Here is a 72,089-nt window from a genome sequence, read left to right on the forward strand (position 1 = left end):
AGATAATAAATATATTCAAATTGAGGTAATTAAATATATATACATTAAATTTACAATTTTTTTGTTAATGTATATGAATGATGATTTTATTGCTGTTATATATAGAAGCACTTTGTGAAGATTAAAATCGGACACAATCATATTTGTAAGAGAATATAGAAATATGTTAAAGTTTTGTTAATATTATGTTTTCTGAATTAAACGTGTAAGGTTGACGTATTTTCAATGAGCCCATGTACACAAGATTTAAACAAGTTTAGGATATTTCCTTGAGAAAATGTATATAAATAAATGAAAAATATTTCTTGAGAACTAAATTTTAATAACTTTTTCTTATAATATTAGATAGTATCTTTTAAATGGTTATTTATTTTTTTATTTACTCATTATTACTTAAAATATGTATATTAAATCATAAGAGAAAGTTGTCAAAATTTAGTTGTCAAAATATATTGTTCATAGATGAATAACAGATAAATATACAAATGAAAACAAAAAAAATTAAGCATGTCATTCACTAGTCAAAGAATGTTACATGAAAAGAAAAAAATGTATCCTTCTATCAGAAAAAGAATTTATAAATTCTTTTTGGCAGTGAGAAAAAAGGAGAAGACGAAATGATGAGAACGAAGACAAAATCTACATTAAATTGTAATTTCCTTGCTGGGAGACGTAGTTGTGGTTGTAGTTTGGTACTGGCAAAGGATCTCCAAAGGGATTATGAGAACCTGGACTCTGCATGTGTTGAGAGTACTGGTTGTTCTGTGGTTGCTGCTGGTGCTGGTGAGGAACCATCATCATCATGTCGTGTTGTTGAGGTTGCTGTTGTTGTTGTTGTTGGTACATCATCTGTGGCTGTTGGAACATCATGTGTTGTTGTTGTTGTTGAGCTAGTAGTGCCAATTGCACATTGGTTGGAGGTGCTATGTTGTTGGACATTACAAAAGGATCTTGTTGTTGTTGGTTATAATGATCAAAAGGGTTGTTCTGTGCATCAATGGCGGTTGCGCCATGTCCATAACCTGCATTTTGGAGTTGAAGTTGTCTTCTCGCATTTTCATCTTCATACAGACTGTCCAATAACAGGTTATCAAAACCACCGGCCTGGCTTAATAATAAAGGAGGCAAAAAGAACTGTGTTAATATTTTTCTGCATCATCACTTCTCAGGTTGTAACCTATAAAGCCAAGGGTAATGTTTTTTTTTCCTAGGTTTAATTAGTCATTTGATCTTTATTTTCTTCTTAAAACATTAAAGTTGATCCTTTAGTTTTCTTTTAATCTCAATTTGATCAAGAATTGTGTAAAAATTAGTGTAATTAGGTCCTGATTTGTGAAGATTGATGTATATGGTTAAATTTCTTGAAACTGATCAATAATTTTGTAGAACAATAATATTTTGACTACTAAATTTTGACAATTTTTTCTTACAACATGAGGTGTCATCTTTTAAATGGTTTTGGAATATTGAGAATGAGAAAATGAAAAAATGAAAAACCACTTAGACACCTCATGTTGTAAAAAAAATTTATGAAAATTTAGTAGTCAAAAAATCATTTTCCAATTTTGTATAACAGTTGAAATTGTTTATAATGATGGTTTGTTTTGTAGATATAATTAACATAATTTTAGTATCAATGTTGTATCAAGAAATTTAACAAAAACAACAAACTTGTATCAAATTTTCATAAATTAGGATCAAATTGTATAAATTTTTACAAATTAAGACCAATTTAAAATTAAAAAAATCTGAAGGAAGAACTTAACACATTTTTAGACGAAGATAGAAACTAGATAAATAATTAAACCTGTTTTTCATCATCAAAACCAAAATCTCTCAACTTTTACCCTATTCTACATCTTTTTACTATTATGGCAAAAGGGAAGATCATCTGGGAGTTGTGTAAAAAGATTCTTGTTTTCTAAACATGTAAATAGTTCCATTCACCATCACCTTGATGCAACCTACACCAAGACCAATTAATGTGAAAGTGTACGTATATATCTATATAGGAATGAAAATTGTGCAGTCATAACACACATCTCAGTAGTTTTAGTATGAGAAAAAAAATGAAGAGGTAAAGGTGAATAAGTAATTGATGTTACTATGGTAGAGAAACAAACCATTTTGCGATCTGTGACTTGAGCAGTGTGTTTACTTGGTGCTGCAACTAATGAAAGTTCCCAACCAGTAGTTCCATCAATGCTACTCAAAGCAAGATTGTTTGGGTTACTTCCTACACAAACTTCAAACTTTTAGAATACAACAAAAGCATTGCATCCATGATTGTTAAAATGTAAATCTCTGAAACTCTAAGGTATGCATGAATGAAGCAAAAAAAGTGCAATCTCTGCAATGAAATACTTGATTTTTTCAATCATTTACTTTAAAGTCCTTACCACCAGGTGGTACAATTGCAAGAGCCATAGCATTGTTTTCCTCCAGTTCCATAGCTTTTAGATTTATTTCATTAAGTCCCTGCAAAGATTGAGAAGTGTTTATTTATTCATTCCATTAAGCGAACATCAATGGCGTCATCCATGGAAACCATGATTTTATTATAATCAACACATACCAACAAATCATTTGTACCATCATCGGTTGATATCAATGGAGGAGGCTCAACCTCCACCTCCTCCTCCTTTAATTGTGCTTCATCCCCTGCTACCGAATCTTCCTCGTTCATTTCCTCGTAGTGTTCTTCATTTTCTTGAGGATCTTCAGTTTCATCGGATTCTGAATCTTCTTTAGATGATTCATCATCATTTTCTTGATACTCCTGATGTTGATTGAGTTTTTTACATGAGTGAACAGATTTGCTTACAAACTACGTAAATGAACAAGTCAAAAAGTATAGAAAGTATATGAGTAATATTTTATAGTGAAAGAATTGGACTAAGTTTTTTTTTATGAAAAATGATCAGTTTTTTCCATTATACCAGTTTCTCTACGATGAAACCTGAGTAAGGTAGTGTTATGTGAGAGTTGCAGAAACCACAAATAATGACACTGATACAAATTTTGTTAACTGTAAGTCTAAGAATAAATTGTGAAATCTAAGGAATTTTTAGATAATCTTTTCGTACCAATCTCCTGTTAACATATCCTGTTTGAGGTGCTTCTCTAATGTATTCTTCCATAGTTGCAAGGAAAGACGGAGGTGGCTGTTCATCATGTATAGTAAAAAAAATTGTTACATTCTTCCTTACATAATATCATATGACTTAAACAAACAAAAAGAACCTGTCTCAGTGTTGGAAACTGGAAATTTCTGGCAAGTTCCAAGCCCTTGCAGTATTCATAGAAGTCAGCAAGATTCTCAGCCTGCATAATGTTCATAAAAGAACATCATCAACACCTTAAAAACATAAAACTTTATGTCTATTAGACATCAATTATAATGTGTTTGAAAAAATGTCATTGTAAACCTGTTGACCAGCTCTTTTATAAATGTTTAGAGCCTTCACTGCATCATGCCTTGTCATATCGAAGAACTATGATTTTCACTAGTTAGTGGGATTTGAATATCAAATAAAATGATCAAGTGGTAAATTAAATCATGATATATAGACACTACCATATCCACGAGATTGATGATTCCATCATTGAGTGCACAATATATTTTGAAACTTTCTTTCAAAACCTAAATGACATTGCCAAAACAACCAGAAGTAAATGACAAGATGAAACGCAAGTAAAAGATGCACAGAGCCCTTTGGTGACAGATAGTAGTTCAGCTATGAAGGCTATGATCACAAATAAAGTTATCCATAACTAATCACGTTATTGCTGTTGATCATTTTCTGAGATGAAACTCAAATTGCTAATATAAAACAATAAAATGCATACCAGAGCCAATGCATACTGCACTAGGTAGTTGCTATAAGAGCATCCTTCAGGCTGCATCATAATTGAAGAAAATTCAATGATAAGGAATATGTTACAACAAATCTAAGTCATCAGTGATAAAATTTTGCATTAGTTCATACCTGACAAGCAATAAGGCGATATAGGAGTTGCTGCAGTGCAGGTAACTGTCCCAATAGGTCTTCACTATTCAGTGATCGAGTTCTACTATGTGCCTGTGAAAGTGGAAAAAACTCAATAGCATTCTATGATGCTTGAAAAATAAACATGAGTGTGAACAATACAAGGAAAAACACACACTTTAGTTGCAGTTGGTGATGATTTTGTCAAACGTTCTGATTCTATATCATATTTAAGCACCCTAAAGCATTCAAGTCTTTCTTCCAAAAATAGTGCATACGTTCGAACCCATGCAGAACAATCCCAAGCTACAAGGATAATTAAGTTAATAATTATGAATAAGAAAAAAGGTTAAAGATGTTCAAAATAGTTAATTCTAAGAAATTTATCTGCATAACTGATGAATTTACCTTGAGGGCTTGAATCATCTTTGAAATTGGATATTTGGAGAACATGTCCCCTGCGTGAGTAATTAAGCATTTCTTCTCTAAAGGTAGGATCACCCTCTCTCAAAGTCCTATGAATCACTATTAATGTCTTTATAGCAACCTGTCATTTTCATTCAATTACATGTGAATTTTATACAATCATGAAAACTTCATAATGATTTGGTTCACAACGATTTCAGAAGAAGATGTATATGAATATGAACAAAAGGATTTACTATCCAGCTTCGTGTTTTGGAAAGTCTCTTAGAAAGTTTATGAATGCAGTATGATACATCTGCTCGTGGCTGGTGTGCTGATGTTGCATAGAATATTTCTGCAAACAATTTAAGGAATATTACATACAAGAGAAGAATGAGAACAGAATCAAAATAATTTTTGCAAGGACAATAAACAAACATAAATTGATGAATAGAAGCTTTGGAAATTAGCAAGTTCTGTGAGATGTTATAAGATATCATAGAAAATGTAAAAGTATCATCTGCATTATTCAACAGAAACTGTAAATTATATTTTAACATGGATATACTTCGAACATGACGCTCCTTGGGAGGGTATTCCACGTGATTGGTAGCTTTTACAATTGCGATATCCAAGTCCTTTGTAAAAAAAATGGAACAGAATCAATCTATGCATTGAAATTTCAAAAGAATGAGAAAATACGTTTGCATGCATGCATTTTTACGTATATATATAATATATAATGAAGAAATCATATATATATATCACCTTGTATTCGCTATTGACTTTGGCAAGGCCAACCTTGGTAGAATCCTTGAGAGCTCCATAGGCTTTTCTGAAGCTCTGAAACGTTCCCATTATTCATTAAAAATGGTTAACTTTTATGGCTTTGACGAAGGAAAGAGAAAAAACAAAGAGAGAAGAATATGAACGATGTTCTTGTTTTCTTCTTCGTTCTGATTTATCTCTGAGAAGGGTGTTTTGGTACTTTGGAAAATGTGTTTGGATTAACTATTTTATGAATCTTGACGAGACAGTTGGGTTACTTCTGACGAAAATTTCTGCAGAATCTGTTGGTTGAATTTTCAAGAATAGAAAAAGTGGAGTTTTCGTTTCGTTTTCTTTAAAGTTATAGAAGTGTCCTTGGGAAGGTTCACTTTGATTTGTGTGGTGTTGAGGTTAATAAGAATATTGCCATGTTGCTTGAAAAAAAAATAAATGAATTCTAAATGTTTTAAAAAAATTATACGCCATTTTTCATTGAATTAATCTTTTTAACAAATTGATTAAGTCATTTATTTTTATTGGACATTATTGATTCAACCCACTCTTCCTTGTCTAAGTTTTAAACCACTATTGCTTTTAAATATTTTTATTTAATTTTTTATTACAAAATTTTGTTCTAATGTCCAAAATTAATTTAATTGAGTTATTTTTATTTTATGGTCATATATGTGATGTGGTTTATTAGCATTGTCATTATTTACGTGTATGAAAAAAAAATCTAATTTAGTTTTAAGCCTTTCATAAATTTAATTATTTTCAATTATTTTTTTTATTGAAAATAACTTATTTTAATAAATTTATAAAATCTTTAAAATTTTCGATTGAGTTTTTCTGTTTGATTTTGGCGTTCAAGTAAAGCAACAGTGCTTGATTTTGTAATCTAAAACACAACACTATATATATGACAACAATAAAAACAAATCTCTTAAATCATAATTATCTTCTTTATAAAAAAATAGCATTATTTCATTCTCTAATTTAATCACTAAAATAAAAAGTTTCATTTTTTATTGATGAAATTTGTAATATTATGCTTGAAATAATCACATTATTAATAATAAAATTTAATTAAAAAACTCTAAGCTATAGAAGTAGCCTTTGCAAAGTTCATTTTGAGTGGTCTGTTGAACTTAATAAAAACATTGCCATGTTGCTCGAAATCATAAGAATTAATATGAATTCTAAATGTTTTAAAAAATCATAATTATCTTCTCTATAAAAAATAACATTGTTTCATTCTCTAAGTCAATCACCAGAATAAAATTTTCCAACTTTTTATCTTTGAAATTTGTAATATTATACTTGAAACAATCACATTACCAATAATAGAATTTAATTAAAAAATATAAAGATATTAAACACTTAAATTTTTTTTTAATAAATATTCAACTAAAATATAAAAAACGTAAAAATTAATTATATTATGTTTTATTTTTATCTAAAAGTATGCAAACAATAAATATTCAAGTAATAATCATATTCATTCAATTAAATTTTAAAAGAAACTTGATTAAAAATAACCAACCACTTAAACCGTAAATAAATTAGTATTTCTAAATACCAACAACATTCGAGCATGGTTGTAGCGGCCCAAGTTGAACAGGGCGAAACCCATAGCTACATATTCGGTCGGGTCGGGTCGGGTCACTTGGACTTCTGAGACGTTGGGTTGAGAATTCCCCAAAAACCATCCACACAGAAACAAAATCACATTCCATTCGCCATAGTTGCAATTGTAAAATCAAAATTAAAATCAAAATCTAGGGTTTTGTTGCGGAGAGAGCGAAGAAGCAATGGCGCTGAGAAGATTCTACAATGAGATAAAGGGGAAGAAGGTGAGCGAGGTTCCGGAGCACGTGAAGCCGATGCTGTCGTTGAATTACATAAAGAGAGCGATTCAGCGAGGCATGGATAACTACCACGCCAAGTACATCGAGGCCGATTCTCCCGATCCCATTTTCCATGTCTGCTTCGGCGGCATGATCTTCTCCTACCTCGTCGCTCTCCCCCACGAGCGCCGCCACCTCGAGCACATTCAGCAGCACGCCCAGCAGCACCACTGATTCCTTCAGGTACATTTCCAATACGGCGCCGTTTTTTCCAGAAATTGGTTACATGCTGTGTTTTGTTTTTTGTTTTTGGCTTTGTTTGTTTTTAATCCTGAATTATATGTACCGATTGGGTATAGGTTTAGCGAATGGGGCTAATCCTTCTTCTCCGAATGTCAGTTGGGAAAAAAAAATGTCTCTTTTTATTTTCTTTCGATGTTTTTGTGATTTGAAAACTTACAGCATTGTAGATGAAAACGCGAAACAAACGGAAAAACAATGTATGTCATATTTTTTACTTTTATTTCAGAGTTTTTGTGATGGAATAGGGAACTGGAAAACTAATGACGTTGGAATTGGAAACGTCAAACAAACCAAACACATCCTAGCATTTTCGCGGTGATTTTTTGTTGGGGGTCGTTCCTCAACAGTTCATGTTGGTAGGGATGCTATGTTCAAGTGCCTGGAATAGGATTGTATCCAAAGAAGGAAGATGTATGTGGGAAGGCAAGAAAAAATGTCACTTTTTTCTTCAATTTCAGAGTTTTGAGATGGAGTAGCATACCTGGAATAACATTACTAAAATAAGATAACATGGAATTATTGATGACGTTGAAAATGAAAATAGGAAACAAACACACATTACTTGTGTTTGTTCTTTGTGAGTGCTGTTTTGTTTTATATTCGGTAGTTGATATCTAAGTAATTTATTCTTGTTTTTGTTGTGTTGGATATGGTTGACCACTTTTTTTTCTTCTAACGTCAAAAATCAAAGCATGAAGTTACTTTCAGCTTTGATATATTTAATAGGTTAGATGATAAAATCAGTTATCTTTGATACAATAATTAATTTTCTTGCTCTTAAATGATAATGAAATGTGTGAAAGTGAACGGATTTTAATTTGGTTGTAGTGCTTTAGTTCTCTGGAAGTAGTGATTTATTTCCGATTGTTTACTTGTTGGATGAGTAAATCTGAATTGTTAGTTTTCAAAGGCTTCCTACTCCATATCCATATGCCAGTGTTTACTCTTTAGATTTGAATGTTCCACATCATTTGTGTTGTTCATGTTGGTGCTGAATTTAATAGTTTGTAGGTTTGCACTAATAAAATATGTGAAAATTTATTCTTGCAAACGCTTGGTCATTTATATAACCTATAAGTTTTAGAATTTTAGTAATAGTGCAGAACAAAATATTTAAAGGTTCGATGCTACAAAAGTTATATATGTTTTGGTAAAGTTGCTTTCAATTTTTTTTTGGAATCTTCTGTGACCTCTCTACTCAAAAATAAAAATTGTTTCACAAATCTCTATTCTCAAATGTGCTGATAAAACATTGGGACATAAATATCATTCTTTAGAAATACTTAGTGGTGAACATGTTTGTTTGTGAATTGTTATGTGAGGTATGATAATAGTAATAGATGGCCACAACCCACAAATTAGTAGGGCCTCTTTATTAGTTCGTGTTAATTACAGCTTGTTAGCTAGGAGTGTACAAGATTACACCTGAAATTGTTGGGTGGAAGGACGGAGTATTACGTTGGAAAGTAGTAGGTAGTGGGGACAGGATTCTCCACTTCCAGGAATTGACAGGAGACAGCTTCTTCTGTAGTTTTTATAAGCATCCAATCTCTATGATCTGCAATCTTCTTGATTCAGATTTGGGAATAGGGGACTCACTCACTCTCTCGCTAAAGTGCCAAATTTCTTAGTTATTTTTTTGGTTCTAATCCACATTAAGGGGATATTTTTTCATTTTCGGTTAATGTGTTTCCATTTACAATTCTATAACGATATCTCGTTTTCTTTTTAATTCATATTTCAAAATATGTGTTGTGAAGGTGATGGTGAAAACAAAGAATATTCATCATCACCATTTCCTTGAGTTAAGAGCAAGAAGCAGGATATGAAAACAAGATGACATTTTGCAGTTATTGCTGAAGTATACTATGAAAAACACAAAACAAACCAGACACCCCCCAAAACTTCCAAAGTAATTTTTCGGTGCACCATGACCCTGAAATGCAGCCCTCCTCATTTTTTGAGGGGCAATTTTACATTTCAAAGTAACTACTTAACATAGTTTTTCTTGGCATTCCAAATATCTAAATATTTATACTTATTTTCAAAATACGTTCTACTTCATGCAAATTCCAAGTCAGTAGTGTACCTCAATTCAATTGTTAATATACAATACTTATTCTTTAACTAAGTACAAGTACCTATTCCTTGTGGCTAATATTATATGATTGATTTGTTTTGGTTAGCAGGATTCTGGTTGTTGAATCGGAGGTGGCTGATCTGAAAAACGAATGCAGAAAGACACTGTCAGCTTCGATGTATTTTATCATTCGGATGACAATAAAAAGGTCTATTTGATACAATTCTGATTTTTCTCGCACTTAATTGTTAATCGAACTTGTGAAAAGAAAACATACTTTCTTAGTCCACTTGACGTGGAGATTTTCTTTTTCAACTGCTCACCTTGTAGGATGAGTTTCACATCTGAAACAAATCATAGTTTGTCAAAGTTGAATTTTTCATCAGGTAAAGCTGAATGGGTTTAGTCTTTTAATGGCTGCACTCGAATCTTGTACATTATATGAACTGTTCTCGTTTATAATAAAGCCATTGGTTAAATTTAGAGTTGTGTTATTAGTAGGTGATCTTTGAACTAAATTATAAACTGTGTGAAACTTGTTCTCGTTTATATTTCTTTTGTTTTATAATTTTTTAAAATATTTTTCAACTTTATCAAGATTGCTTCAGTAATGTTTGAAAAACTGACATATATTTTTGTTATCATAAAATTTTATTTACGTGTAATTTATTTTATTCTTATCCAATTGTTTTATTATATTTTGATTTGAAATTTATATCATTATAATTTATTTCTAAATACTTGATATTAAAAAATTAATAATATTTTTTTATATTGAATATTTAATAATATTACTTTTTACTATAATTTTTATTTTTTTATAAAAAATTAATTAATTGATATTGAATTAGTAAAAAAGATTTAACATAAAAAAATTTAACATGTATATTGGTTATCTTATATCAATGAAAGTGAGAAAAAAAAATGTAATTTTTTATGACACTGTTCTGTTCATGTTACCATCCTTACTTGTAATTTAAATTAAATCAACTACAATTAAATTGCATCTAATTAATAAATCATGTTTAACTTTTGGTGGAGACATTTTAAGATTTTGCTTAGTTTTCTTCCATTTTTTTCCTTCATTCAATTTTACCTTGTAATTTCAACTGGTATTGGCAAGCGTTTTAATATGTTCATATTTATTATAGAACTTTTGTCATAATTCAAAGCTATTTGTCTTCATATTAAATAACACTTTTGAAAAGCGATTTGAATAAAAAAAAAAACTTATCTTAAATTGAATTTTTAAAAGAACAGTTTTAAGTGTTAGTTTTACAAAAATACTTTAAGAATTTAAATTAATTTTTAAAACTTATTCTGAAATAAATTTAAGGCAAATAAAAAGACATTTAATAAGATTTACAAATTGGCATATATTGTTATTTAATTTTTATAAAGCATGTAACTTAGTCATTTCTATTAATTTATATTTGTATATCTTACTTTTCATAATTCTATATTATACTAATTTATTATTATTTTGATTTTAAGTATTTATTGTTACTGAAAATTATTATATTAAAAAAAATTATAAATGAATAGTAGGTGGATTTTACTAAGATTTTTCAGATCAATTTTTTTAATGTAACCTATGCAATTAAAATTTATTTTAGTTTTCAGTGTTATAAATGAATGATGTTATATATGTAATTTAATAATATTTTATATAATATTTATTTTATTATTATTATTATTATTAAATTTCACTGTGTAAAAATGAAAATTTAAACCATTGATATGATCAGGTTCCTAGTCCAGTTTTAAAATAATTGTTAAATGTTGATATTTTACTTTAAATCTCTTACATGACATATTAAAACCATACAAACTTATATGTTTATACCAATTAAAACAATATTATTCTGTATTTTAACAAGTTATTACACACCACTTTACTTTCTAAAACATTATGATAGATATCGTCAAATTCATTACATAATGCAAAGACTAAAGTCATAATAACACAAATTTATTCTTGCATTTTAGCCATGGCTTATTTTTAAAAAATGCTTTTATTCCTTCAAATTTAGAATAATGTATTTTTTACCTCTTAAGTTTAAAATTGATTGTTTTCATCTCTATCAAGTGAAAAAGAGAAAACAAAAATAGACCTTATTCTACGACTTGTTTTTAATTTTATATATTTTCTTTAAATACTCTACACGTTTTGTTAAATTATCACTCTATTAGGTAAAAGTTGTAATAATACTTGTGTTAAACATAATTTATGTCATGATATATCCAAAATTTGAACAATAAACCACTTGGTTAGAAACACACTATTAGAATTTTATCATAGAAAAAAAAAATAATAACTATAAAAGTTAAAATATCAATGTAAAATTTGAGCAAAAAAAAATAAAACAAATTTATTAAACTAAAACCAAATTTAATTATTTTTTCTCTCCCTTTCTCAAATATAAGTTTGTGTCCTCTCACAACCCTACAACAAAGTAACCATTTTCTTTGACTTCCAAAACCACCTAATCTTAGATGAGTTTTATGTTCATAACGTGGAAAGAAGATTACATTTGGCAGAGATATTTGTAGATACTTCATTGAATTCATTCACACTGAAAACATTTAACACATTAAGGATTCGAGTTCTCCAAAGAACAAGTTTGTTTTTTGTTTGACTTGGGTAAAAGACACAGTTTGTATATAAATAAATATAAATAGAGGTTTTTAAATTTTAAATCAATAAAAAAATCTGTAATGTAATGTTTAAAAGAGTTATTGTAAATTTTCATAGATTTACCGTACATAACAATTAACAATGGAATGATAATATGAAAACAAAATAAAAATGTATCAGTTAATATAATATTTAATAGATACATAAATAAGTAAAGCTTTTAGAGGGACAAACAAAAACAAAAAAAGGAACACTTCTTTGTTACTGGAATAGTGATTGTAAGGTGTAACATACACACCAAAACAAAGGTTAGAGTTTAAAAGTGAAGAGAAAGAAAAGAAGCTTGCCGTTGCCGGTGATGCTTCCGGAACAGCCACACCATCTCCGGTGACTGTTCTGTACATTGGGAATCAAAGACCCAGTTTCATATTCAAACCATTCACTCAATAAAAGGTAAGTTTCACTTCTTTATTCAAAGTTCTAAGCTTAAATTCCTTTTTTTCTCGTGTGATACAGCTTCAGGGCAATTCAAAGTTCAGATCTTTACCCTTATTTTTTCTTCCATTGCAGGTTGGTTTTCTCTTATTGACCTTAAGCTCATGTGGGTTCCTTTTGTTTTGGCTTGGAACTTTGTGGGGCTCAGCTAAGTCTATGCCTTCGCGTTACTTTGTAGACCAATTGACCACACTAATCACTTAGCTTCTCTAAGCATAAAGTTCTTGTTTTTCTTTTATTGAATTGTGGTTGTGAGAGAGATTGGGGGAAAATTATGATTAGTAAATTTTGCGATTCTTTTAGCCTTTGAAGTGATCAGGTTCCTGTAGTCTTCATGCCTAAAAAGTTTTTTTCGTCATTGAATTTGTCGAGTGATTCTTGAATTAGTGTTCTTCTGTGTCTATTTCATGTGTTGTTGACCATGCAGTGCTTGAAATGGTTTCTGGCTCCTCTTGAGCTGAATGTGCTTGGCAGTGTTGCATCGGGGTTTTCTTGAACTATTTTGTGTAGGTTACCAATTACTATGTTGTTGATGATTGTGGCTTGATTTCTTGGTGTATTTTGAAGTGGGACGTCATCACTCATCATTACCCTTTGTTAATTTCTTACCCCCTTTTGAAATAGTCTTTCTCACTTTTTATATGTATTTGGATTGATTTGCTGCGAGTAAACACTATATTGGTTTGTCAGTTTTGGGAAAGGATAGTATATTCTCTCGGTTCTGTGTGAATTTGGTTACAATGATATCTTTCATCGCATGATTTGCTAATATGATGGATTCATAAAGGGTTGTAGTTGTGTATCAAATTGTTAATGATTTAATCAATTGCACTGCTCATGGTATTTCCTATTAAGCATTGTTATTTTATCTGTAGTATAAAATGACTTTGTATGGTGTATCTTAACAATGAAAAAGAAGTAATGCTACTGATTTTCATTTGAAAGTGCAAGGAATCATATCTCTGTGTGTTCTTATTTGTACAAAATACATGTTGGCACAGAAATATGTTGAGTTATTGGTTACTTGTACTTTTGAAGTCACTATTTATCAATTTTACATCTGTGCATCAGGCCTGATACATAATCAATTAATATGCGGGATGCGGAGAATTTAAATAAGAAAGGATCTGGAAAATCCAGTTACTCAAAGGAACAGATTAAGTCCAAGCTATTTTCATCAAAATTAAAAGCAAGTAGCACAAAACACCGAAGGAAGGAACACAAAGAGAAGTCAAGATCTCATAAACTCAGAGTTGGTACAAACACATCAAAGAAAAGAGTTGCTGATTCTTCTATCAAGGCACCACTTGAGGACTCTTCAAATAAAAAAGTGATTATTAGAAAAACTCTTCATAAAACTGATGGGAACTCTTCACGGATGGTGTCTTCAACAAAGCTACAAGGAAGAAAAAATCCTCATAGTTCTAGAAAAGAGGGGAATGGTGTTGATGAAGAGGCAAAAAATAAAAAACGTAAGAGGAACAAAAAGAAGAGCAGACAAAGGGACAGCATGGATCATGATGATGCTTCACGCCTTCGAAGGAGAACGAGATACCTCTTAATAAAAATGAAGCTGGAGCAAAACCTTATTGATGCTTACTCTGGAGAAGGTTGGAAAGGTCAAAGGTATGGAGCAATTTTTCTTTAGCATATATCTTTTTCTAAGTGTTTGATAAATGAAATGCCAATATTACTTTTTAAATGATTGAATGAGATCTAGGCCTCCCTTCTACAGTTCAGAAGAATGTGTGAAGGAATTTTTTTGGAGTAGGAAAATTGTATTCACTATATCACATTAAGAAAATTTAGATATGGCCCTTTTTACACTTGTAGAATAATCATGGAAGTGTTGTGTATAATACATAGTTTCTCCATCAATAGAAAATATATAATATAAGGAAATTATACAACTTGAGAAGAAAAGATACGAATTTCTAGACTCCAGCCATTGTCTAGGACAACTAAAAATTTGTTTACCCTAATTATTTTACATGTAAGCTGACAATTTGAGGGGAACAAACTTCGTCAAAAATGAAATAGGAAAGACAAACAATTCATAATCAACATTACCTTGGGATCTTTGGTAGAACCTGTTTATGTTTTGTGTTTACATGTGTCATGTCTTCTCAAGGATATTTAGAATGCTTTTTAGACAATTTAATTTGTCCTGGAGCTACTAACCTTCGTTGTGTTTTCAACCTATTTCTGTGTCTCGAAACAGTGAAAAATTACCAACGGAACAGAAAACAAAGAGAGATCTATAAATTTATACTTTTTTGAAAGAAATTTTATTTGAAGTTTTTGAAATGACAGTACATTTTAATATTATTACAAGAAGTAGGCTTTTATCTTATCATGGTTGCTTTTATCTTATAATGGTTCGGTAAAGTTAGATAGAAGATCATGTATAATTCTACAAGCAATAACTTTTAGAAAAGCTTATTTATGGCATGGTATCAGAGCTTTTATTGCCAAGAAGTCATGAGTTTGAACCCTGCCACCCATTATTTTAAGTAAATGTGAATTTCAGCCAAATGGTGGGCTTGTGCATTGTGGAAACACTTCAAGCTCACTCATGAGCCTTGAACTAATTAACTTAAGCTTTTGAGCAATGCAGTGTGATCTTTATTGAAAAGCAACAATATTTTTTTAGAATTCAACACTTTCCCTTGAGAAATAGTTTAGTGACTAATTATTGTTCCTGTCACAGTCGGGAGAAGATTAGGCCAGAAAAGGAGCTACTAAGAGCGAAAAAGCAGATTTTAAAATGTAAACTTAGTATTCGTGATGTTATACGCCAGCTGGATTCTCTTAGTTCTGTGGGTAGCATTGAAGATTCTGTCATTGCTCCAGATGGATCTGTATATCATGAACATGTGAGAAAGTATCAAAACTACATATACTTGTTGACTTTTACTGTTCTTATGTTGAATGAACTTATACAGAGAAGAGATGGTTCACCATTTCAAGAGCTGATTATATACATTTCTGTTTTCTTCATCTAGATATTTTGTGCCAATTGCAAACTACATGAAGCTTTCCCAGATAATGATATTATACTATGTGATGGCACATGCAATCGTGCTTTTCACCAAAGATGTCTGAATCCACCTTTGGATACTGAAAATAGTGAGTTCCTGTTTACAATAGTAGACTTGTTCTGTAATCTTTATTTAGAAAATAAATTGCTCAATTATACATTGCAGTTCCTCCTGGAGACCAAGGCTGGTTTTGCCAGTTTTGTGAATGTAAGATAGAAATTATAGAGTCAACAAATGCCCATCTTGGGACTCAATTTTCCTTGGAGAGTAGTTGGCAGGTTTTTTACCTTAATAATCTCTTATCCACCGATTTTTCTGATTTCAACTTCGCTTTTGATATAGCTATTCTTACTGGTCCAAGTAATAATATCTTTCTTCCATGGATTAAGGATGTATTCAAGGAAGAGGCTGATATGCCTGATGGTCATATGGCACTTCTAAATCCAGAAGAAGAATGGCCATCAGATGATCCTGAAGATGATGATTACAATCCAGAGAGGAAAGAAGACAGCCACAGCATAAATACAGAAGGTGCTGATGAAAATGCATCCAATGATTCAACCAGTTCTTCGAGTTTGTGGTCTTTGAATGAAGAATGTCCTCCAGCAGATGACGACCTTAGTCGTCAATATTATTCTGTCAATAGCTTCATTGATTCTGATGAATCCGGTGAAATAGCATGCGGCCGTAGGCAGCGTAAAGCTGTTGACTACAAGAAACTGTATGATGTGAGTATCTAAGTTCTCACTCAACATAAGCATTTGTTCTCAAAGTAAAGTTCACAACCTCAGCCTCAAGTTGATAATTCAAAATTTAAGGCTTTTGTTAAGTCACCGCCTGCCATATAATAACTGGTACAAACTACAAAGTGTTTACCTTTCTTATGTTTAGGGTTGGAAAAATTTGTTTACAACACTGGTTTAAAAGTAATTCCAATTGGATGTACTTTTTGCCCTTTGTGCATATGGAAATTTTGTATTGTTTGTGCATGGAAATACTACTAAAAGATAAAGCTCCCTATTTTCTTCTCTGGTCATAAGTTTCATTTGATTTGACATGTTTTCAGGAAATGTTTGGGAAGGATGCTCCACCTTGTGAACAAGTGAGTGAAGATGAAGACTGGGGTCCTGGCAAAAGAAAGCGAAGAGAAAAGGAGTCTGATGCTGTTAATACTCTAATGACCCTGCATGAAAGTGAAAATAAACATCCCAATAATGAGAGCAATGATAGAATAAGAAAGGGCTCTTCAGGCATACAAATGAGAAGATCTTGTTTCAGAATTCCACTTGATGCAGTTGAGGTATTACTTGTGGCAATTCCTGTAGCCATCTTTCTTTATTGCCATTAACCCCCTCCTTTGAAATTCCAATTGACAACACATTTAGAAATAGATATATATGCTCAAATTGTGTCTGTTAATTGTTTTGTAATGAAATGTTCCAGAAACTTCGGCAAGTTTTTGCAGAGAATGAGCTTCCTCCAAGATCCGTGAAGGAGGGTCTTTCAAAAGAATTGGGACTAGATCCTGAAAAGGTTATCCCTTGGATTCTCTGGTTGCATCTTGTTTCTATTATAATCTGAATTCATCTGATAGAAGCAATAGGTTTGCTAAACATTAAGTATTAAACTGCAAATATTATACTATTTCTATCTGCAAGTTACTGGCATTGCTTTTGGTCTTTTCTTCTTGTTTTGATCTGTTCAAACTCTATTACTAATGTGTTTAGAAATGCAGGTTAGCAAATGGTTCAAAAACGCCCGTTACTCGGCACTTAAAACCAGAAGGGTAAGCTTTACCATTAACCTTTTGCTCTGTCCTTTTTCAGTTTATGAGTAACATTGTTTCTCTTTTATTTTATTTTTCTTTCTTTTGTTCATAGTTTCTAAGAAATTCTGTGATATGTCTCCTTTGAATGATCATCATCCCTTGTAGACATCTTTTAGTGTTGATAAATTTGTAATCAGTTGGTGAATAAGATACTGAATGGTGGGAGGTTATATGATGAAGATAGGGATCCATTTGGCAATAGACATGATTTGGTACAAAACCTTGCATAACTTTATCATTAATGTTAAGAAGGTTTATGTATTTTTGTTCATATTAATTTGTTGATAACATAGCATCTTTTATTCAGGAATTAAGAAATTGTTTTGTTCTTCGAATTTAAAAAGAAGTCTGACATAAGTGAGTTTTGTTCAGTATCAATCAGAAGGAGAACAGCTTCAGAGTTTCACATCTCAGATATCAAAGCATTCTACATCTCCAAACATGGAGAAAGATGAGTTTCTGAGATCAGAAGTCCCCAAAATTACTCTGATTCATTCCCAGAAGGATGATCAAAGCATCACAGGACAAGAGAAAAATAAATTATGCAACAGTCTTTTGAAGAGAAGGAAGAAAAAACCATCTCCACCTCTGTCAAGAGAAAACAGCAACAAGGTACATTTCTTGCAAGAACACTTGAGAAATGGTGGCCTATGTTATTGGAAGTTCTATTAATAATTTGTTGTTTTCTGATGTTTTATGTTCAGGAATCCATGGAGATGAGTGATGATGTTAATTTGAAGAAACTTTTGAAAGAAAAGAAAAAAAGGGTAAATTTTGTATATGAAGGAGACTCTGAGATAGCAGAGTTGGAGTTTGAAAGACTGAGCAAAGTGAAGAGTAAAGTAGATAGCATGAAGCAAAAACTAAATGAAGTTCAAAATTGCAGAGCAAAGGGATCAACAAATGAACCCTCTATTATATATGTTCCCACAGCCCAATTAAGGGAAAAGGTTGAGTAATAATTATATTTTTTATTATATTTTTTTTCACATCATCTCATGATGTAAGTTTGTTGTAAATGAACATGTAACAATCTCTTATAAGTTAATAATATTAGGAAATTCCATTTAGTAATTAAAAATATTAATGAATACGTATTAAGTCTCCTAAACTTTTAATAAAACACTTAATGAATAGAGAATCTAACTAATTTGTTGTCAAAAAGGAATATCTAACTAACTTTGGTATTTAATTGAAAATTATGACTTAATAAATATTTAAATAAATGGTATTTAATATATTAATTAATCGAATACCAAAAGTTTAATAAAATATGCAATTTAGCTATTTTAAAATTAAAATCGGGACCTACCATATTTAAATTGAGTGTTAGTGAATACAATATCAATTTCAATTTGGACCTCATAAATATTTAAAATAGAAAGTTTTATTTTGACGAGAAAAATTGGGAAGTTTTTTATTAAAATATGAAATAGTTATAGTTAGATCATTTTTTAAAGCATAGATAATAATGACATTTTTTTAACAAATGGTTTTACGGTAGCTGAAGTTAATAGATATGCACATAATTGTATTGGTTACAGCCATAATTATTTATTTCAGATTGAATTTGATCGAAAACATGTAATTCGGAAGCATATTTCAAATTAGGTTTAAAATAGGATTATGAAATTTGAGATATAATTTTAAATTGCGTAATGTAAGTATAATTATTAAAACTTATAAAATCTTCACATGACAATTAACGTAAGTTGTAATAAGTGAAAAAAAAAAAGGTGTGTTTTATCAAAGAGAAAATTAAATATAATAGTTAGGGATTATAAGTGACGGTAAAAATATTTGCTGAATCTAATTGATTATAGTGAATATAATTGATTATAACAAAACGTCGAGTTAAAACGTCGATTTAAATATGTTTTTGATTTTAATTTTTTTTTCAAAATTACAATTAGTTTATTTTTAAGATTTTGAATTAATTTAGTCATTGGTATTTAAAAATGTATAATTTAGTTCTTTCAAGTAAATTTTGTCAAGTTTATTTTACGTTTATTTTGTTACAATTTTTTATTTATTATTGAAGTGGAAATGTGTCAAATGGTATAAACAACTCAAATACTATTATAAAACGTCAAGTAAACTTAACAATATTTTGTTAAAAGAATTGTATTCACGTATTTCTAAAATTAGGTCAAAGTTTTGAAGAATGACTAATTCTAATTTTCACTAAAAGTTAAAGAAACTAAAACATATTTAATCCTAAAAACTTTTATGATCTCTTTGTTTTAAGAGATTGATCTACAATGATGTGTGACCACGATTAGCAGACGAAAAGAAAAAAATTAATAAAATACAACCCAAATATAATTTATCATATTAATATATATATATATATATATATATATATATATATAATTTTTAACTTAAAAATTTGTTTTTGTTTATAATAATAATTTATATAGTAATAATATAATGTAATAATAATAACATCAATAAATTATATTTTTGTAACTTTAAGTAATAATTTTATTTTTATTTAACATAATTTCTACTAATAACATTTAAATTTAAATCACATTTTTTCTCGAGGATAAAATGATAATTATCTAATTTTATTTGTTAAAATATTTTCTTTTAATTTATCATACATAAACTTTCATCTCAAATTATACCATATTTTTTTTAATCCAAACAATCTCATTTTTACCTCATTCTCTTAAATTCACTCAAATCTATTTTCCAAATCCATCTTCAAATTCAAATCCAAATCCAAATAATTTAAATTTATTTAAAAAAATTGAAATTTTGTGTTTGAAATAATTAATATAAAAATAAATCTTGATTGTTTCTATTATATGTATATATTGCATTGTTATATTATTACACAGTTTACCAAAAGCATTTTAAAAATGATTTTTCAACCAATAGAACCAGGCTGGCTACTTATATTGGTCTTTCAAAATTAATTGCAAAAACATTTGAGAACATCATTCAATTCAATCAACCCCTTTCCAGAACTCATATGTTCTTTCAGGAAAATTATTGAATATTTTTAACTTTTCAAATTGAAAATCGTCATAAATCTTATTTCTCAAATGTGAGCAAGTAAGTTGACTTCTTCATTATACTATTATATAAGAAAAATCCCTTCTTTTAGTATTCATTTTGTTTCCAATTTTATTTTTTAAGTAATTTTTTAAATCAAAATAATTATTTTATCATGTTTAAATTTTAAATAATTTATTTTTTAAATCTAACCATTTTTTCTTCGATTTCTTCGATTTAATTATTTTTTAAACTAAAATAATTATTTAAAATAAAAAAAGTATCTTAAAAAAATATACAAAAAATTAATTATATAATTATATCAATAATAATAATAATAATAATAATTTTATTACTTTTTATTATCATATAGAAAAACACAGCCATGCGTTTTTAGTGCAGTATAAAAAAAAATAAAGATGTCAATTTATTTTTCGACTTTAGCAATTAAAAAAATTGTTTTTAAACTAATATTATTTTTAAATTTGGGGTTAAAAGAAAATTTTACGTAAATTCTAAGGATTAAAAAAATATTTAAGTAAACAAATTTATAAATTCATTTTCATTCGTTACATGTGTTATTACTTGCATAAATGCTTTTAGTTATATTAACAACAAACATAACACCCTTATTACTAAACTACTAATATATATATATATATATATATATATATATATATATATATATATATATATATATATATATATATATATTCAGTTATTTAAAAAATTGAAGGACTATGAAAACTTAAATCTGAAGAAATAAAAAACAAATTCAATATTTATTTAACAACGAAGTGACACAAAATCTTATCTTTATTATTTTTTTTTATTCTTGTGCTTTGATTTTATTTATTTATATGTGGATTTTAAAATTGAATTTAATTATTGTTTTTTAACTATTTTTCATTAAAATTTGAATTAATTTACACATTTATACTAAAATGAATTTATTGATATGTTTCAATTATTGGAAAAAAATACATCTCACAACCATTATTTTAATATTTATTAATTTTCAAGAGTTAGTAAAAATGCTTTTAACATAAACATAAATATAACAAGTAACTATATTCCTAAGGAAAGTTAAGAATAACCTTTATCCATAACATTTATCTTTATTTATAACTAATGGTGTATGTGTATCTTCTTCTTTTTTTTTATTGGGGATTATTAATTTAATTTAAAAAATAAGTAAATTTAAACAAATGATAAAATAATTATTTTAATTGAAAAAATAATTAAATTTAAATTAATAATTATTTAAAAGATAAAAATAAAATTTTAATTATTTTAATTTAAAATAATAGTTACTTAAGAAATGTAATTGACTAAAACATATATGTACAGGGAATAATTCTATTTATATATAGATATAAATAACATACAACTTACCAAATAATATTCTTAGTGTAACATCTCATTTAATAGTATAAGCTAAGGTTAATTGCTCAAATTGGCTATTTTGATGGAGAATTTGGCTCCGACTTCAATTGCGTCTTAATTCTTGAAAAAAATGTCTTAATTAAATCATTTAAGAAAAAATGTGTCAATATGTGTTTTTTTTTTAACTGACAAATGTTAGGTTTCTGGTGTGACACATGACACTACGTTATTATTAGTGTCACATGGTAAGAGAATGTCACATGTCAATGTCAATAACAAGTGTCATTGTCTTGATTTCAATTTAGTCTACGTATATGTTTCTTTAATTCAAGTTAGTACCCACATATGTCCCTTTATTTAAATGTAATATATTTTTCTTTTAAAATAGAACAATATTGTCTATCTCCAATTTAAAACCAAATTTATTACTTTTATAAATGTTATACTATTATTTTTTCTATTAGAAACGACTTATAAAATCAAATCAAGTACTCATATTTATATAAAATGTAAGGGAAAAAGTCATTATTAATATGTTAACAATTAAAGAAAATGTAATATATGTTATCTTGAATTTTAGATCAATTTTTTTATTTATATAAATGTTATACTGATATTTTTTATTAAAAATAGCTAACAAAATTAGGTACATATTATTATTTTAAAATTTAAGAAAACATGGGTTAACAATTAAAAAAAATTTAATATATTAAAACGTCATTTTTAATAAAAAAAATTAATAGCATAACATATATACAAATAATAAATTTATTTTGAATTTGGAGAAGGTCAATTATTATTATTTTGAAGAAAAAAATTATGACAAAATTGAATGAGAAAAAAATATGTGTAGACTAAATTAAATCGAAAAGATATATGTACAAAAGAAATTGAAATTGAGACATAATATTTGACCGTCACTTACATGTGACATTACACGTGGTAATTTTTTTCTTTAAAAAGAACTTACATTGACATGTGATATGTCCGTTAATATTGTTAGTATTTTTCTTTTTTAAATGACTTAATTCAAATATTCTTTTTAAGAATTAAGACACAATTAAAATGTTTTTAAAAGAGACCAAATTCACAAACTACTTAAAATTCCAATGTGAAACGTTAATCAATGTTGTTTGATCAGAATGTCAGCTGTTAGGAAAATTTCAGTGTACAGTGAAATTTGGTATTTAGCCTAATAAAAAGGACACAAAGAATAGTGAAAATATTTACTAAAATATTCAACCATAAATTTACTTAAAAAAATATCAATTGATTTAAAAGTTAACATTTTACTTCAAATCTATAAGTCCATCTACTTAAAAGTTGTTATTAACAGACACGTAATTATTTATGAATCCTAAAAAAGTATTATTGTGTATTTATTAATTTTCATTATATGACAAATCTTATATCTTACTTAAAAGTTAACATTCTACATCAAATCTAGGTTAATTGACCTGAAAATTGTCACTCGATTTATGTTGAATCTTGATCAACGGGGCACAAAATTATCTTTGAATAACAAAAAAAATTATTTGTATTTATTACAATAAATAATAATGATAACATAAGACATTTTGTACCGGTAAGTAATGTTTTTAATGTTAAAAAAAATCTAATTATCCTAATAATAATAATCTATGTTAATATATAAAAATAATTTTCTCTTTTACATAGTTCATAATTCAAATTTATTGTTAACTAATTTTTTATAATAATCATTAAATTTATTTTAAAAAAACCTATCATATATATTTTTTTATTATATTTGTAGTTTATATTTTAATATTTATATACTTTTTATTATTATTTTCAAACAATTATTCTTAAAATTTAAAAAATATAGATACACAGAGTAATAATAATAATATAATATAATGGCAGAAAAAACACAGTGTCCAATAATGAAACTGAGCATTTGTCTTTTTATTTGATTTCATGCATCCTATCCATAATTTAATTTCTCCTTATTTATTTGCTAATCCATATATAGTAAAATCTCCGAATAGTAATATTTATATAGTAAAATATTCATGTGATTTATAAAGTGAGTTAAAAATAGTAAAATCTGGCAAAGTATTTATGTATAGTTATAACTTAGACACACACTCTTGTTTATAATAATTTCAATCTATTGATTTCCAAATTATCAAAACATGCACGTGTGACTACTCAATATATTAATTATATTATTTCGCCATCTTAAGAAAAAATATGTTATCATGAAAGAAGGGTTGACAGTTATACGATAATAAATTAGTATTTTTCCAATATCACTGTATCTATTAGTATCACCACTGAAAAAGTATGAAAAAGTAAAGTTAAGGAGAGAAAAAGGAAACGTTTTGTGTAATTTCTGAAACACTCTTATTTATTTATCTGTTGAAGAATGCCTTCATGTTGTAGCACAAAGAAGATAAAGAAAGAAAAAGTAGGGCAACAACATGCAGTTTAAGATTTTGATGCAAAAGATGAAGAAAAGAGTTACAGAGATGGATGCATGCACAGCAAAAGCAGCAGAAGCAAAGGGTTTTAGAGTTTGATGGGATTAAGAAGGAGCTTGGTAACGGTGATGGCAATGTTGCAGAGCTTGCGGAAGGCGACACTTTCAATGGAGAGAATGTCGTCGTCGCCAGGGATGGAGGCATCGCATGTATCAATTGCAGCCAAGGCAGCTTTGAGCCAAAGTTGTGTTTCAGCTTTGGAATCAACCATGATAGCGGCAATGGAGTCCTCCAACTGGCTCTCTGCGTCCAAAATGGTCTCTTTGCAATCAGACAAACCTTGTTGGACATCAGGACTGAGCTTATCATCGTCGATCAAAATTTTTGTTTCGCCGAGGATCCCAGAAGCATTGGTGGCAGCAACCCTAAGGGAAATGATTGCCAAATCTCTCAAGTTTGCATTAGGACTTTTGTAAGGATCCGAAGAGAGAACCTCAATGCAGAGGTTTCTGGTTGCAGAAAATGTGCATACCTTTTGAATTAAACTCTGTCCTTTAAGAGTTTCGAGTGTTTCAAGTGCTATGGTCTGGTGAGCCATTGCAACTATGCACAAAACCATCCCCCAAAAGAATTTTAAAGAGTGTTCCATTTTGTGTTTGAAAATTTGTGTTTGGAACGAAAGTTAAAGTTTTTCTTCTTCTGGGGGTTTGGTTTTGTGTGTTCCAAACCAGGACGAGGAATTACTGAGCCTAGGCAAGGATTTATAATAGTGTCTCCTCAATTCTTTATACCTAATTAAGAAGTTATTGTTTGTTCGATGCTTAATTTAACTATATTTGTTTTGTGTGGTTATTATTACGTGTTCCTCTCTCTTTTTTCGGGTTCTTTAATGAACTTCTGCAACTACATTGATCCATATCACGTATGAAAAGCATTTTCCATTCCGTTAACGTGTGTAAAATATTATATTCCATATATAGAAAATTCAATGGATGAAAGTATTGGGGAGTAGGATATAACCATAAATGTAAATTATAAAGTATCAAATCTTTAAAATTTAACAAGAATATATTTAAAGTATAGACTATAAATAGAAAACATATAATACTAGTGAGGTTTTTTTTTTTTTAAATTGTCACATGTTAGGTTTATAGTGTGACACGTGACACTATGAGTGACACATGGCATTGTTAGTGTCACGACAAGAGAATATCACGTGTCTGTGTCAATGACAATTGTCATGGTCTTGGTTTATATTTAATCCACATATATGTTTCTTTCTTTAATTCAATTTAGTACCCACATATGTCCCTTTATTTCAATGTAGTCTTTTTTTTTAAAAAATATTTATCTTTCCAATTTGAAACCAAATTTATTACTTGTATAAATGTTATACTATTATTTTTTTTAGGTTAAAATACTTTTTTGGTCTCAATTTTCGTCATGTTTTTTTTAAATAAGTCCTAATTTTGGTTTTGTGTTCAAATAAGTTTCAATTTTCGTCAATTTTTTTCAATTGGGTCCTTTTTGCTAACACCGTTTAAATCATTAACAGCAATGAACAGTAGCGTACCACATGTTACTTTGTGGTTTTTTTGAATTTTTCTATTTTTTATTTGAATTTTTTTTAAATTTTTATAAATGCCCACATATCAACCCAGTAGCGTGCCATGTGTCAAAGTCAATGTTCTATATTCAATTTGGTCCCTATATTTGTTATTGTTTTTCAATTAGGTCCCAATTTTTGTTAACATTAACCAATTTGGTCCCTCTCCAAATTAAAACCAAATTTAATTTTTATATTAAAATTAACATTTTTTTATTAAATATTTTTATATAATATATTAAAATTCAATAACTTTGATATAAAAATTAAATTTGGTCACATCTTCGATAAGGACAAAATTGGTCAATTTTAAACAAAATTGGGACTAAATTGAACAAAAATAACAAATATAAGGACCAAATTGAATATAGAACATTGACGTTGACACGTGGCACTAGGGATGGCAAAAATATCCGCGCCGGCGGATATCTGCGGATAAAATCCGCGATGGACAATTACTACCCGCGGGTATTTATTATCCACGGGTAGCGGGTATTTTAATACCCACTTATAAACGGGTCGGGTACGGGTATCATACTATCCGTACCCGCGGGTACCTGTTATCCGTTACCCGCAAAAAATTAAAATTATATTTTATTAAGTTAAATTTAATTAAAATTAAAATTAACAGTATATTTTATTATGTCGAATTTAATTATAATTAAAATTTAATTTTATTTATATTTTATTTTTATAATTTTATATTAAAAACTATATAAAATATATATTTTTTTAAATATTTGCGGGTATCGGGTATCCACGAGTACCCGCGGGTTTTAAAATTTTTTGCGGGTAATTTTTAAGCGGATACCCGGCGGGTAGCGGACAAATTTTTTTTTGGCGGGTCGGGTTGCGGGTAGGCACTATCCGTGTCCGACCCGACCCGTTGTCATACCTACATGGCACGCTACTGGGTTGACATGTCGACATTTAAAAAAATTTTAAAAAAATTCAAAAATAAATAAAAAAATAAAAAAAACCACGAAGTGACATGTGGCACGCTACTGAATTGACACGTGTACATTTAAAAAAAATCAAAAAAATTTAAAAAAACCATGAAGTGACATGTGGCAGTCACGGTTCATGATTTAAACGGTCTTAGCAAAAAATGACCCAATTGAACAAAATTGACGAAAATTGGGACTATTTGAACACAAAACCAAAATTAGGACTAATTTGAAAAAACTTAACAAAAATTGGGACCAAAAAAATATTTTAACCTTTTTTTTATTATGAACGACTTATAAAATTAAGTAATCATATTTATATAAAATGTAAGGGAAAAAATCATTATTAATAACATGTTAACAATTAAAGAAAATGTAATATGTTATCTCGAATTTGAGATCAAATTTATTATTTATACAAATGATACTAATATTTTTATTAAAAATGACTAACAAAATTAAGTACGGATTATTATTTTAAAATTTTGACAAAACATGGGTTAATAATTAGAAAAAATGTAATATGTTAAAACATCATTTTTAATAAAAAAAATAATAGTATAACATTTATACAAATAATAAATTTAGTTTGAATTTGGAAAGTGATGAAGGATTATCTTGTTCCTTTTTAAGATTATTGAATATGGTGTGAGTTGATTAAGAAAACCAAGGAAATCCCCACTGGACATTAAGATAGCAAGCTATCTAGATGTGAAGGTTCCTTTCCAAGGTTCTAGAGAGGAGGAGAATGGATTGATGGGGAGTAAGAAATCAAAAGGAAAAACATATAATAGAAACAATATAAACCAAGAAGAGTAAAGAAACATAAAATGAAAAGCAAGGGAAATGGGAGGAATGGAGGATTCACGCCACTACAAGGCTAGGCTAGAAGAAGCCATGGCAACCTTGAAGATGAGTGGTGTATGCCGCCACTTGCCAAGGCAAGATAAGGCTTGAAAGAACTCCACTCCCTAAGGAGGAATGCTCTCACAAAAGGTTGAAACACAAAGTGTATAATTTCTCCAAAATGTTCAACACAGTGGTATTTAGCCTAATAAAAAGGTCACAAAGAATAGTGAAAATATTTACTAAAATATTCAACCATAAATTTACTTAAAAAAATATCAATTGATATAAAAGTTAACATTTTACCTCAAATCTATAAGTCCATCTACTTAGAAGTTGTTATTAACTGATTTTTTATAATAATTATTATATTTATTTTTAAAAAACTGTCATAGATATTTTTTATTATATTTGTAGTTTATATGGGTATGGGTACGGGGCGAATATTTATCCAACGGGTAGGGTACGAGGGAGCTACTACCCGTACCCTACCCGCCCCGTTGACATCACTATCCCTGCGTATGCACGAGTCAGTATACTAGTTTTTTATTAAAAATGACTAACAAAATTAAGTACGGATTATTATTTTAAAATTTTGACAAAACATGGGTTAATAATTAGAAAAAATGTAATCTGTTAAAAGATCATTTTTAATAAAAAAACAATAGTAGTATAACATTTATCCAAATAATAAATTTAGTTTGAATTTGGAAATGGTCAATTATTGTTATTATTTTGAAGAAAAAAAAATTATAACTAAATTGAATGAAAAAGAAATATGTGAAAACTAAATTGAAACGAAAATGTGAAGAAGAAATTGAAACCAAGACATAATATTTGGCTGTGACCGACACATGACTAGACATATGGTAATTTGTTTATATTTAAAAAAACTACACTAACATGTAATTTGCTGTTAATATTTTTTAAATGGCATAATTATAACATTTTTATACGAGTTATGACACAATTGAAACGTTTTAAAAAGAAACCAAATTGACATACTCCTCGAAATTTCAAACTCAAGCGTTAATCGAGAAAACACAATATGTTGTTTCATCAAAATGTCATCTGTTAGGAAAATTTCAGTGTAAAGTGAAATTTGGTATTTAGCCTAATAAAAAGGTCACAAAGAATAGTGAAAATATTTACTAAAATATTCAACCATAAATTTACTTAAAAAAATATCAATTGATATAAAAGTTAACATTTTACCTCAAATCTATAAGTCCATCTACTTAGAAGTTGTTATTAACTGATTTTTTATAATAATTATTATATTTATTTTTTAAAAACTGTCATAGATATTTTTTATTATATTTGTAGTTTATATGTTAATATTTATATACTTTTTATTATTATTTTCAAACACTCATTCTCAAAATTTAAAAACTATAGATACACAGAGTAATAATAATAACAAAATATAATATAATGGCAGAAAACTTAAACACAGTGTCCAATAATGAAACTGAGCATTTGTCTTTTTATTTGATTTCATGCATCTATCCATAATTTAATTTCTCCTTATTTATTTGCTAATCCATATATAGTAAAATCTCCGAATAGCAATATTTATATAGTAAAATATTCATGTGATTAATAAAGTGAGTTAAAAATAGTAAAATATGGCAAAGTATTTATGTATAGTCATAACTTCGATACACACTCTTATTTATAATAATTTCAATCTATTGATTTCAAAATTATCAAGAAATGCACGTGTGACTACTCAATATATTAATTATATTATTTCGCCATCTTAAGAAAAAATATGTTATCATGAAAGAAGGATCGACAGTTATACGATAATAAATTTTTGTTGTTAAAATTAAAAATTGGTACTTTTCCAATACCACTGTGTATCTATTAGTATCATCACTGTAAAAGTATGAAAAAGTAAAGTTAAGGAGAGAAGAAGGAAACGTTTTGTGTAATTTCTGAAACACTCTTATTTATTTATCTGTTGAAGAATGCCTTCATGTTGTAGCACAAAGAAGAGAAAGAAAGAAAAAGTAGGGCAACAACATGCAGTTTAAGATTTTGATGCAAAAGATGAAGAAAAGAGTTACAGAGATGGATGCATGCACCGCAAAAACAGCAGAAGCGAAGGGTTTTAGAGTTTGATGGGATTAAGAAGGAGATTGGTAACGGTGATGGCAATGTTGCATAACTTGTGGAAGGCAACGATTTCAACGGAAAGAATGTCGTCATCGCCAGGAATGGAGGCATTGCAGGTGTCGATTGCAGCCAAGGCAGCTTTGAGCCAAAGTTGTATTTCCCCTTTGGAATCAACCTTGAGAGCGTCAATGGAGTCCTCCATCTGGCTCTCTGCATTCAAAATGGTCTTCTTGCAATTAGACAAACCTTGTTGGACATCAGGACTGATTTTATTGTCGTCGATCAAAATGTTGGTTTCGCCGAGGATCCCAGAAGCATTGGTGGCAGCAACCCTAAGAGAAATGATTGTCAAGTCTCTCAGGTTTGCGTTAGGGCTTCTGTAAGGATCCGAAGAAAGAACCTCAATGCAGAGGTTTCTGGTTGCAGAAAATGTGCATACCTTTTGAATTAAACTTTTGCCTTGAAGAGTTTCGAGTGTTTCAAGTGCTATTGTCTGGTGTGCCATTGCAACTGTGCACAAAACCAACACCCAGAAGAATTTTAAAGAGTGTTCCATTTTGTGTTTGGAATGAAACTTAAAGTTTTTCTTCTTCTGGGGTTTGGTTTTGTGTGTTCCGAACCAGGACGAGGAATTACTGAGCCTAGGGCAAAGATTTATAGTAATGTCTCCTCAATTCTTCATACCTAATTAAGAAATTATTGTTTGTTCAATTCTTAATTTAACTATATTTGTTTTGTGTGGTTATTATTACGTATTCCTCTCTCTTTTTTCGGCTTCTTTAATGAATTTCTGCAACTACAATATTTTGAAGAAAAAAAATTGCAACTAAATTGAATGAGAAAGAAATATGTGAAGATTAAATTGAATACTAAATTGAATGAGAAAGAAATATGTGAAGATTAAATTGAATTGAAGATGTGAAGACAAAATTGAAACCAAGACATAACATTTGGTTGTGACTGACACATGACTAGGGGTGGCAAAACGGGCCAGCTTGGCCCGTTTTAGCCCGGCCCGTCAGTGGCCCGCCAAAAACGTGCGGGGCCGGACTGGCCCGCCACCCAAAATCGAGTTACATATTGTAACTTATCCCGTTTTAGGACGAGCTGACCCGCGGGCTGGTCTGCTTTTTTTTAATTTCTTTTTTAAATTTTTTTAACTTTTTATAAATTTTTGTTTATAAATCTATTATATATATATATATATATGTATAAATTTATTTATATAATATAAAAAAATAGAATTTTTAATTACTTTTAATTTTAAACATAAAAAAATTTAAAAAAATTAAAAAAATTAAAAAATAGGTTGGCGCGTTTTGGCCCGCTAAACTGGCGGGCCAGACATGCCGAGTTACAGTAGGCTGGCGGAGTGAAAATTCCAATCCGACCCATTTTTTTTTTGCGGGCTGGCGGCCCGGCTCGGTGAACCTTGTCCATTTTGACATCCCTACACATGATACCACACATGACACGACTTGTTGTAATTTGTTTTTCTTTAAAAAAAAACTACATTGACATGTGATATACCAGTTAAGACACACTTGAAACATTTTAAAAAGAATCCAAATTGACATGCTCCTTAAAATTTCAATGTGAAGCGATAATCGAGAAAACACAATATATTGTTTGATCAGAATGTCAGCTGTTAGGAAAATTTCAGTGTAAAGTGAAATTTGGTATTTAGCCTAATAAAAAGGACACAAAGAATAGTGAAAATATTTACTAAAATATTCAACCATAAATTTACTTAAAAAAATATCAATTGATTTAAAAGTTAACATTTTACTTCAAATCTATAAGTCCATCTACTTATAAAAGTTGTTATTAACAGACACGTAATTATTTATGAATCCTAAAAAAGTATTATTGTGTATTTATTAATTTTCATTATATGACAAATCTTATATCTTACTTAAAAGTTAACATTCTACATCAAATCTAGGTTAATTGACCTTAAAATTGTCACTCGATTTATGTTGAATCTTGATCAACGGGGCACAAAATTATCTTTGAATTACAAAAAAAAAATTATTTGTATTTATTACAATATATAATAATGATAACATAAGACATTTTGTACCGGTAAGTAATGTTTTTAATGTTTAAAATAATGTAATTATCCTAATAATAATATTCTATGTTAATATATATAAAGAATTTTCTCTTTTACGTACATTATTCATAATTTAAATTTATTGTTAACTGATTTTTAATAGTAATTATTATATTTATTTTTTAAAAACTGTCATAGATATTTTTTTATTATATTTGTAGTTTATATGTTAATATTTATATACTTTTTATTATTATTTTCAAACACTTATTCTTAAAATTTAAAAAATATAGATACACAGAGTAATAATAATATAATATAATATAATGACAGAAAACTTAAACACAGTGTCCAATAATGAAACTGAGCATTTGTCTTTTTATTTTATTTCATGCATCCTATCCATAATTTAATTTCTCCTTATTTATTTGCTAATCCATATATAATAGTAAAATCTCCGAATAGTAATATTTATATAGTAAAATATTCATGTGATTAATAAAGTGAGTTAAAAATAGTAAAATCTTGCAAAGTATTTATGTATAGTCATAACTTAGACGGGAAATTTGTAAAAAGGGGTCTTTTTCAAGGTTTATTTGTAAAATGGGGTCTGTTTCAAAAAAATTTGCAAAAATGGGTCGTGTCGTCCGGCGGGAGGACGACATTAAGGTGAAGTCGTCCTCCCAAAGGCCGGTTTCCTTTTTTTTTTTTTTTTTTTTTTTAATGAAGTCGTCCGGCCTCCGGCCGGTTTCTAAGATGAAGTCGTTCGGCAGGAGGCCGGTTTCAGTTGTTGTTTTTTTTTTTTTTTCGTTGCAGTTTTATTTTATGATTTATAAATTTTTAATTTTCAGTTTTTTCAATCATTTACATTTCTTAAATTTTTGTATAGTATATTTAATTTGTTGGTATTCTTTTATTAATAATAAATTAATTTAAAAAAATACATCATATAATAAAAATAACATAATAAAAAATCGCAACCAATACATAATAAAAATTACATAATGAAAATAATATAATAAAAGTTACATGAAAATTGGATAAAGTGATAAATTACTGACGGTAGGGACAGTTGCCCCTATGATGTCCTTCATTTCTACAATATGAACATTTGCTTCGTCTGTTTGGATTTGGTTCATCCATCTCATTATGGATTCTATTAGTTGGTGGTCTTCCCCTTACCCTACGACGCATGTTTGGGTCTGGTGAATGTATGTGGTTAGGTCTATATGTGCGAAAGAGCAAACAGCTATTACGTGATGACAAGGCAGTCGAACATGATCTTCATCATCAATGCCATTCTATCCTCCGCCAATGCCTTCCCAATCACCACAAATTCCTCAAAATGTCCAAAGTCATCAAGATGAAGATGACGATGAAGAACCACAACAACAACTCGTAACACGTCCCAACAGACCTAGAAGAAGACCAACATGTGGAACCGGAGGACATAGATGACTGTTTCATTATTTTTAAGTTACTAAATTATTGTATTTTAATTTTTAATCATTTAAAAAATATATTAAAGTTTATTTCTATTTTTATTTCCATTTATTACCATTTACTGTTTTTAAAAAAAAAAACTAAAATGAAGTCGTCATCCGCAAAGACGACTTCACTAACGCAAAAGCAAAAACCGGCCTTCAGCCGGACGACTTCCATTTTTAAAAAAAAAAAAAAAAAAGCTGAAACCGGCCTTTGGGAGGACGACTTCACTTTTAAAGTCGTCCTTCCCCCTGACGAAACGACCAAGTTTTGCAAATAAATTTTCAAAGGACCTTTTTCTACAAAATTTTGGTCAAAGGGACCCCTTTTTACAAATTTCCCTAACTTAGACACACACTCTTATTTATAATAATTTCAATCTATTGATTTCCAAATTATCAAGACATGCACGTGTGACTACTCAATATATTAATTATATTATTTCGCCATCTTAAGAAAAAATATGTTATCATGAAAGAAGGGTTGACAGTTATACGATAATAAATTTTCCTTGTTAAAATTAAAAGATGGTATTTTTCCAATATCATTGTGTATCTATTAGTATCACTGTAAAAGTATGAAAAAGTAAAGTTAAGGAGAGAAGAAGGAAACGTTTTGTGTAATTTCTGAAACACTCTTATTTATTTATCTGTTGAAGAATGCCTTCATGTTGTAGCACAAAGAAGATAAAGAAAGAAAAAGTAGGGCAACAACATGCAGTTTAAGATTTTGATGCAAAAGATGAAGAAATGAGTTACAGAGATGGATGCATGCACAGCAAAAGCAGCAGAAGCAAAGGGTTTTAGAGTTTGATGGGATTAAGAAGGAGCTTGGTAACGGTGATGGCAATGTTGCAGAGCTTGCGGAAGGCGACACTTTCAATGGAGAGAATGTCGTCGTCGCCAGGGATGGAGGCATCGCATGTATCAATTGCAGCCAAGGCAGCTTTGAGCCAAAGTTGTGTTTCAGCTTTGGAATCAACCATGATAGCGGCAATGGAGTCCTCCAACTGGCTCTCTGCGTCCAAAATGGTCTCTTTGCAATCAGACAAACCTTGTTGGACATCAGGACTGAGCTTATCATCGTCGATCAAAATTTTTGTTTCGCCGAGGATCCCAGAAGCATTGGTGGCAGCAACCCTAAGGGAAATGATTGCCAAATCTCTCAAGTTTGCATTAGGACTTTTGTAAGGATCCGAAGAGAGAACCTCAATGCAGAGGTTTCTAGTTGCAGAAAATGTGCATACCTTTTGAATTAAACTTTGTCCTTTAAGAGTTTCGAGTGTTTCAAGTGCTATGGTCTGGTGTGCCATTGCAACTATGCACAAAACCATCCCCCAGAAAAATTTTAAAGAGTGTTCCATTTTGTGTTTGGAACGAAAGTTAAAGATTTTCTTCTTCTGGGATTTGGTTTTGTGTGTTCCAAACGAGGACGAAGAATTACGGAGCCTAGCGCAAGGATTTATAGTAGTGTCTCCTCAATTCTTCATACCTAATTAAGAAGTTATTGTTTGTTCGATGCTTAATTTAACTATATTTCTTTTGTGTGGTTATTATTACGTGTTCCTCTCTCTTTTTTCGGTTTTTTTAATGAACTTCTGCAACTACATTGACCCATATCACGTATAAAACGCATTTTCCTTTTCGTTAAAGTGTGGAAAATATTATATCTTATTCTGTTTCACACACACTTTATGAAAATCAAATTTATTTTAAAATAAATTTAGTTGATATATTCAAATGTATCGTATATATCTAATTTTAATTTGTGTTACTTTCATGTTCAATATGGTAAATAAATACTTAAAAATGTATCTCTTCATGCCTTTAACCATATCTAAAAGTAAATAATAGTGAATGATGTCAAATTGAATAAGTGATTCCATATATAGAAAATTCAATGGATGAAAGTACTCGGAAGCACGATATAACCATAGATATAAATTATAAAGTATTAAATCTTTAAAATATAACAAGAATATATTTAAAGTATAGACTATAAATAGAAAGCATATATAATACTGGTGAGGGTTGACGATATTTGTTTATAGTTTTAGAAACACTGTTATATATTTTTATTATATAGAAAAAGGGTCATGAAGTCATATTTTTGGTATGGCAACAAGGTTTGTGTTGTTTATGATATAATTATTATGTAATCGGTTTTAGTTTTATAATAAAGTTTTTTATTACTTAATATAATATTTATTTGATGATTTTTTATTATATTTTATTTATTCATTATCAGGTTATTGTAATAAGAAACAAGATTTTTTTATAATTTTACTTTAAATTATATTTATCGTAGCATTTTTATGAATAATATACATATATAGCGTTCATTATATATATATATATATATATACACTAGTGTACACATAGATGTTGTCGCGTCTGTGTGTACGTATTTTGTAAATATACTTGATATTATATTAGTAGGCGATGATAATGTAATGTTGTTAAGTTATAATATATAAAATAAAATTATATTTATTAAAAATAAAGTGAAATATATCAGAAAAGATGAGAGAATAACGGTTGATAAGTAGAGTGAAAGAAAACAACAGAGATAGACGATTTCATAATAGAATTTGTAAAAATAACGGTCAATTTTCAAAAATTTTATAAATAATTATATTTTAAAGGGTAAAATTGGTATTTTGAAATGTGAACACAAAAGAGGGAATCTCTTTATATATTGTTGTAGATATTTATTTATTTTTTGAATATTAATACATCTCATATATTAATTTATTTACATTGATGATAGACATATATAAATGAGTTTGATAATTGAAATAACTCAATTGAGTTGTTAATATTACATATAGTGTCCGCATAATATTTCATCAAAAAAGTTAAATATTCATTTACACAATAATTATTATGTTAATTAACAATTTATTTTTAATTTTAATTCTGGACACTTAATACGCCAAAGGAATAAGTGAATGAATATCATACACTTTATATATATATATATATATATATATATATATATTTATATATTTATATATATATATATATATATATATATATATAAAATAAAATTATTAGTGGATTATTAACTATTTAAGAAGAGACTCATTATTTCTAATCATAATTTTAAAAGATAAAAACAAAATGATTTCATACTATACCGACAATGAAAAATATAATTGGATATCTATGTTAATTAGCATATTAATTTAATTACATATTATCTTTATTTTAAGTTGATCAGATTAACGTAGAAACCAGTGTGCTACTCTAAATTTGCTAAAAATTGAGACACTACTTAAAATTTCAATATGAAACGTTAATCTAGAAAACACAATATGTTGTTCGATCAGAATATCATCTGATAGGAAATTTCAGTGTAAAGTGAAATTTGGTATTTAGCCTAATAAAAAGGACACAAAGAATAGTGAAAATATTTACTAAAATATTCAACCATAAATTTACTTAAAAAAATATCAATTGATTTAAAAGTTAACATTTTACTTCAAATCTATAAGTCCATCTACTTAAAAGTTGTTATTAACAGACACGTAATTATTTATGAATCCTAAAAAAGTATTATTGTGTATTTATTAATTTTCATTATATGACAAATCTTATATCTTACTTAAAAGTTAAGATTCTACATCAAATCTAGGTTAATTGACCTGAAAATTGTCACTCGATTTATGTTGAATCTTGATCAACGGGGCACAAAATTATCTTTGAATAACAAAAAAAATTATTTGTATTTATTACAATAAATAATAATGATAACATAAGACATTTTGTACCGGTAAGTAATGTTTTTAATGTTAAAAAAAATGTAATTATCCTAATAATAATAATCTATGTTAATATATAAAAATAATTTTCTCTTTTACATAGTTCATAATTCAAATTTATTGTTAACTAATTTTTTATAATAATCATTATATTTATTTTAAAAAACCTATCATATATATTTTTTTATTATATTTGTAGTTTATATTTTAATATTTATATACTTTTTATTATTATTTTCAAACGATTATTCTTAAAATTTAAAAAATATAGATACACAGAGTAATAATAATAATATAATATAATGGCAGAAAAAACACAGTGTCCAATAATGAAACTGAGCATTTGTCTTTTTATTTGATTTCATGCATCCTATCCATAATTTAATTTCTCCTTATTTATTTGCTAATCCATATATAGTAAAATATCCGAATAGCAATATTTATATAGTAAAATATTCATGTGATTAATAAAGTGAGCTAAAAATAGTAAAATATGGCAAAGTAAAATATGGCAAAGTAAACCCTAAACACACTCTTATTTATAATAATTTTCAATCTATTGATTTCAAAATTATCAAGACATGCACGTGTGACTACTCAATATATTAATTATATTATTTCGCCATCTTAAGAAAAAATATATTATCATGAATTATACGATAATCAATTTTTGTTGTTAAAATTAAAAATTAGTATTTTTCCAATATCACTGTATCTATTAGTATCACCACTGTAAAAGTATGAAAAAGTAAAGTTAAGCAGAGAAAAAGGAAACGTTTTGTGTAATTTCTGAAACACTCTTATTTATTTATCTGTTGAAGAATGCCTTCATGTTGTAGCACAAAGAAGAGAAAGAAAGAAAAAATAGGGCAACAACATGCAGTTTAAGATTTTGATGCAAAAAATGAAGAACAGAGTTACAGAGATGGATGCATGCACCGCAAAAACAGCAAAAGCGAAGGGTTTTAGAGTTTGATGGGATTAAGAAGGAGGTTGGTCACCGTGATGGCAATGTTGCATAACTTGTGGAAGGCAACGATTTCAACAGAGAGAATGTCGTCATCGCCAGGGATGGAGGCATTGCAGGTATCGATTGCAGCCAAGGCAGCTTTGAGCCAAAATTGTGTTTCCCCTTTGGAATCAACCTTGAGAGCGGCAATGGAGTCCTCCAACTGGCTCTCTGCATCCAAAATGGTCTTCTTGCAATTAGACAAACCTTGTTGGACATCAGGACTGAGCTTATTGTCGTCGATCAAAATGTTGGTTTCGCCGAGGATCCCAGAAGCATTGGTGGCAGCAACCCTAAGAGAAATGATTGCCAAGTCTCTCAGGTTTGCATTAGGGCTTCTGTAAGGATCCGAAGAAAGAACCTCAATGCAGAGGTTTCTGGTTGCAGAAAATGTGCATACCTTTTGAATTAAACTCTGTCCTTTAAGAGTTTCGAGTGTTTCAAGTGTTTCAAGTGCTATTGTCTGGTGTGCCATTGCAACTATGCACAAAACCATCACCCAGAAGAATTTTAAAGAGTGTTCCATTTTGTGTTTGGAACGAAAGTTAAAGTTTTTCTTCTTCTAGGGTTTGGTTTTGTGTGTTCCAAACCAGGACGAGGAATTACTGAACACTAGGGGAAGGATTTATAGTTGTTTCTCCTCAATTCTTCATACCTAATTAAGAAGTTGTTGTTTGTTTGATTCTTAATTTAACTATATTTGTTTTGTGTGGTTATTATTACGTGTTCCTCTCTCTTTTTTCGGCTTCTTTAATGAATTTCTGCAACTACATTGATCCATATTACGTATGAAACGCATTTCCCTTTCCGTTAACTTTTCGTTAACGTGTGAAAAATATTATATCTTACTTTGTTTCGCACACACTTTATGAAAATCAAATTTATTTTAAAATAAATTTAGTTGATATATTCAAATGTCACTATAAAAATATCTAATTTTAGAAGGGGTTAATTAGTTGAGGTTATGATAACCTCTAGTAAAATACAATATATCAGAAGTTTTAAAAACCCCAGTTAAGTACCAGGGGTCTTTTAAAAACCCCCAGAAAATTTAAATTTTAATTAATTTTTTCATTTTCATTTTTTTTGTAAGTTTTAATGTTAGAAACAGTGTCTCGTCTCAGGTGTCGTCGTGTGGTCGTGTTCTATTCAGCGAGCGTGGTCGTGTTCTATTCAGCGAAGAAGATCTGTCGCGTGGTTGTTCTTCAACGGAGAAGATCGTAAACGGAGAAGATCGTTTAAAGGTCTCACAAGAACCATCCTCCACCACCGTTCTTCACTGACTCATGAAACTTCTACATGTAATTGCTCTCCCTTGCTTCCAATTTCATTTTCATACTTCGTCTTCGATTTTTCGATTGCTTCCAATTTCGTCTTTCGATCTCCCGATTTCATCTTCCAGCATTTCAATCTCTGTTTCGTTTTCATTTGATTTGCTACTGCATTCGATTTTTTCTTTCGATTTTGCCCTAATTTGGTTTCTCTTTTCGATTTTGTCACTGGCGTGCGATTTTGCCACTGGCCACCACCAAGTAACCATGCCATAGCCATTGCAATTAGAGTGAGTTCGATTTTGTCACTGCGTCGCGCCATTGCTGTCAGGTTTTCTGCTCTTTCAGTATTTTCTATTTCTGCTATTTGCATATTTCATTGCATATTTGACTGAGTGGTTCAACCTCAGTGATGATGATGCCCTGTTTGTTTCTTCAGTTTCTGCTATTTGCATATTTCATTGAATATTTGACTGAGGGGTTCAACCTCAGTGACGATGATGCCCTGTTTGTTTCTTCAGGGTGCTATTTGGTACATTTGTAAGTCAAAAATGACTTTTAGTTTTTTTTTTTAGATTTTTCTTTCGCAATTAGTGTGTAGAATTTGAATTCTATGGAAATGACTTTCGCAATTACTGAACCTGGAATAAGAGCAGAGTCACAGACATGTAGTGGTGTTTTTTGGTGGTGGATAGTTGCTACTGAAAATACAAGTTGATATGATCTGATATCTTAATTTTGCTTCTATGAAATACAATACTACTAAATGAAGAAGCCAATTACCAATGGATATAAAAAGTGGCAAATGAAAGTCTGGTAATTTGAAATGAAGATTATACCCGCGAGGAAATGGCAAGGGGAAGGATTCTTGTATTTAAAAATCATATAAAATGTATAGAATGTAGGATATTGAAGTAGATCATTGTGATCTATGCTTTGTTTTCCTCTCCTCTTGTTTTTGTCTTGTAACGTTGCTTTTGTCTAATCAAATTTCGCTGTAACTTGCTTCACCCTGATTGTATTAGCGAAATCCCTTTGGTTAATATACTAACATCTGTGTTTGGTTTGGAAGACCAAATTATGGTACAATCTTTATTTCCTTTGCAGTCTTAGGATTGTTTAGTTTCCTTTAAACTGTAAAGTGCTAAACGTAGAAAAAGACAATGCCGTTCATATGCTTAAGTCTTCTTTTTGTTCCATTATCATTTGTGGGCTTGAATTCAGAATGGCATTGATGTTGTTCCATTATCATTTTTTTTAGTTTCTTGTTTCTCAGTTCTTATAAACGTTTTACTTCATTTGTTTCTTAGTACCTGTCATAGTTTTCTCCCATAACAGAATGCTATAAGTCTAAACTTCCTGGTACGTTTTGCTTCATTTTGTTTTACTATATGTGTGATTAAGTTGTACTGACTATTGAGATGACTATACTAAAAAGTCCAATAATTTTATGACTATGTAAGATAAAAGATAAATGAAAATTATCGTAAGGAACTATATTGAATGGATTCCCTCTTAGAAAAGTTTGGGAAAGGGTACTGGCATGTGCTGTTGGTGAGTTTAAAATGTCATTGCCCTGTGGATATATATTTTTTAATTTGCATAGGAATGAAAAACATGTAAGTTTGAAACTAAAATGAGAATTATTGAAAATGAAAAGTAGGTAGAGAGAAGCATATGCAGGCATAGACATTAGTTGTAGAAGGTCTAAATTTGAATGGGGCATGCAGGGTGAGGATTCAATGTTGAATAATAGATATTAGTAATTGGACATGACAGAGGAAGAGGTTTCTCAGTCCTGTAGTGTAAGGTCAATCTCAGATGGGGTTCTCATTAAATACTCTCTCACCCTTTCACACTTCACCAATACTTCTAACACTAACCTTCAAAGTTTAAGGAAAAAATGTCTCATTTTGTAACATGTTTTATATATCTCATGTTTTACAAATAATTATTGTATATATATTTGAATGCAAAACATAGTGAATTTAAGAGTGAATGTTAATTTGTGGTTCTGCATAAAAAAAATGAAGGGTTCTGTTGGGGATAAGTTTAATAAATGTATATTATGGGTGTAGTATTGTGACACTGAGCCATTTTGGATTTGTGGAGTAGTGTTTGAAATAGTGTGGGATATTTTAATTCCCAAACTCAGTGCTCTAATTGATCACCTTTTGCTGCCTAATTCCAAAGGTCGTGAAGTCATCATGAAATTTTAGTGTCATGCAAGGTCAACCCCTGAATTAGTTTTCACATATTCTGTTCAAAATTTAATGACCTCACTCAATGTTAATCACTTTTCTTGGTGAGAATTGAATGCTCCTCTGCAACCAGAAAAATAGTTTTTTTTTTTTAGATGTTGTTTAGGGAGATTTTTATAATCATATACACTTTTATATTGTTTTCTAATCAGCATTATATATATGCACAATATTTGATTTTATTATCAAGGAGAGTTGCCTCGTGATTTTACTGTGCCTCATGCACCAACGGTAATATTTAAAACTTGATTAAATTAATATATGTTTGATATTATTATTTGGAAAGTTATTAATTATCATTATTTTTCATATGTTAGGTATCTGATCAAGGAAGTGTTCCTAACGAAGAAATAAATGATCAACATCCAACACCGCATTAGATGATATTTTTCGTTTACTTTTGAAATTTGTCAACAAATATGCTTCTAGGAAACTTTTGGTTAATTTTGGTTTTATTATAGGTAGATAGTGCATTGCTTATTATGTCATTGTCATTCAAATGCTACCTCTCCAACACTTATTATGTTAAGAGCATTATGACTGCTAGTTCTATTGGTACCATTTGAATGAATATTTGTATTGGTACCATTTGAATGAATATTTGTATTGATTGCTTATTTTGAAGTGGCATTGAAGGTTTTGCTTATTTGTATTGATTGATACCAAAATATTAAGTAATAAATAGGAAATTTTATAAAATAAGGTTCTTTTCGTACTCAAATAATTAATTAAACAAATCAATTATCAGGAAAGTACAACTTTAGCATTATAGCAATGTCATAATAATATGAGCACTAACTTTTTGGTATTAACAGGGATTTTCAAGGAATTAATGGGGGTTTTTGGAACCCCAAGCATTGCTGGAGTTTTTGTAAACCCCATGCATTATTGGGGGTTTTTGGAACCTCATGCATTACTGGGGGTTTTCAGAACCCCAGGCATTAATGGGCGTTTTCAGAACCCCAAGCATTAACGGGGGTTTTCGAAACCCCAAGTATTAATGGGGGTTTTCGAAACTCCCAGTAAATTGCGCTACTTCCAGGGGTTGCTAAAAACCTCCGGTAATCCGTTAGCCACGCTTGCACTTCCAGGGGAATCTCAAACCCCTGGTAAAACCATTAGTGGGGGTTAAAACCCCCAGAAACCCCATATATAACCCCCGCTAAAAACAATTATTTTTGTAGTGCGTATCGTATATATCCCACTTTAGTTTATGTTACTTTCATATTCGATATGGTAAATAAGTACTTAAAAATGTATCTCTTTATGCCTTTAATCATATCTAAAAGTAAATAATAGTGAATGATGTCAAATTGAACAAGTGATTCCATATATAGAAAATTCAATGGATGAAAGTATTGGGGAACAGGATATAACCATAAATGTATATTATAAAGTATCAAATCTAAAGTATAGACTAGAAATAGAAAGTATTATACAGTGAGGTTTGACAATTTGTTTATAATTTTTTAGAAACACTGTTATATATTTTTATTATATAGAGAAAGGATCATAAAGTCATATTTTTGGCTTGGCAACAAGGTATGTGTTATTTATGATATAATTATTCAGTTTTAGATTTATAATAAAGTTTTTTTTATTACTTAATATAATATTTATTTGATGATTTTTATTATATTTTTTTATTCATTATCAGGTTATTGTAATAAGAAACAAGTTTTTCTTTATAATTTTACTTTAAAATATTTTTGCCGTAGCTTTTTTATGAATAATATTACATATATAGCGTTCATAATATATATATATATATATATATATATATATATATATTTAATATTAATACATCTCATATATTAATCTATTTATATTGATGATAGACATATATGAATGAGTTTGATAATTGAAATAACTCAATTGAGTTGTTAATATTATACCTATAGTGTCCGCATAATATTTTATAAAAAAAGTTAAATATTCATTTACACAAAATTATTTTGTTAATTAACAATTTATTTTTAATTTTAATTCTGGACACTTAATATTTCAGAGGAATAAGTGAATGAATATCATACACACACGCGCGCACACACATATATATATATATATATATATATATATATATATATATATATATATATATATAATAATAATAATAATAATAAGAAGAAAATTATTATCGGATTATTAACTATTTAAGAAGAGACTCATTATTTCTAATCATAATTTTAAAAGATAAAATAAATGCTTTCATACTATACCGACAATGAAAAAATTATTGGATATCTATGTTAATTAGCATATTAATTTAATTACATATTATCTTTATTTTAAGTTGATCAGATTAACGTAGAAATTAGGGATGGCAAAAATACCCGTGCCCGCAGATATCCGCGGATAAAATCCGCGATGGATAGTTACTACCCGCGGGTATTTATTATCCGCGGGTAGCGAGTAACGAGTATTTTAATACCCGGTTATAAACGGGTCGGGTACGGGTATCATACTATCCGTACCCGCGGGTACCCGTTACCCGCAAAACATTAAAATTAATATTTAATTTATATTTTATTAAGTTAAATTTAATTAAAATTAGAAGTAACAGTATATTTTATTATGTTAAATTTAATTATAATTATAATTATAATTATAATTTAATTTAATTTATATTTTATTTTTATAATTTTATATTAAAAAATTTATAAAATTTATATTTTTTTAAATATTTGCGGGTATCGGGTATCCACGGGTACCCGCGGGTTTTAAAAATATCCGCGGGTATTTTTTAAGCGGATACCCAACGGGTAAACGGGCGGGTAACGAGCGGATTTTTTTTTAGCGGGTCGGGTACGGGTATCATACTATCCGTGTCCGACCCGACCCGTTGCCATCCCAAGTAGAAACCAGTGTGCTACTCTATATTTGCTAAAAATAATGTCAGTATTAAATAATTTAATATATATGATCAAGTAAATTATTAATTTTAAATAAAATATTATTATATTAATTAATAGCATTTAACATTTAATTAATATAAAAAAGTAATACATCTGTCAACGGGCAAGATGAGTTCAATTTCTGGTGGACAATTGTTAAGTGGGGAAATTGTTGCGGGTTGCACAATTATCACACGGTGGAAGTTCGGCGAGCCAAGTCACAATTGTTGAGGAAGAGAATGTTGTAGGTGACATCAATTGTTGCATGAAAAAGGTCAAGTGTGCTAGCTCACAATCAAATCGTGACGTTTGGATCTATTACACTCTTAAGTAAAATGAATTACACTTTAATGACTATAATTTTTTCCCTAATCGTAAGCGCTTGATCCTAATATGACTACGACTCAAAAACCATTGTTAAGATGAGAATAACCCACGAATGTATAGTTTAGACTACTACTAGTTAAAATTATGGTAGTTTAACTTTAAATATTTTATATTATAATCATATGTCCAATAATAATTAAATTATTCTAGGGTGGATTAATTGTCTCGTTAAGAATGTTAAGTAGGTTAAGTAAAAAACGTCACTCTAATATTAGTTATAGATTTTGATACAATGATAAGCATTTGATCCAATCATTAATGTTAGAATTAAGATTACAAGTCAAGATTTGACTTAATTGGTCGGTCACTCTAGTGGCATGTAACATATCGATATATGTAATTTTTTAATTTTTTAATTTTTCATTCCCAATGCAAGAGAGCAACAACATGCAACATTAATTTGATAAACTCACACAAAAATTCAAAAGGAATCCATTTTTTTAGAACTTTTATAAGGACTAAAATTATTTATTTTGACTTTTTGACACCATATTGTAGTGTGGAAATACCAAAACCTCTACAAATCTACAAGGTACTATATCTATATAGAGAAATAGCACATAGGTCATCAGATCATACTCTCCTAACCATTGATCAACAAAAGAACAAAGAACCAAACAGAAAATTGAAGGAACACATGCGACCTCAAAGAGAAACAAATGCAAAAATGAATAAAATTAAACAAAAAGAAAAGATTGAACTCAACTTGCTTAAACAAAGAAATTGATCGATAAATCTTGAAGATCTCGTTGTGAGAATCTTACAGGTGGTCTCTGATTTTCAAACAGATGATCACATGATCAAATATCTTAGAGAAAAAGAAAGAAAACTCTTAAAAGATATTTTAGAGAGATTAAGTCCTTTCAAATATTATATACTTTATGAAATTTCTATTTATAATTAAACATTTTTTTATTAAAATATTATATACCATTTTGGTCTTCTAATTTGTTGATTTGGTTCATTTTTGTCCCCTTATTATTTTTTGGTTCAATTTGGTCCTCTGATTCTTTAGAAAGGTTCAATTTGATCTCTGCCGTTAAGATGACGTTAACACTGTCTCCGTACATGCCACGTGTCATTTTGTGGTATTTTAAATTTTATAATTTTATTATTATTTTAAAAAAATTAAACTTCCACGTGTCATGTCATGATTGTGTCATGTGTCAACTTGATAAATTTTTTTAATTTAAAAAAGAAGTGCCACATGGCAGGTCACATTTGTGCCACATGTCAAGCTAACATTGGTTGTTTTCAACTTAGTCCCTTTATTTTCAATTTTGATTCAATTTAGTCCCCCAATTTTTTAGAATGATTCAATTTTGTCCTCTATAATTTGAGAACAAATTAGTAATTAAGCTTAATTAAAACTTATATATACATGTTAAAATAATTTTTATTATATTTATAGATCAAATTACTCCATTTAACTATTTGAATTATTATCTTTTTTTTACATGTGTACAAAATTTCATGTGTAAAAAATTACAAGTGAAAAATGTAAGAAATGAAATAAATTGAGTATTTAGGGAGTGATTTGATGTATAAATGGTAAAAAATTATTTTAACATGAATATATAAATTGTAATTAAGCTTAATTATTAATTTGGTCTCAAATTAGAGAGGACCAAATTGAATCATTTTAAAAAATTGAGGGACTAAATTGAATAAAAATGTCAAATAGAGGGACTAAATTGAATACAACTTATGTTAGCTTGACATGTGACACAATCATGACCTGTCACATGGCAGTTTTTTTTTTTAAATAAAAAGTTCTCAAATTGACACGTGTCACAATCGTAAAGTGACACTTGACAGTTTATTTTTTTAAAATAAATAATTAAAAAAGTAAATGTTTCACAAGATGACATGTGGCATGTACGGAGACTGTGTTAACATCAACTCAACAGCAGGACAACCTTCTTCAAAAATTAGAGGATCAAATTAAACCAAAAAATAATAAGGAGAACAAAATGAACCAAACCAACAAATTAAGGAACCAAAATATTAATTAAACCTTTCATATTAATAACAAAAGTTTCTGGTTATTTTATATTAACTACAAAAACATAAAATTTTTAATATATAAAAAATAAATAAACAAGATAATAAAATAAAATAACATTCATGTCATCTATTTAACGAAACAATTAAGTGACAAAAAGTTGATTAAAAAAATTTTAAATCCTCAAAATACAAAAAAAAATAAAATTATATGATTCATTACAAAAAATCAGCTTATTATCTACGCCAAATTTTCATAATGGTGACGGCTGTCAACAAAATCAGTTCAGTTAAAAGATCATAACTTGAAATGTAAAAAAAATATAATGCAGTTAATAAAAGAGCAACCATTTGTTTTAATAATATTAATAAGATAACTGAATGAGGTCAAGATTATTAAAAAATGAAGTTCCAATTGTTTCTGAGTGTACATTCAAACATATGCACATCCAATTCACTGAGTAGTGACGGTAGCTCTACATCTACTACACAAAGGTCTAAAATCTTGACAATGGCTGCCATTAGAAAAATCTAACCGAAAAACTGCAAAGGAACATTGCAAGTCTGTGACACATACAAAGAAATGAGTGTATATAAACTAATGCAAGATGTACCTGATCGATACTATTTCGGTGCGGAACCAAACGATCTCAATAACCCTCTGTGTCAAACCTCCTCCTGATCCTCCCTGTACTCCTCCTGGATCTCCCTGTCGTCTGCACTCCAGGGGTGGGGGTACCTGCAGGCACTCCGACACTCAAGTCAAAAAATGTTGATATGAGTAGAGATGGCAAATAAACTCGTCCCCGTGGGTATTGCCCGAACCCGTACCCGTTTTGACGGGAAATCCCCGCATTGATTGGGTATGGGTATGGGTATGGGGAATCTCCGATTTTTTTGATTGGGTATGGGGATGAGGATGGGAATGAATATATCCCCGCCATATCTCCATCCTCTTTTAAATTATTAAAATATTCACGATTAATTAAGTAACCCTATATATATATATATATATATATATATATATATATATATATATATTCTTTCTATCTTTTATTTCTTCTAAATATTTGGTTTGTCATGAAACTCATTCACATCTCCAATATATTTTTTATCTTATCATAACCTTTATGTAATTATGTTAAAATGATGTATGTAAATTAAAAAAAAGTTATGTCTAACATTTGAATATTTCTATTATTTTTTAATATTTTTATTTATTGTATATTTTCCTTTCACATAAAAATGTTTAATATTCTCAATTTAAGTGTTTAATAGGATAAACATTTCATTTACTAGGTAATATAAAAAAAAATCTTTACTTATTATTATTAATTTTTGTTTTATTTGAACTCTTTTATTTTGCTAAAACAATTTTTGTTATTTCTCAACTATTGAGTATATATGTTGATATTTGAAAAGTTTTCTTAGATCTCTAAGATATTTTTCGTCTTATCATACCCTTAATTATACATTTGTTTTTCTTTGTGCAATTCCTTCCAATAGTCTTCAAATTGTTTATAAGACACACATTTGTTAATTTTTTAATATTTTTATTTTTGTGTATTTTCATCATGTAGAATATTGTTTCGATAAATTTTATCTAATTATTTTTTATTTTCTAACTCACTATAATCATACTTTAATTTTTTTCACTATAATTGTATAAATAATTTTTATTTACTACAATATAAAAATTTAATGTAATTGCCATGAATATTCTTTTATCACCATCCAACATATATTGGAGTTTAAAAGATACAAGATCTATGATAAAATTTTATTATGTTTATTATTTATTTTTTGCGTCATTTTTTATCAACCATTGAGTATATATGTTGATATTTGAAAAGTTTTCTTAGATCTCTAAGATATTTTTCATCTTATTATACCATTAATTATATATTTGTTTTCCTTTGTGTGATTCCTTCCAATAGTCTCCAAATTGTTTATAAGACACACATTTGTTAATTTTTTAATATTTTTATTTTTTGTTTATTTTCATCATGTAGAATACTATTTCGATAAATTTTATCTAATTATTTTTTATTTTCTAACTCATTACATTCATACTTTAATTTTTTCACTATAGTTGTATAAATAATTTTTATTTACTACAATATAAAAATTTAATGTAATTGCCATGATTTTTTTTTACCACCATTCAATATATATTGTAGTTCAAAAATACAAGATTTATGTTAAAATTTTATTATTATGTTTATTATTTTTTCTTTGCGTCATTTTGATCAAGTGATGTATTATAACTTTTATTAGTGTATAAAAAATAGATTCATTATAATTTAAAAAATTGAAGTAAACAAACATTTAAAATATATTTTAATTTAAATATTTTTTTCCTTTTATGTTTTTTAAAAAATATTTTTTTCCTTTTATATTTTTAAAAAAAATATTCTTAAAATTTATCAACTAGGTTTCATTAATGTTTGCAAATTTAATAAATGTTTTGGTTCTCATCAAATTTTATTTGGTATTATAATCTAAAATGTAAACAATTATAATTTATTTCAAAGTATTTGATATCGAAGAAACAACCATACTCCTAATATTGAATATTTAATAATATTATGTTTCCTTTACCGTAATTTTTTATAAAAATTAATTAAAATTAATATTAAAGTAGTAAGAAAACGGGTATGGGTATAGGTACGAGATTACACCCGGTACCCGGTGGAGATGGGGATGGGACAAAAGTTTGATACCCGTTGGGTTTGAATATGGGGATGGGGATGAATTTTTTTGACGGGAATGGGTATGGGATAGTGAAACCTGTCCCCGCCCCGTTGCCATCTCTAGATATGAGGTGCAATTGGTTAGTGAGAAAAGTGTACCTTTACCTGTTCACTATGCCTTAATTTATACTAATTTCTTAATGAACCTGTTATTATTATTTTCGGGTCGTTTGTATTCAAGGATCGATTCTTTCCCTTTCCGACCGACTGAGGTTGCACGCATCGGTTCTTTCCTTATTGACTGAGATTGTTCGTCTGTGTCTTTGTTAAAGATTAGTTCTTTCCATTCTGAGATTTGTCCGTCTGTACTTTTGTCAAAGATCAACTCCTTCTGTTTTGGGGTTTGGTCGGCTGTACTTCTCAAATATCAACTCCTTCCTTTTTGGGGTTTGCCCGTCTGTGCTTCGCCAAATGTCAACTCCTTCCTTTTTGGTTGAGATTACGCGCTGCTCCTCTGTACCTCTGCGCCATAATCACAAGTTCCATCTGCCACTCCCTTGGGTCGGGATGTACTCGACCAAGAGGACCAAGATGTATCCGACCATCACACTTATTGGGCCCTCTGTATTGTGTTGGAGAAAAGGTGAAAAGCAGGTACCCCAGTGACTGGACCACAACGAATGTGCCTCATACTTAGGCCGGGATGATCCGACCATTTCTGTCTTATTGGGCCGGGATACCTGGCCATACACCAACACAAGAAATTCCTTTTTAGAAAATGTGCATAGTTAAAAATATAAAAAAAAGTTAAAAGGTAATTAAATCTATAACTAAATATATTAATATACTAACTTTTTCATGTAATAAAATATTTAAAACATCTGTAATTAAATCTTTCAATTTTAATGGAATAAAATGTGAAATTATTTTATATTAAAATATGATTCCTTTCGTTATTTACGTTGTTTTTTAAGATTTGTTTTATTTATGTAATTTATTTAATTGCTATCTATTATGACGCTGAGATTACAAATAGATTATAAAATTTTATAAATATTTTATGAAAATAAAATGTTAGATTTAAATAAAAAATCACAAACGAGTAATGGGGTATCGTATTACTACAAATTTTTCTCAAACTTTTTTCCTTTTAGATTCTTAATCGCCGCCAAGAGAGGAGAAACGTCATTTCCCGGCAAACAATCGGCGAACGGCGACCCCCGGTCCGACCAAGCATTCCGAACGTCGTCGTAATTCAACTTCAATAGCAAACCCTTACTCCGTCCCTCCTTCGACAATTTCTTCACCGCCTTCTTCTTCTTCTTCTTCACGGTCGTCGGAACCAAACTCTCCGTCGTAGCGTTCTTTATTCGCGGCGAGATTTGAAGCATGTCAACCACCAGAAAGTTCCACCACTTGGAATCGTCGTGAACTCGCCGGAGCGCCCTCACCCAACAGAATTCTCCGTGGAAGAAGCGTTCCTCGTTGGCGCCGCAATCAGCATCTTCCACTCTGCTCCTCCCCATGACGCTATCGAGCCCTTCCTCGATTTCCTCGTCCAGCATCGATTCGCAACGCAACTCTTCCCTCTCCAAATCCAAATCTACTTCCTCACAATTCACGTTCTTCTTCCTCTTCTTCTCCCTCTCTCGCGCGCCAAAGAACAACTTCTCAGGTTCCGTTTGGAAGCGGCGTTTGCTTTCGAAAGAGAAGGCGTCGTTGTCGTTGTCGTCATATTCTCTGAGCACTAACAACGGTTCCGACAAGTCGTTGTAACATTCCGTTATCGGTTTGGTGAACTTTTCGGGGCTTTTGAGGTTTTTGGTGGAGAAGAGGTTGGGATACGCCGTGGAAAGGAGTGTGACGGCTTCGTTGTAGTTCTGGTTGGGTCGCTTTCGGAGGGTCCGAGGTTTTTTGGTGAAGAGTGATCGGGTAGAGTTGGTGGTTTCCGAGGATGTCGTGGAAGGAGAAGAAGAGGTTGGTGAAGATTTCACAAACTCCAAATTGCTTGAACTCATTGGTTCAACTCAATGAAAATAAAACAAGAGAACTTTTGGTTGGAGAAGAAGGTATTTGAAAAAAAAAGGGTTTTTTTTGAATTTCGATAGAAAAATGGAAACAAAAATCTTGAGAATTTGTGTCTCAGTCTTCAACACGTTACAGGGAAAGGATGGTCAAGTAGTGAAGTAGTTGGATTGTCGAGAAGATAAATAAGGGCACTTCACAGAATGCAAAACCCTAAACCCTAAGTAAGCAATAAAGGTTGTTTTTTATTAGGTTAAAAAAAAAAGAGTGTGTTGTTGTTCCGCCGCCAAAAGAATTGTTTGAAAACAGGAGATGGAAAGTTAAATAAGGCGAAACAGGAAGAAAAAGAATGGTGATAACTGTTTGTATAGTGAAAAAAAGAAAAAAAAAAAAGAAGAAAAAAGTTATTGTATTTAGGAATACCATAGATAGAAAGAACACAGCTGAATTCACATCCCAATAATAGGAAAATGCCAAAAAGAGTGGTGTCTGCAATGTTCAGTGTCGGAAATAAAGCAGAAGTGTTGAGAAATAAAATAAAATAAAAAAATGTTAAAAAACATTGAATACGTGAAAGAAAAAGTATGAAGAAATAGACAAGAGAAAGAATGTTGTTGTTGTTGTTGCAGTAGCAGGGTCACGGGGCTAAGTAGATAATAAGCAAAATTTTGAGAGAGCAGAGTGAGTGAATGATGGGTTTGGAGATGAGAACAAAGGAAAAGACAATGCTCAGTTTCATTATTGGACCACTGCATTTTTGTGTTTTCTGCAATTATTTATTATTATTATTATTCCAACTTATTTTACCGTAACACGTAATTTCATTATTTTAAACATTGAAAACATTACTTACGTACAAGATGTCTCGTGTTACCATTATTATATTGATGGTCCAAATATTCCAAATAATAATACACATAACACTTTTTTTTATTCTTTCTTTGTAATTCAAAGATAATTTTGTGTCCTACTGAATTCAACATAAAATAAAATGTTTAATTAGATTCAATATGGAGTGATAATTTTCTGGTAAATTAACCTAACTTTGACGTAGAATGTTAACTTTTAAGTAAGATAGACTAGATTTGGGATATAATGAAAAATAATAAATGCAGACAAAAGAAATAACAAAACAATGGTTTTTGAGACGTTTTCATTTAAGTGTTGTCTAATAAAATAGTAGTAAATTTTATATTAATCATATTTTAAATGCTATTAAATACTTTAATAATATTTTATTTTGTCATATATATATATATATATATATATATATATATATATATATATATATATATATCATTTTTTTATTAGTTAGATGTTAATTTTAGGAAATTTATTGTAGCACATTGGTTTGTATTTTACTCTAATCAACTTAAAATGAAGTTGGTAATATGCACATTAAATTAACAAGTGAAAATACATGCGCAATTCATTTTTTTTTTCATCATAATAAAATTAATAATAATAATATTATTATAATTATAACTATAAATAATTTTTAATTTTATTATAGATATTTTTTATTTATTTTGTAAATATTTGTTTTAAATTATTAAGTTTAAAAAAGTAATCAAATTGAGAAAAACTATTGAATTAAAAAAAAATCGTTTTTTAAAAGTAAAATAGTAAAATAATAATTTTAGTTCAAAATTTTTTTATATAAAGAGTAAAAATTAGAAAGAAAATATGAATACCAATAAATATATATATATATATATATATATATATATATATATATATTAGTATATATATAATTACGAATTTTCTTCAAACTGAAATTAAAACTTTTTATTTGATTTCATGCATCTATCCACAATTAATTTCCCCGTATTTATGTGCGTATCCATATATAGTAAAATCTGAGAATAGTAATATTTATATGGTAAAATATTAATGTATATTATAATATTCATGTGATTAATAAAATGAGTTAAAAATAGTAAAATCTGGAATTGTATTAATGTATAGTCATAATAACTTAGGCATACACTCTTAACTATTTATAATAATTTCAATCTATTGATTTTCAAATTTTCTATCAAGACATGTACGTATTATTACCCAATATATTAATTATACTATTGATTCGCCATTTTAAGAAAAACATGTTATCATGAAGAAAAGGTAAGGTTAACAGTTATACGATAATAATTTTTTGTTGTCAAAATTAAAAGGTGGTGTTTCCTCTTTATTACTCTATTGATCGACATTATTAATGGCCATTACTACGTATCCACTGAAAAAAAAATTAAGAACAGAAAGAGAAAACATTTGTGTAATATTTGAAACTTCTGAAACACTATTAATTATTCATCGGTTGAAAATGTAGTGCAACAACATGCAATTTAAGATTGGCGATGCAGAAGATGAAGAAAAGAGTTAGAGAGATGGATGCATGCACAATAGCATAAGCGGAGGTTTTTACAGCTTGATGGGATGAAGAAGGAGCTTGGTAACGGTGATAGCAATGTTGCAGAGCTTACGGAAAGCGACACTTTCAACGGAGAGAATGTCATCGTCCCCGGGGATAGAGGCGTCGCAGGTGTCAATTGCAGCCAAGGCAGCTTTGAGCCAAAGTTGTGTTTCACCCTTGGAATCAACCATGATAGCGGCAATGCTGTCCTCTAGCTGGCTCTCTGCATCTAGAATGGTCTCCTTGCAATCAGCCAAACCTTGTTGGACATCAGGGCTGAGTTTATCATCGTCGATCAAAATTTTGGTTTCAGCGAGGATCCCGGAAGCATTTGTGGCAGCAAACCTAAGGGAAATGATTGCCAAGTCTTTCAGATTTGCGTTAGGGCTTTTATAACTGTCTGAAGAGAGAACCTCAATGCAAAGGTTTCTGGTTGCGGAAAGTGTGCATACCTTTTTTATTAGACTCTCTCCTTTCAGTGTTTCCACTGTTTCAAGTGCGTTTGCCTGGTATGTCATTGCAACAATACACAAAACCAACACCCAGAAGAATTTTGTGGAGTGTTCCATTCTTTATTTGGAATGAAAGTTAAAGGTTTTCTTCTTCTGGGGTTTGGTTTTGTGTGTTGCAGACCAGGACGAAGAATTACTAAGCCTAGGGAGAAGGATTTATAGTCGTGTTTCTTCGATTCTTCATACCTAATTGGGATTTTTTTATCTGTTCAATGCTTAATTTTAGGATAATATCTAACTATAGTTATGTTCATGTGGTTATTATTATGCTTTCCTCTCTCTTCTTCGACTTATTCAATAGACTTTTGTAACTACATTGATCCATATTAAACCATTTCTCACATAGGGTTAAAACATTGATATATTACAAATTACACATATTCTTTAATATTACATCATACAATTTACAGTTAACTTATTTTATAATTAGTATGCATCTTATATTTTACATAATTTAATTTATATTATATTTTTACACTAGAAAGAGAAAAAAAATATTATTTAGTTACAATTTTTCTCTCATAAAGTAGATAAAATGTACATTTGGAGTGTTTAAGAAAATTATGGTAGAATTTTTCGTTACTTACAATGTTAATGAGTTAAAACACTTTTATTTTTTCTTTATAACGTGTGTAAAATATTATATCTTACTTTGTTTGGCATACACTTTATAATACTATTCTATAATATTTATTTTAAAAAAATTAGTTGATAATATATATTTAAAGAATTGATACTAAAAATGTATCATATATATCCATCCAGTCTTAGTTTATATTACTTTCATGTTTTGGATATGATAAAAACGTAAAAATGTATATTTAAAGTAACTAATAATGAATAATGTTAAATCGAACAAGTGATTCGATATAGAAAATTCAATGGATGAAAGTACTGGAGCAGGATATAGCCATGAATGTGGCAAAAGGAATTTAAGAAAGTATCACATCTTTAAAATTCTACAACAATATTTAAAAGGGAATATAAATAGAAAGCACATAAAATACTATTGAGGTTTCACAATCTGCTTACATTTTTTTGGAATCACTGTTATATATTTTTTACTATATAGAGGTTTATGAAGTCATATTTTTTGCTGGGCAACAGTGTTTGTGTTTATGGTAAAATTATTACGTAATCAATTTTAGATTTATAAATAATTTTTTTATTTGATAATTTTTTATTATAATTTAATATTCATTATTAAGAAAAATAAATTATATCTTAACTTTTTTATGAATAAGATTATCAACACAATCTGCTTACATTTTTTAACATGCTCTTGACAATCCCGTTTAAGAGTTGACCAGTAATAGCTTGCGCGCAAGACTCTGATGGACAACGTCCTACCGCCTACATGGCTTCCACATATATCTTCATGAAGTTCGGACATCAACCGCCTTCCGACCTCGGATGTTACACAGATGAGCAAATGTCGGCTGAACCCTCTTCAAAAGAGCTTTCCGTCTATTAGGGTGTATCTAACGGTGTTCCTTCTTATTGTCCGAGCCTCCTCCTAATTATATATATATATATATATATATATATATATATATATATATATATATATATATTAATCATTGTAGGATTATTAACTATTTAAGAGGAGACATAATTTCCAATCATAATTTTAAATGATAAAAAAATATGATCTCATATTATACCGATATTGAAAATATTATAACATATCTATTTTATATATATATATATATATATATATATATATATATATATATATATATATATATATATATATATATATATATATATATATATATATATATATTAGTAGAGGGTGTTTAATAACTTGTAAGCAACTGTGTTTGAAATTAATGCTAAACAAAAATGTTTCAGAAATTACAATATATAGAATTAAGAAAACTAATATCATTTCTTAAAATTTCCCACTAAATCTAATCAACAATTAACTGTGCAGCTAATCAACAATTAATAATTAATTATAAATTTTGTATCTTTACAATTATATGTTATTTTGAAGTTGCATTGAAATATATTTTTGTCTATCCGCTATCATTTCCACACTTAAACTATATAGTGTTTTAAAATCAATATTTCAAATAAACTGTTTTCCCTTCCTTTTTATCAAATTTTATTGTAATAGAAAAATATTTACATTTTTGAATAGTTATTTTTTTTATCAATTAATTGAATATACACTTGGGTGCTGTAATCCAAAAAAAATAATCTGAAATTACAAATATACTTTTTAATGATTATTATGCTGCACTATCGGTTACTAATTATACCTTATAATACTTTTTTTTACTGAAAATGAAGTATATATTGGGGATTTTAAATTCTCACTATTGTTTTATTAAAACATTTATATTTATTTTAATATTTACATTGTGCATTCATAGATAAATTTATTTTATTTACAAAAATTTTTATAAAAATACTATTTTTCATAAACTGTTTGCAAAACAAAGTAAGATATAATAATATTTTACACATACGTGTAACATCATCAAAAAAGAAATTTAATACAATCATTTTAATAAATAATGTATTACATTATTTATAAATATTTTAGTAAATAAATATATATATATATATATATATTAAAATAGTAATAATTATTATTATTAGAAATAATAATGTATCTAATATAATAAATTATAAACATATAAATATTACACTTATAAATATATAAGAATTCAAAATTAATTAATTAATAACAATATAATAATATTATACTACAAAATTTTATACACGTTTAGTTATATATAAGTGTGTATACAACAGAATATATAAAAGTATGTATGATAGAATAATAAAAATAACTCTATAAAAGAATTCTGAAAATAAGAATGCAAACATTTAAAATAATTGGACTATTATACAAACATTTAATTGTATATGAAAGTTCTGAAACAAATGAATAAATGTAAGCATTAGAACGAATAACAAATATATAAAGTAATAGTGATTAGCCGCAGAATAGTTTATTTATGAAAACTCTTATCATAATTAATACAAATTAAAAATAAAAGAAAAAAAATTACATGATAATGTAATATTTAATGACTTAATGACATAAGTACGTATGTTTTATCTTTTCACTGTGAAAAGAAAAAATAATCTCTCTCAACGGTGAATCTATTGTTATATTTATATAATTTTATTATATAATTATTATAGATAAATATTAATTAATAAATTATATTATTTGTTAATTTGAATTATATTGTACATTATTATTAATTTATGGATGATATATATTGGATTTCTTATCAATGGTCCATGATGAGTTAGATTGTTTAGTAGTGTTGGTTGAGATGTTCTTGGTCAATGATGGTAAGAATCTACAATTAGGGGTGGCAATTAGGGTCTGGCCCGCAGGCCCGCGAAAAAAATGCGGGACGGGCTAGGATAGTGAGCTCGTAGGACCGCATAGGCCCAGCCCGCATATGCCCGCATAAAAATTAAAAAAAAAAAAACTTGCACTTGTGTATATTAATTATTTATTTTATAGACTCTTGCATTAACGTTTCAAATTCTTGTATAACGGGAGAAGACAAGTATTATGTAATTTTTAATGTGCTAAAATTTAAAGAATACATTGTGTATGTCATAATATGAATATGATGAAAATGTTGAATTATCAATTTATCATCTAATTCCTCAAAGTCTTTACTTAATTTTGTGAACTTCTTAAAGTTTCCCAATTTTTAAACATTGAAAGTTTTATCATAAAAATTAAAAAAAAATGGGCTAGCCCGCAGGCTCGCGGGCCAAGGAGTATGCGGGGCGGGCCAGTGTTTTCAGCCCGTATAAAGTGTGCGGGACAGGGCGAGCCAGCCCGCGTTGTGCGGTCCTTATGCGGGTCAGGCCTAAACGGGTCGAGTTGACCCGCATTGCCACCCCTATATACAATTGATACTCCAGTAATCAATTCCAAATAGAGAAATAAGACAAATTAGTCAAATACATTTTGTTTGAGCATTTAATCTCTCGTCATACCCTACAAAGAAAAGAGTAGTATCCTCTCATACATGCATTTCAAGAATGAGAGAGATGAATCTTTTGTTGAGGATGAGAGAGATAAATATTTCGTTGATTCAATTCCTCCTAAACATATACTTTTGAATACACTATAATATTGTATCTTAGGTTATTCATTAAATTGTTATTGGTATTAATATCACAACAATTGGTATTATATTCATTGTATTGTTATTCGAGTTTTGATCACCGTGGCCGAAAATTTGGATTATTTTGTGGTGTAAATCGTTGGCATAAAAATGAGTCAAAAAAATTGGATTTTTCTGGATTGTTCGACCCGTCTTCCTAAGGAAGACAATGAATATTGGCCAGTCGTGAGTGAGCAAGCGTGGAAAGCTCCAAATTTTGGCCAGATTTAAAAAAAATTAAATAATTAATTTTCTGGTTATTTAGTATAATTTTTGTAATTTTTTGTTTAGATACATTTAGGTATTTTATTTAAATTATTTCATGAATTAAATTTAATTTTATATATTGCACCCTCGGTTCTTGGGTCTAAAATTTTCATGCACAAATTCTGTTATTTTGGTAACTTGTTAGTATGTTTTACTCTTTCCGCAATTTTGGTGAATCGTTAGTATGTTATTTTTAAAATTTGGTAATTGTAAATAAATAATATTTTTTTCTCCTCCAAATATAAAAAATATAATACGATATAAGATGCATGTTTATTGTAAAATAAGTTAATTATAAGTTACATGATATGATATAGAAGAATGTGTAATTTGTAATATATCAATGTTTCTTTATTTTAAAAGCAAATAAAAAAATAAAATAAAAATATTTAACTATAATATAATAAAAAAGGTTAAAATAGTTTAGTTTTAAAGATGTCACCCTCTGTGTTCTAACCATATATGAGAAATGGTTAAATATGGATCAATGTAGTTACAAAAGTCTATTGAATAAGTCAAAGAAGAGAGAGGAAAGCATAATAATAACCACATGAACATAAATATAGTTATATATTGTCCTAAAATTAAGCATTGAACAGATAAAAAATCCCGAATTAGGTACGAAGAATTGAAGAAACACGACTATAAATCCTTCTCCTATGGCTTAGTAATTCCTCGTCCTGGTCTGCAACACACAAAACCAAATCCCAGAAGAAGAAAACCTTTAACTTTCATTCCAAATAAAGAATGGAACACTCCACAAAATTCTTCTGGGTGTTAGTTTTGTGTGTTGTTGCAATGACATACCAGGCAACCGCACTTGAAACAGTGGAAACACTGAAAGGAGAGAGTCTAATCCAAAAGGTATGCACACTTTCCGCAACCAGAAACCTTTGCATTGAGGTTCTCTCTTCAGACCGTTATAAAAGTCCTAATGCAAACCTGAAAGACTTGGCAATCATTTCCCTTAGGTTTGCTGCCACCAATGCTTCCGGGATCCTCGCTGAAACCAAAATTTTGATTGATGATGATAAACTCAGCCCTGATGTCCAACAAGGTTTGGCTGATTGCAAGGAGACCATTCTAGATGCAGAGAGCCAGCTAGAGGACAGCATTGCTGCTATCATGATTGATTCCAAGGGTGAAACACAACTTTGGCTCAAAGCTGCCTTGGCTGCAATTGACACCTGCGACGCCTCCATCCCTGGTGATGATGATATTCTCTCCGTTGAAAGCGTCGCCTTTCGCAAGCTCTGCAACATTTCCATCACCGTTACCAAGCTCCTTCTCCATCCCATCAAACTCTAAAAACCTTGCTTCTGATGTTGTTCATGCATCCATCTCTCTAACTCTTTTCCTCGTCAATCTTAAATTGCATATTGTTGCACTACATTTTCAACCGATGAATAATTAACAGTGTTTCAGAAGTTTCAAAAATTACACAAATATTTTCGCTTTTGAAAGTTTTTTGACACCATTTGACAACTCTTATAAGATTTATATTGTCTTAACAAAAAACTAACTTTTATATTTTTATGAAAAGAAAAAGAAAATAAATAGTAATGAAGGCAAAATCAAATAATAGTAAAAATAAGTGCGGTTTCAAAATACCAGTATCCTTTTCCCTTTATATTATTAATTTATTTTTTCAGTCGACAGATAATAATGGCCATTAGTAATGTTGGTAAATGATGATAGTAATAAGAGTAAACACCACCTTTTTTTATTTTTATTTTGACAACAAAAATTTATTATCGTATAACCCTTAGCCTTTCTTCACGATAACATGTTTTTCTTAAAATGGCGGATCAATAATATAATTAATATTTTGGGTAGTGACATGTGCATGTCTTGAGTAATTTGAAAATTGTTAAATTGAAATTATTATAAATAGTTAAGTGTATGCCTAAGTTATTATGACTATATATTAATACAATTCCAGATTTTACTATTTTTAACTCATTTTATTAATTACATTAATATTTTACCATATAAATATTACTATTGCCAGATTTTACTATATATGGATACGCACATAAATACGGGAAATTAATTATGGATAGATGCATGAAATCAAATAAAAAGTTTTAAATTTCAGTTTTAAGAAAATTTGACATTTTTATTTCTTTATATATAGTTTAACGCAGTTCAAGCAAATTCTTTTTTTACGGAGGGCGTTTATATATATATATATATATATATATATATATATATATATATATATATATATATATATATATATATATATATATATATATATATATATATATATATATATATATATATATTAGTAGAGGGAATTTAATAACTTGTAAGCAACTGTGTTTTAAAATGCTAAACAAAAATGTTTCAGAAATTACAATATATAGATGAATTAAGAAAAATAATATTTTTTTTAAATTTCAAACTAAATCTAATCAACGATTAATTGTGCAGCTAATTAGTAATTAATTATAGATTTTGTATCTTTACCTTTATATGTTATTTTGAAGTTGCATTGAAATATATTTTTGTTTATGAGCTATCATTTCCACACTAAAACTATACAGTGTTTTAAAATCAATATTTCATATAAACTGTTTTCCCTTCCTTTTTATCAAATTTATTGTAATAACAGTTATATTTTTGAATAGCTATTTTTTTATCAATTAATTGAATATACACTCGGGTGCTCTAATCCAAAAAATCTGAAATTACAAATATACTTTTTAATGATTATTATGTTGGACTATTGGTTACTAATTATACATTATACTTTTTTTTTACTGAAAATGAAGTATTGAGGATTTTAAATTCTCACTATTGTTTTACTAAAATATGTTTGAAACTTTATATTTATTTTAATATTTACATTGTGCATTCGTAAATAATTTTATTTTATTTACAGAAATTTTACAAAAATAGTATTTTCATAAACTGTGTGCAAAAGAAAGTAAGATATAATAATATTTTACACATATGTGTAACATCCAAAAAGGATTTTAATACAATAATTTTAATAAACAATATATTACATTATTTATAAATATTTTATTATAAATATATATTATTAAAATAATAATAATTATTTTTAATAAATATATAAGAAATCAAAATTAATTAATTAATAACAATATAATAATATATAATAATGTTATACTACAAAATTTTATACAGGTTTAGTTATATATAAGTGTGTATACAACAGAATACATAAAACTATGTATGATAGAATAAAAAATAACTCTATAAAAGAATAAGTAAGAATGCAAATGTATAAAGTAATAATTAATACAATGTAATTATATATGAAAGTTCCGAAACAAATGAATAAATGTAATTACACTGAATAACAAATGTATAAAGTAATAGTGAATAGCGGCAGAATAATTGATCTATGAAAACTCTTGTTATAATTAATACAAATTAAAAATAAAAGATAAAGAAATTACAAGATAATGTAAATTTAATGACTTAGCGACATAAGCATATTTATGCGTTTTATCTTTTTATTGCGAAAAGAAAAATAAAATCTCTCTCTGAATAAATATAATGTTATATTTATATAATTTTATTATATAATTATTATTTATTAATATTAATCAATAAATTATATTATTTGTTAATATCAATTATACTGTACACTGTTTAATAATTTATGAATAATACATATTGAATTTATTTTTGATGAAGGATGATCTATGATGGGTTGGATTGTTCAATAACCATCGCTTCGCTTGAAATGTCCTTAGTCTAAGTTGATAAAGATATAAAACTAATACCCTACTAATCGATTTTAAATACAAAAACAAGATTATAGTCAAATATGTTTTGTTTGTACATTCAATATTTTGGCATATTCTAGAGCAGTATCCTCTCACACACCGTTTAAAAATAAGAGAGATGGATCTTTCGTTGTTCCGGTTATTCACATACACTGTAATATTGTATCTTAGATTATTCATTATATTGTTATTGATATGAATATTACAACAATTGGTATTATAGGTAATTCATTGTATTATTATTTATATGAATATTTCAACAATTGGTATCAGAGGTTTTTAAAATATTTTAAAATACAAATTATAGATGTTCAAATTTAAAAATATGTATCCTATTAATCTCATAACTATTGTGCACAGAATAATCAGGGATTTGATTATGTTGAACAGTATACATAGCATGTATGGAACTGGTTCCTCTTCCACCGATCGAAATTGGGATATAAAATTTTTCATTTTGATTCACTAATTGATAGAGGGGTTTTATTACTGAATGTATTAGGAATATATTGTCCATTATTTGGTGTGTTTTGTTCTATATTTTTTTATCAGTTTTTCGATTTGTTTTTTCTTACATTTGGACCGATTATCGTTGAAATTGTTTTAGGGTTTTGACTGCCATGGCCGGAAAATTGCGTCATTCCGTTGTGTAAATCATCGGTATAGAACCGGGTAAAAAAATTGGTTTTTTATTGCCCGACCTGTTTTTATAGAACCGGGTAAAAAATTGGTATTTTATTGCCCGACCTGTTTTTATGAGGAAGACAATGAACAATATGGGTCGCGCCTGCCACTTGCGAGGCCAGGCGTGTGAAGCCCTAAATTTTGGCCAAAATCTTTTCTTAAATTAAATAATTAAATTTCTGGTTATTTAGTATATTTTTGTAATTTTTTTTGGATATATGTGGATATTTTATTTTAATTATTTCATGAATAAAATTTAATTTTATATATTGTACCCTTGGTTTTTGAATAAGAAATCTTTTTTTACAATTTTTTTGTTATTTTGGTGACTTGTTAGTATGTAATATTATCTCTGGTAGCATGTTTATACTTGAATTAAATTTTAGACTCTTATTTGTATCGATGTTTACATGTTTTATTTGTTTTATTTAATGTGTTATTCATGCATAATATAATTTTTTTATATTTTATTAAGCATGAGTAATATAAATTTATATGATTGTGAAGTCATGTATCTATGAGTACAATTGCATGAGAGTTGCTATGTATGAGATAATTTGATTATTTTGTTAATTATTTTTCATTACATTAATGTTAATTATGTCCTATTGGTATTTTGTTGTTATTGTATTTTATTTTATTTTTTTATATAATGTACTTTGAATTTTATCCAGTTGTCATGTACTCTATTGGTATCAAATTTCTTTATGAAAAAAGTTGTAATTGGATTTTATTTCTTAATTATATTTTTTATTTATCATGACTACATATGAATGGAAAATTTGATAATATAGACATGTTTGATTGTGTATTAAAAAACATTAATTTCTTATTTCACAATTATGCATATTAAATAAATGTTCCTTTGTTGTTTTTATAAGGACTTATTTGTCTTTGTCATTGACTTCAATCAAAACTTTAAATATGAAAAATTTTAAGGACTTAAAAGAATCTTTGGACTTATCTGACAATTACCAACATGAACTTTTCTTTAATAGAGGAAGAACATTCAGCTCTTACTCCTGAGTCTAGTGTTGTCATGAGAGCTTCTCATGAGAAATGGGACTCAAACAGAGTGTGTCTAATGGTGTTGAAATACATCGTGAGAAAGTCTATATGGTCCAATATGATGACTTTGCTTGAGAAGACAAAGAACATTTGATTTGCAGGTTGAAGAACTCTATTTATGGTTGTGACAAAACTTCTAGACAATAGTATTTGAAATTTGATCATGTGGTTATCTTTTTGACTTCAAGGAAAAAATGTCTTAGATAAGTGCATTTACTTGAAGAAATTTGGAACAATTGAAATTTGTATGTAGATTAATTGTGTGCACCCTTTAATTTTGTAGGCAAATTATTTGATAAAGATCTACACAATCTTTCGTAGATGATATTTTTCTTGCTATAAAAAGTGTTGAACTGTAGATGATATTCTTCTTGCTATAAAAAGTGTTGAACTTTAGACTGAGACATAAATGATGTTAAATAGCCACTTTGATATGATGGACAGGTGATGCCTTTGTTGTTCTAGACATTCAAATTTTTCGTGAGAGATCACGTGACATTCTTGGATGATCTCATAGGTTATATATTGATAAAGTTTTCAAACAATTTAACATGCATTCTTACTCGCCATGTTCAAAAATGTGACAAATTCTCTAAATCTCATTCTTTTCAAAATAGTTATGAAAGATTTGAAATGAAAAAAGTCTCATATGTTTCTACCATTGATAATTTAATTAAAAGAGGAAAGAATGTGAATTGGAGAAAATCAGTGAAAGCAAAGAGACAAGATTAACAAAGAGAAGGAAACTAAAAATGTGAGGAAAATCAAAAGGAGGAAAAGGAAGGAATAATGCATCAATTATTTACATATGATATTGTCTCTGAGGTAAGGGAGGAGATATCTACCATTTAATGTATTTTTTCTTTTACTAATTTCATGTTTTTATCATTGACCAGGTGTCCCTGTAACCCCATCTTAATTCTTTTCTTTTCATGTAATTTATCGTATGGAAGTATCCTAAATCTTAATATTATTTTTAGTCTATTGTACTTTATCTCTAAATTTTGTTATTTGTGATACTTATAATATATATATATATATATATATATATATATATATATATATAAGTATCGGGCTCTACTCTATTTTATGTGTGATATTTTTCTCACTTCCATATTTTATTATTACGTATAAAAAACAAAATTATAATAGTCTTTTCAGGAAATGTGTGAATGTATGGCAAACAAATATTAATGCGTAAATAACTCAGTAGCATTTCAAGGAACGAGAAGTTTTACCGTCACTTTCCTAACCTCTCCAAATGCATATTATCCTTGAAGAACAAATTAGAGTTACGTTACTTTTTATCAGTCCCTAATAGTCCAAATTAATCATATCAATAACCTCTTTTCTCCCAACGCTTGAAGGCTAGTATATAAGGAAGGAAATATAATATGAATTAAATTATGTAAAGTATAAGATGCATACTAATTGTAAAATAAGTTAATTATAAGTTGTATGATGTGATATTAAAGAATATGTGTAATTTGTAATATATCAATGTTTCTTTATTTTAAAAGCAAATAAATAAATTAAATAAAAATATTTAATTATAATATAATAAAAATGGTTAAAATAGTTTAGCTTTAAACATGTCACAATATGTGTTTTAATCCTATGTGAGAAATGGTTTAATATGAATCAATGTAGTTACAAAAGTCTATTGAATAAGTCAAAGAAGAGAGAGGAAAGAATAATAATAACCACATGAACATAAATATAGTTAGATATTGTCCTAAAATTAAGCATTGAACAGATAAAAAGTCCCGAATTAGGTACAAAGAATTGAAGAAACGCAACTATAAATCCTTCTCCCATGGCTTAGTAATTCCTCGTCCTGGTCTGCAACACACAAAACCAAACCCCATAAGAAGAAAACCTTTAACTTTCATTCCAAATAAAGAATGGAACACTCCACAAAATTCTTCTGGGTGTTGGTTTTGTGTGTTGTTGCAATGACATACCAGGCAAACGCACTTGAAACAGTGGAAACACTGAAAGGAGAGAGTCTAATAAAAAAGGTATGCACACTTTCCGCAACCAGAAACCTTTGCATTGAGGTTCTCTCTTCAGACAGTTATAAAAGCCCTACCGCAAACCTGAAAGACTTGGCAATCATTTCTCTTAGGTTTGCTGCCACCAATGCTTCTGGGATCCTCGCTGAAACCAAAATTTTGATCGACGACGATAAACTCAGCCCTGATGTCCAACAAGGTTTGGCTGATTGCAAAGAGACCATTCTAGACGCAGAAAGCCAACTAGAGGACAGCATTGCCGCTATCATGGTTGATTCCAAGGGTGAAACACAACTTTGGCTCAAAGCTGCCTTGGCTGCAATTGACACCTGCGACGCCTCCATCCCCGGAGACGATGACATTCTCTCCGTTGAAAGTGTCGCTTTCCGTAAGCTCTGCAACATTGCCATCACCGTTACCAAGCTCCTTCTTCATCCCAACAAGCTGTAAAAACCTCCGCTTATGCTATTGTGCATGCATCCATCTTTGTAACTCTTTTCTTCATCTTCTGCATCGCAATCTTAAATTGCACTTGTTGCACTACATTTTCAACCGATGAATAATTAACGGTGTTTCAGAAGTTTCAAAAATTACACAAATGTTTTCTCTTTCTGTTCTTAATTTTATTTTTTCAGTCGACACGTGGCCATTAATAATGTTGGTAAATAGAGTAGTAAAGAGGAAACACCACCTTTTAATTTTGACGACAAAAATTTATTATCGTATAACAGTTAACCTTTTCTTCATGATAAGATGTTTTTCTTTCTTCATGATAACATGTTTTTCTTAAAATGGCGAATCAATAATATAATTAATATATTGGGTAAATACGTACATGTGTTGATAGAAAAATTTAAAATCAATAGATTGAAATTATTATAAATAATTTATTATATTATATAAGAGTGTATGACTACGTTATGGCTATAGATACATTAATACATTGGCGGATATTACTATTTTTAACTCACTTTATTAATCACATGAATATTAATATATTCCTATTAATCACAGTAATGTTAATATAAATATGACTATATCGAGAGATTTTACTATACTTTACTTGGATTCGCACATAAAGACGGAGAAATTAATTATGGGTGAGATGCATGAAAATCAAATAAAAGTTTTAAATTCCAGTTTGAAGAATTCATACTTTTATTGATAATGAGATAGTTTATAGAACTAAGTTGTTTCTAGGATTTATTTTTGAAATGCAAGTTGTGTTTAGGTAGAGTCAATGTGATTTTAGAGGTTAGAATCATAAAGAAGAGAGATAGTATATTATTATGGTAAAACCAAAACTTTAGAAACTTTTTAGGATGTTTAGAAATTATGACTTCAAACGATTCAATATCTCTTATGATACTAATTCAAAGTTAATGAAAAATAGAGGATAATATATTTCTTAACCTCAGTATGTCTAGATAATTGAGAGATTACCACTTTTAACGAGTTTTTCTATACCAAATGTTGCTTATGCAGTAGGTAAACTAAGAAAATACACTTAATAATCTAATCAGGAATGTTGAGATATACTTATGAGATTCCTAAGAAATTCAACATGTCATTGAATATAGTGAATTTCCTATTGTACTAAAAGGGTACAATGATGCTAACTGGATCTTTGATTTAGAGGAGACGAAATCCACCAATGGTTAAGTATTCACACTTGGGGTAGTATGATTACATGAAGATCAGTCATGCAAACAATTATTGTTAAGTCAACAATGAAATATAAGTTTGTTACTCTTGAAATGATTGATAGTAAGCTTAGTAGTTGACAAACTTCTTAGCTAATATTTCACTAGGAATGAAATGTGTCAATACCTTATGATTGCCAATTGGCAATAGTTATAGTTACAAAATGGAACTATTTCCATTGATTGTGTGAAGTCAAAAGGGATTTAGTGGATCCTTTGACAAAACCCTAGGAAGAAACATGATATTAGAAACATTAAGGAGAATGAAACTTAAGCCACTTGCAAACAAACAAGTGATGGTAACCCAACCTTTGTAATTGGAGATCCAAAGAATAAGGTTCATATTGGTAAAAATAAGTCACTTGTTAGTTTTGATAGCACTAAATTGATTTTAACTCAATTATGTTCATTCTTATGGTGTGTGTGAAAATGCTAGAGACTGCATTTTGTGAGGCTAAACTTTGTAACTAAAATTCTTTGTGGTGTAAGAATTTTAGTGGAAATAAATTTTTAATGATTTTCATATCCCTTTTGGGTGGTGTATGATTTGCAGCATACACTTGATGAAATCACTTATATGAGTGTCGAACGGGGGGTGCCTTCCATGAGATCTTGGCATGATTTATAAAGCATTAATGAATACCAACACGCAGTGGAAACAAAATTTTAATAATTTTCATATCCCTTTCGGGTGGTGTATGATTTGCAACACACACTTGATGAAACCACTTGTATGATTGTCGAGTGGGGGTGCTTGCATGAGATCTTGGCATGATCTATAGAGCATTCATAAATACCGGACACGTGCATGGCCTAGTAAGCGCAATACGACGATAACAACAAGAATTAAGTGTATTCTGAATGATAATCCACTAACGCACACCAAGTGTTTTGGGTCATATAGCTTATTATATCAGCTACACTGTGTGTTAAGTTTCTCAATATAGGATGGCTAATATAGCTTGTTATACCAACTCTGATGCATTACATCTTATATGAGACCCAAAACTTTCTTATTTTCTTTCTTACCTTTTGCAATATGTGGGGAATTGTTGTATGATATATATATATATATATATATATATATATATATATATATATATATATATATATATATATATATATAATGCATAACAAAAGGTCACCTTCCCCTCTGCGATAAATCTGCAGTCGTTTCTCCATGCCTGTATCTTCTAGTGGCACGTGAAGTGGTTTTCGAGCTTTCTATTCCGCAAGGTCTAGGATTCTTCCACAAACCAAGATTTGTTAGATTTGTTGGGTAGTTTCTACCGCAAGATGCAGTACTTTCTCCATAAGCTAAGGCTAAGTGGTTACCTTAATAAGGTCTATAAATAGACCATTTTTCCTCCTTTGAAAATACAATATAACTCAAACTTCTTCTCTTCTCTCTCATTACAAGAAAAACGCATATTACCCATAGTCAAAATTCATAGATAAGTCAAAAATCCGTAGGTAAAATAATTTTACTTACAGAATACCTACAGACATTAGTAGATAAACTAGTCGTACCTAACGTACGTACAAATTTATTCTTTCATCCTCTTATTCTCCTTTCTTTATTTGATTGTCCCATGTTTAGTTATTTGATCTGTTTAAATAGTTATCTTGCTAATTTTGAGATCCTAAGAAAATTTGAAAGTTCTTATTATATCTTTGGAAGCTTGCGTGAATTAAGGACATTGAATATACACCGCTTCACGTTTTTGTTATATTTTTTGTTTGTGATTTATTAGTTAGTACAACAAAATTGGTGACTACTTTTTTAATCTTCATGAAATTAAAACAATTATTTTAATTTTCATAACTCAAAAATATATATTACACTCGTTTTAAAATTATATGCTTTAATATAATATATTAAAACATTAAAGAAAACAATAGCATAATATTAAGTTATTAGAATAAATTAATAATAACTAAAAAATTTATTGATTGGAATAAATTAATAATAACTAAAAAAACAACTAATCACTAAAATAACTAGAAAAATAATCTCTAGTTATATCTTCATCATCAACTACTACTATTTTTCTGAAGACAAAAGTCGACTGATAAATATGTATTTATGAAGAAAAAATGAGTTTGTAAATTTCTTAGTTATTTTTTATAATTTAAGGGAACAATACCATTAAATACATTTAATGGAAAGAAGGGACAGAATAAAAGATTGATGAGATATTAAATGATCATAAAAAACAAAACAAATAATAATAATGATAACTTTTGCATTAACATAAAAATAATAAAGTACTAAAAATTAAAACACAATCATAAACATTTTTAACCATAACTATTAAAACACAATCACATATTTTGGTCGCTATTTCAATTATTTCAATCGGAGACAGCGACATGTTTATTTTGGTATCTAAATTCGTTCACTAAAATATTTATTTTGTGTAATTATTTAATAAACTACTTATATTCTTAAATTTTCTTTAGGAGAATACTTTCATTCTAAAATTTGCTAAGTAAAGATTGATTTATATTTAGTGGCAAACTTTAGTATGTAATGAGATACTAGATTTTTTTTTTTAAATACAAATTAGTATATAATTTATAATATTTTTTCTTTATTTTTAATATATTTTATATATTTGACACCTATTTATTAAAAAAGTTTTACAACTCGAAATATTTGCTAAAGCTTGAGTTATATATTATTCATGAATCAAATTTATAGAGATAATTTTATAATTCACATGACTCAGAAAATTGAATAATTTATTCTATATCAACTTTTCTCTAATTTTTAATTTTAATTTTTTATAAAATATTTCAATTATAACGATGTATAACATTTAGTTTAATATAAAAAATTGTTCATAATTTAAAATTATTCTCATAGAAGATTTTTTTTCTTGAAGTTTGTCAAACTATTTCAATTAATATTAAAAACGTTTTATTTATTAATGTTAATACATATTATTTTTAACTAGATTTGTTTACGTTAGCATTGACTGAAATTATATTTTAATATTATTGATTGAAATTTTTGTTTTGACTTCTCATCAGTATTGGTTGATTTTTTTTTCCGGCTAGTATTAACAAAAAAAAATCATAATTAATATTGATAAAAAAAATCCCTAATAACATTCAAAAAGTAAATTATTTACAAAAGTAATAAATTAATTATTTATAAATATTAAGAAAAAAAATCATAACAAAACATTAACAATGATTTACAGTACTTTTTTACAAAATAAAAAAAAGCTTTTTAATTCTCAATAAATTTTTATATTTTTAATTGAGTTTTTTTTATAATTTTTTATATTTAATATAAAAAAAATTATATATCTTTTGATTGAGTTTCTCTTATTTTTATTTTTGTTGTCGATAAAAATGATCTCATTATTATATTACATTGTCGTGTTTTATATATATATAAAAAAAAACTAAATTTTAAGTTCTTCGTAAATTTTAATATTTTTAATTGAATTTATTTTTATTACATTATTATTTTTTAAATGTCTAAAATATTTCGATTGAATCTCTCGTCAATTAGATGAACTTTTAATTTTGCAATTTAAAAAAAATACAAAAACTTGAACAATGAGAAAAAAAAAGGTTCTTAATCTTTAATTATTTTTTTCAAAAGTCATTATGTTTCCAAATAATTGATTAGATTTTTTAACATTTAATTTATAAAATAAAACCATGGTATTTTTTTATGAAAAAAAATTTAAAACTTCAAAATTTTCACTATTCAATTCAATTATTTTGTTTGAAACTGCAAATTAAAATTAAAATATTACGTCACCTCAATTAAGGTGTAACTGAAGACTATTAATAAAATAAAAATCCTTAACTGAAATTTAATTTAAAATTCTCTAATATATTTATGAAGTACTTAAAATTTAATTAAACTACTCTCTATCTTCTCATATAAAGAC

The 72,089-nt window shown here is 28.5% G+C and overlaps 10 protein-coding genes and 1 long non-coding RNA gene across 12 annotated transcripts; 5 read left to right on the forward strand and 6 right to left on the reverse strand.

Annotated features, from left to right (window-relative positions):
* Positions 1–566: 566 nt before the first annotated feature.
* On the reverse strand, positions 567–5,252 carry LOC114196059 (putative clathrin assembly protein At5g57200). The gene is made up of 15 exons (XM_028086560.1): positions 5,163–5,252; positions 4,963–5,032; positions 4,652–4,749; positions 4,398–4,536; positions 4,168–4,295; positions 3,990–4,082; positions 3,850–3,900; positions 3,578–3,643; positions 3,429–3,494; positions 3,244–3,324; positions 3,087–3,164; positions 2,576–2,779; positions 2,403–2,478; positions 2,124–2,236; positions 567–1,104 (listed from the first exon to the last, which is right to left on the reverse strand). The coding sequence occupies exons 1-15, from the start codon at positions 5,250–5,252 to the stop codon at positions 640–642; spliced, it is 1,818 nt and encodes a 605-aa protein (XP_027942361.1). The 3' UTR covers positions 567–639.
* Positions 5,253–6,866: 1,614 nt separating this feature from the next.
* Positions 6,867–9,875, forward strand: LOC114162298. Of its 2 annotated transcripts, none has more exons than XM_028046136.1 (2): positions 6,867–7,252; positions 9,499–9,875. In XM_028046136.1, the coding sequence occupies exon 1, from the start codon at positions 6,974–6,976 to the stop codon at positions 7,241–7,243; it is 270 nt and encodes an 89-aa protein (XP_027901937.1). In that variant the 5' UTR covers positions 6,867–6,973; the 3' UTR covers positions 7,244–7,252; positions 9,499–9,875. The 2 variants fall into 2 exon arrangements, with proteins under 2 accessions (XP_027901937.1, XP_027901936.1); XM_028046135.1 differs by having other exon boundaries at positions 6,876–7,252; positions 9,502–9,875.
* A 2,388-nt stretch (positions 9,876–12,263) lies between these two features.
* On the forward strand, positions 12,264–18,461 carry LOC114195888 (pathogenesis-related homeodomain protein). Its single transcript, XM_028086316.1, has 11 exons — positions 12,264–12,483; positions 13,597–14,151; positions 15,236–15,401; positions 15,531–15,654; positions 15,732–15,844; positions 15,956–16,294; positions 16,633–16,866; positions 17,010–17,099; positions 17,302–17,352; positions 17,767–18,006; positions 18,099–18,461. Exons 2-11 carry the CDS (start codon positions 13,619–13,621, stop codon positions 18,351–18,353), a joined length of 2,145 nt encoding a protein of 714 aa, XP_027942117.1. The 5' UTR covers positions 12,264–12,483; positions 13,597–13,618; the 3' UTR covers positions 18,354–18,461.
* A 5,677-nt stretch (positions 18,462–24,138) lies between these two features.
* Positions 24,139–24,959, reverse strand: LOC114164767 (pectinesterase inhibitor-like). The gene has a single exon (XM_028049528.1). The coding sequence runs from the start codon at positions 24,874–24,876 to the stop codon at positions 24,316–24,318; it is 561 nt and encodes a 186-aa protein (XP_027905329.1). The 5' UTR covers positions 24,877–24,959; the 3' UTR covers positions 24,139–24,315.
* Positions 24,960–29,568: 4,609 nt separating this feature from the next.
* On the reverse strand, positions 29,569–30,369 carry LOC114164802 (pectinesterase inhibitor-like). Its single transcript, XM_028049570.1, has one exon. It carries the CDS (start codon positions 30,301–30,303, stop codon positions 29,743–29,745), a length of 561 nt encoding a protein of 186 aa, XP_027905371.1. The 5' UTR covers positions 30,304–30,369; the 3' UTR covers positions 29,569–29,742.
* Positions 30,370–33,913: 3,544 nt separating this feature from the next.
* On the reverse strand, positions 33,914–34,722 carry LOC114164790 (pectinesterase inhibitor-like). Its single transcript, XM_028049553.1, has one exon. The coding sequence runs from the start codon at positions 34,649–34,651 to the stop codon at positions 34,091–34,093; it is 561 nt and encodes a 186-aa protein (XP_027905354.1). The 5' UTR covers positions 34,652–34,722; the 3' UTR covers positions 33,914–34,090.
* A 3,130-nt stretch (positions 34,723–37,852) lies between these two features.
* LOC114164758 (pectinesterase inhibitor-like) lies at positions 37,853–38,653 on the reverse strand. Its single transcript, XM_028049515.1, has one exon. It carries the CDS (start codon positions 38,584–38,586, stop codon positions 38,017–38,019), a length of 570 nt encoding a protein of 189 aa, XP_027905316.1. The 5' UTR covers positions 38,587–38,653; the 3' UTR covers positions 37,853–38,016.
* A 493-nt stretch (positions 38,654–39,146) lies between these two features.
* On the forward strand, positions 39,147–42,240 carry LOC114162479. The gene is made up of 3 exons (XR_003599215.1): positions 39,147–39,361; positions 39,594–41,823; positions 41,910–42,240. It is a non-coding gene; the product is annotated as an uncharacterized LOC114162479 (long non-coding RNA).
* An 11,631-nt stretch (positions 42,241–53,871) lies between these two features.
* LOC114164713 (pectinesterase inhibitor-like) lies at positions 53,872–54,643 on the reverse strand. Its single transcript, XM_028049459.1, has one exon. It carries the CDS (start codon positions 54,575–54,577, stop codon positions 54,017–54,019), a length of 561 nt encoding a protein of 186 aa, XP_027905260.1. The 5' UTR covers positions 54,578–54,643; the 3' UTR covers positions 53,872–54,016.
* A 4,978-nt stretch (positions 54,644–59,621) lies between these two features.
* LOC114164755 (pectinesterase inhibitor-like) lies at positions 59,622–60,368 on the forward strand. The gene has a single exon (XM_028049511.1). The coding sequence runs from the start codon at positions 59,689–59,691 to the stop codon at positions 60,247–60,249; it is 561 nt and encodes a 186-aa protein (XP_027905312.1). The 5' UTR covers positions 59,622–59,688; the 3' UTR covers positions 60,250–60,368.
* A 5,926-nt stretch (positions 60,369–66,294) lies between these two features.
* LOC114164750 (pectinesterase inhibitor-like) lies at positions 66,295–67,062 on the forward strand. Its single transcript, XM_028049506.1, has one exon. The coding sequence runs from the start codon at positions 66,362–66,364 to the stop codon at positions 66,920–66,922; it is 561 nt and encodes a 186-aa protein (XP_027905307.1). The 5' UTR covers positions 66,295–66,361; the 3' UTR covers positions 66,923–67,062.
* Positions 67,063–72,089: the final 5,027 nt, after the last annotated feature.

The sequence above is a fragment of the Vigna unguiculata genome, chromosome 9, assembly GCF_004118075.2.
Source record: "Vigna unguiculata cultivar IT97K-499-35 chromosome 9, ASM411807v1, whole genome shotgun sequence".
In the NCBI taxonomy this organism is placed as follows: Eukaryota; Viridiplantae; Streptophyta; class Magnoliopsida; order Fabales; family Fabaceae; genus Vigna; species Vigna unguiculata.

What these genes read in the sequence shown, in the direction of transcription:
- LOC114196059 (XM_028086560.1), bottom strand. Translation starts at nt 5,252, where the DNA reads ATGGGAACGTTTCAGAGCTTCAGAAAAGCCTATGGAGCTCTCAAGGAT. An exon ending in AAGTCAATAGCGAATACAAG is followed by an intron (nt 5,033 to 5,162) that starts GTGATATATATA and finishes TTTTTTACAAAG; the next exon opens with GACTTGGATATCGCAATTGT. An exon ending in AGTTTCCAACACTGAGACAG is followed by an intron (nt 3,165 to 3,243) that starts GTTCTTTTTGTT and finishes CATGATGAACAG; the next exon opens with CCACCTCCGTCTTTCCTTGC.
- LOC114162298 (XM_028046136.1), top strand. Translation starts at nt 6,974, where the DNA reads ATGGCGCTGAGAAGATTCTACAATGAGATAAAGGGGAAGAAGGTGAGC.
- LOC114195888 (XM_028086316.1), top strand. Translation starts at nt 13,619, where the DNA reads ATGCGGGATGCGGAGAATTTAAATAAGAAAGGATCTGGAAAATCCAGT. An exon ending in GATCTGTATATCATGAACAT is followed by an intron (nt 15,402 to 15,530) that starts GTGAGAAAGTAT and finishes TTCTTCATCTAG; the next exon opens with ATATTTTGTGCCAATTGCAA. An exon ending in CGGCACTTAAAACCAGAAGG is followed by an intron (nt 17,353 to 17,766) that starts GTAAGCTTTACC and finishes AGTTTTGTTCAG; the next exon opens with TATCAATCAGAAGGAGAACA.
- LOC114164767 (XM_028049528.1), bottom strand. Translation starts at nt 24,876, where the DNA reads ATGGAACACTCTTTAAAATTCTTTTGGGGGATGGTTTTGTGCATAGTT.
- LOC114164802 (XM_028049570.1), bottom strand. Translation starts at nt 30,303, where the DNA reads ATGGAACACTCTTTAAAATTCTTCTGGGTGTTGGTTTTGTGCACAGTT.
- LOC114164790 (XM_028049553.1), bottom strand. Translation starts at nt 34,651, where the DNA reads ATGGAACACTCTTTAAAATTTTTCTGGGGGATGGTTTTGTGCATAGTT.
- LOC114164758 (XM_028049515.1), bottom strand. Translation starts at nt 38,586, where the DNA reads ATGGAACACTCTTTAAAATTCTTCTGGGTGATGGTTTTGTGCATAGTT.
- LOC114164713 (XM_028049459.1), bottom strand. Translation starts at nt 54,577, where the DNA reads ATGGAACACTCCACAAAATTCTTCTGGGTGTTGGTTTTGTGTATTGTT.
- LOC114164755 (XM_028049511.1), top strand. Translation starts at nt 59,689, where the DNA reads ATGGAACACTCCACAAAATTCTTCTGGGTGTTAGTTTTGTGTGTTGTT.
- LOC114164750 (XM_028049506.1), top strand. Translation starts at nt 66,362, where the DNA reads ATGGAACACTCCACAAAATTCTTCTGGGTGTTGGTTTTGTGTGTTGTT.